This window comes from Tursiops truncatus, chromosome 3 (assembly GCF_011762595.2).
Source record: "Tursiops truncatus isolate mTurTru1 chromosome 3, mTurTru1.mat.Y, whole genome shotgun sequence".
In the NCBI taxonomy this organism is placed as follows: domain Eukaryota; kingdom Metazoa; phylum Chordata; class Mammalia; order Artiodactyla; family Delphinidae; genus Tursiops; species Tursiops truncatus.
The window spans coordinates 24,591,023-24,663,111 of NC_047036.1; the positions used below are offsets into that span (position 1 = coordinate 24,591,023).

At 36.2% G+C, this 72,089-nt stretch overlaps 1 pseudogene; it reads left to right on the plus strand.

Moving 5' to 3' along the window:
* The first annotated feature begins 864 nt into the window (after positions 1-864).
* LOC101332174 (mitochondrial inner membrane m-AAA protease component paraplegin pseudogene) lies at positions 865-29,623 on the plus strand (annotated as a pseudogene).
* Positions 29,624-72,089: the final 42,466 nt, after the last annotated feature.

Here is a 72,089-nt window from a genome sequence, read left to right on the forward strand (position 1 = left end):
TTTATTCCACCCCATTATCCTCAAGCCTTTCTGTCTCACCTAACAGGAAAAGCAAAATAGTCAACAGCAGTGAGAGCTTCAAGTAAATAGAATGGGAATGTTTCAGTTAGGGAAAGGGAAAGGAACCAGGAATAAATGCCACGCCACTGTATAAACACTTGTGAGGGTCACAGGCCTAAGATACAGGCCCACGAAAAGACTGAGATTTATTCAGAAGACTATAGAAGTCTGTCATCCACCCATATTTTACCCACAACAGTAAAATTTCAATGTAGTAACAGAAGATTACAGATACAATACATACTCTTTCTGAGTAGGAATACTCAGGGAAATCCAAAAGGGAAGAAAGACAAAATCAAGGACACTAGAGAGACATGAAGCCCCAAGGAAATATAACTAAAACTCACAATATATACTGTGCTGCTCATCAAATTAAAATCCTGACCCTAAAGTCCTACTTCCCTCACTTTGTTTTACCTGATGCAACATGTCTGGCTTCCAGCAAAAAGTTACAAGGCAGGCCAAAAGTCAAACACACACACATGACACAACAGACAAACATGCATACTCACACACAAATACTCTGAAGACACCAGGCTATCACCAGAATGAGACTCAGACACAAATGTTGCAAGTAGATAAAATGCATCAAAAATGGGTAGTATAAGCAGAGGTACATATTCTAAGGAGCAATGAAAAGACACACTAGACATAGAAAGCAGAGTAACAGAAATGAAGAATGCCTTTCATGGGATCGCTAGTAGATTCCATACAAATCAGAAAAGGATCCATAAACCTGAAGATAGGTCAATAGATACTTTTCAAACTGAAAGGCAAAGAAAAATAAAGAAATAAATAAGGAGAATGGTAAGTCCAAGAGCTGTGAGACTGTCAAAAGATGTAACATATATGCAGTTGGGCTTTCGGATAAAGAAAGAGCAGAGAAAAAGAAGGAATGACAGAGAGAAGAAGGGGAGAGTGTCGGAGAAGAAGTACATAAAGGTAAAATAAATTCTTTATTTTTCATACTCTTAATTGATCTAAAAAGAGAACTTTAAAGCAATAACAGTCATAATGTATTGAGTGAGTATATCACACAGATCAGTGACATGAATGATAGCAAAGTCACAAGGGACAGGAGGGAGGACTTGAGAATTCTCAGTTCTAAGTTACCTGCACTATACACAAAGCAATACAATGTATTTGATGGTGATCATGCAAGATATCAACTCAACTATATCAATAAGCACTTTATATGTGAACGTCCTAACTACACCACTGACAGAGATTTTCAGAAAAGATAAAAACTTAACCCAAATATACACTGTGTAAAGGAACCACACTTAAAGTACAAAGAATCCACTAAGTTAAAAGTAAAAGAACAGAAAAAAAAGTATACCATGCTAACAATAACCAAAAGAAAGCTGGAGTAGCTGTATTAATTTCAGACAAAATCAACTTCAGAACAAGGATGAATATCAGGTTTAAAGAGGGCATTATAAAATGATAAAGGGGTCAATTCTCCAAGAAGATATCATAATCCTAAATGTGTATGCATGTGACAAAAGAGCTTCTAAATACATCCAGCTAAAGTTAAAATTTAAAGGAGTAATAGACAATCGCACTATTATACTTGGGGAATTCAATGCCCTTTTATTCAGTAACTGGTTAAGCATGAATTAAATCAATAAGGATATGAACTGAACAGCATTATCAACCAACCTGACCTAACGGACATTTATAGAATACAACATACAAACGATAGCATAATACATATACCTTCTTCTCAATCTCACGTGAAACATTCACAAAACTAAACAGTATTATTGGCCATAAAAGCCCTTAACCAATTAAAAAAAATAGAAATCATACAAATTAAGTGCTCAGACAATGGAATTGAACTAGAAATCAACATCTGAAAGACATCTGGAAATTCCCAAATACCTGCAGATTAAAGGACACACTTTTAAATAAATATATGTATTAAAAAGGAGGAAGTATAAGAAAACAGTAACTTAAGCTCTGCACTAGAAATCTTAAGCTCTGCACTAGAAATCTTAAGAAGAGCAAATTAAGTCTAAAATTTTTAAAAAACTGTAAATTTGTCCTCTACTATCAACTTATTTTTTTAACCTGGAAATGTCCTTGATTCTCTCATTTGAATTTTAAAGTATTTTCAGTATACTGTTAACAAGAATAAAAAAGAAAATAATAAAATTAGAGCAGAACTTAACAAAATTGAGAAAAAAGAGAAATTTAAGAAACCAAAAGCTTTTTTTTTTTTTATAAAGCATGAATAAAACTGATAAATCTCTAGTGAGGCTAACAAACAAAAAATAAATAAGATACAATTACAAATATCAGAAATGAAAGTGGTTTATCACTATTAATATGTGGACATTAAAAGTTAACAAGGGAAAATAATAAATTTATGCATATACAATTGAAAATTTAGATGTAATGGACCAATATCACATTTACCAAAATTCACTCAAAGAGAAATAGGTAACATTAGCATCCTGTTACCTATAAAAAAATTTTATCAATAACTGAAAAATCTTTCAAATAGAAAGCACCAAACTTAGATGATTTCACTAATTAATACTATGAAATATTTAAGGAAGAAACAATGTTCATTCTCCCAAATCTCTTCAAGAAAATAAAAGCAAGAGAATCAATCCTTACTCATGCTGTGATGCCAGCACAACAGAAACAAAACCAGATTCAAATATTACAAGAAAGAAGATTACAGACCAAACTCCTTCAGAAAATTCACACAAAATCCTCAACAAAGCCAACAAACTATAAAAGGAATTATTCACCAAGACAAAGTGGGATTTGTTCTAAGTATACAAGGCTGTTTCAACACGCAAACTTCATAAATTTAACCTACTCTATCTGCAAGTTAAAGGAAAAAAAATCATATAATCATGTTCATGGATACAGAAAAGCTATTTGAAAAATCCAATACCCATTCATGATAAAATTTTCACAAATGTTTCAATTAAGGAATATTCTAAAAATTACCTGATCAGTACTCTTCAAAACTGTCCAGGTCATCAAAAACAAGGAAGTCTGAAACATAATGAATAAACATAATGTAGTTTTCTGAAACAGGAAAAAAAAATTAAACAAAACTAAAGAAATCTGAATAAAGTATGTACTTTAGTTAATAATTATGATATATCAATACTGGTTCCTTAATTGTCACAAACATAATATATTAATACAAAGTAATTTTTAAATTTATTTATTTATTTATTTATTTTTGGCTGTGTTGGGTCTTCATTACTGTGCTCGGGCTTTCCCTAGTTGCAGCGAGTGGGGCTATTCTTCCTTCTGACTGCGGTGGCTTCTTCTTTGTTGTGGAGCACAGGCTCTAGGCGCACGGGCTTCAGTAGTTGTGGCACGTGGGCTTAGTTGCTCTGAGGCATGTGGGATCTTCCCTGACCAGGGCTCGAACCCATGTCCCCTGCATTAGCAGGCAGATTCTTAATCACTGCCCCACCAGAGAAGTCCCCAACTTATTATTTTAACCTGGAAATGTCCCTGATTCTCTCATTTCAATTTTAAAGTATTTTCAGACCTTAAAAGATTCAGTTAGCATACTGTTAATATACATAAACCTTTATTTCAAATAAATCTTTTTCAGCACAGTAAAAGAGCATGTGCACGTGTGTGTCCACGTGTGTGTATGTGTTTTGGCAGTTTATATATTTCGCCAACAGATTCTATGAATTACTCATAGTTTTGAAATGTGTCAACTGCCAGGATAATGAAGAAGTGTTTTATATGACTGCTTCTTTGAAGGTAGAATCAAGTAGATTTCTTCCAAATGTTCCATGAGAAAAAAATAGTATAACTGGGGGTTAATTATTACTTCAATCCCTTTGATTTGCTCCATTTAACCAAAAGCCATGGAATAAAATATCTTTCACACACTAAATTTTGGGGAGTGTGTACATGTGTGTGTGCACATGCGTGCGCACACACGAAGGTATGTGCACCTTTGGGGCACTGGCATAACTTTTAATTTTTTCCCTTTGACACCATGTAAGTAAAGATGTATTAATATAATGAAACAAACAGAAATGCATACAAAGAGCACCAGTCAGTACTATTTTTTGAAAGGAACACACAGGCCAGGTTATTTGAAAGTTGTTGATATCACTGCCCTACCCAAGAGAGGAGACCGATATTGCGGCTTTTCTTGTTTTCCAACATTGCTTTCTAAGAAAGTAGAAAATGAAGATTGATGGTGCTATTGAAATCTAAATTGAACTATCCTATGACTTAATCCTCTCCACATGAACCAGTAACAACTGTTGTCCTAGCCTGTTTTAAAATATTCTCAGTGGATTATATTAGAAAGAAGGAAATTTATCTTTGAGCATCTTAAATTAGAAAATCTCTCCCAAATCCTGAATGGTTTAGTTTTCTCGTCATCTCTCACCCTCGTATCTATGCTTCCAGGCTGTATTTAAAACAAAAAAGAAAAAGAAAAAAGGAAGGAAGGAAGAAAAAGAGAAAGAGAGAGACAGGGAGAGAGGGAGGAAGGGAAGGAGGGAGGGAGGGAGGGAGGGAGAGAACAGAAAACTCTAACCTTTTTGTGACTCGGTGCCCAAAGCAATTCATCTACGTAACTGCCCTCAGAATGTTTTCCAAAATGCCCATATCTATAAAAAGGTTAAGGAGGGAAAGCAGCTGTATGAAATATGTTATAAATTCTAAAAATGATGAGAGTGTTTTTAAGTAAAGAATGGATTCTGAATATGATAATGTTCTTAGTTTAAGTTCATTTTGGAAATACTGCTCTTCTCTTCAAGAATAATATTTAGAATACAAATTATCTATAGTCTTGTTAAAGTCCCATGGACATATATAATTATATTTTTCTACAATTTTTAAATTACAGATTTGATTACTACACAGAGTAGACTTGCACATTTCCTCATGTATATATCCATATTCATTGTCAAATAAAATTGCCTATACTTTATTTTATAAAATATTAAGCATATATAACAAAAATGTGGCTTATTTTAAAATAATAAAAAAAAGCATGTTACCTAACATATTTGTTAGATAATAAATTTGTTGAATGTTACCTAACATGTAATAACTAACATGTTTATTTTTCATAAAGCTTATGAAGAAATTACCTTTGAAGTACTTTAATTTTTTCTATTCTTTTTTAAATGTGTCTGGGTTACTCTTGGTTCTTTGCTCTTCAATAGACAGATAGATAAAGTTTGAAATATATAACAACTTAATTTCTCCCTATTTTATTTTTCTTGATCTTATTCACCTGTGATAAGAATAACATACACAATAATTTATTAGATGCCCATTCTTTTCAAACTTTAAAACTTTGTTAGAGCAAACTGCATATTTAGAGCAGAAATCAAAAGTTGAACAAAGAAAGAAAAATAAAAATTTGGTGTGACCACTTTTACAAAACACAATGGATTAATTTCTACTTTCACACCATAAACTTTATTTCTGGGCAGAGGAATTCATTGTGTTGCAGGTTAAGCAACATTAAATTTTAAAACACCACCATGATTTTATCCTATGAGCATTTAAGAAACTTTTATATTTTAGCCCAGTTACATATTTAATGGGTTACACTCTGCTAGGCAGCAGCAGCATTAAGAAACTTCTGAATAATTGAGGTCTATGGGAATGACATATAGGAACATTATTAGGATTTTTCATTTTTTATTACAGTCAATTACACTGATATGCTAATAACTTTTGAGATCATGCATTTATCTGCTTAAGAGAGCAGGCAGGAAAAAATTATCTGTGTTCTAAGCCACAGAATATAGTAGCACAGAAATATTCACAACGAAAATTTCGATGATCTTGTTTACTCAGCAGATTAAGAGAAGTCTGGTGACAAGAGGTACAAATGGTTTAGCTATTATTCACCAAGCCTCTTAAACAACATTAATGGCTACAACATTTAAATTACCAGTGCTAGTAAATCTGTGTCTATCTTATAATTTATACCTGCTCAGGCAAAATACAACCATGTTATTTCAAGGCATAGTGCAGGGCTCTTAGGGTCCCACTCCCCAAGACTGCAATTGCAGTTTGCAAAAACCATGCATTAGTATTGGGTAATGTGCGAAGGTATCAGCTAACCATGTATATGTTCAAAGTTTGTAGAAACAATTAGCTTTTATTCATCAGAGTTTATCCATCACGTTACATTATGATCTGGCTATCTTGAGATACAGTCCTCTTCCTATCATGAAATCAGTTGCAAGGGATTTAGATGTCTGAATTTCACATTGTTTTCTTACTTTCTTTCCATTATTCTTGCCTCAACCCTCACTTGATTTAGGCTGGCCCATACATATATATCACATCTCTGTCAGCCCATAAAGAAAGTCACAGAAGTGACAGAGGTGTTAGCTGAAGCTACAGTTTGGTTTCTTCTGAGACCTTCTCCTCGGCTGCCTTCTGAGTGTGTCACCACATGGTCTTTCTATATGCAGGCCTCCCGAGTATCTCTTCCTCATCTTGTAAGAACACTAGTCATACTGGATTAGGCACCACTCTTAAGAGCCTAATTTTAACTTAATCACCTCTTTAAATAGCTTATCTCCAAGTCTGGTTATATTCTGAGGTACTGGATTTGGGACTTCAAAATAAGATATTTGGAGACACAACTCAGCTCCTAACAATGGACCTGTGGTGGAAAGTTAAATTCAATCAGAAAATGCTACAGGGAACGCTGCTCAATATTCTATAATAATCTAAATGGGAAAAGAACTTAAAAAAGAATAGATACATGTATGTATATGTATAACTGAATCACTTTGCTGTACACCTGAAACTAACACATCATTGTTAATAAACTATGCTCCAATATAAAGTAAAAAATCAAAAAAAGAAAAAGAAAGAAAAAGCCAATACATTAAAAAAGTCTTGGGGAAAGAGAATGTAAGGGATTGCAGTAATTCATCACGGCTAGAGAAGAGACTTGGAGGGAGCCAGAAATGGCAAGAGACATTGTAAGGCAAGCAGGACCAGAGGACCAGATCATAAAATCCTCAAAGCCAAGTGGTTACCAAAATCCATGTTCTTCTCTTTCTCCTGAGCACACAACCTGACTTCATTTTTCAGGCTCCTTTTCAGCTAGATGTTACCGTGGAACTAATTTCCAGACAACAGAAAATGAGTGTCATTTCTAGGCTTTTAGAAAGCAGCAGTGCCTTATTATGTTATTCATGATTTTTTTTTTTCCTGATGGCTTGAACCAGATTATAAAGAGCCAGAAGACAGAAAAAAAGTGGGTCCCTGAATCAGTATACAGCAGGGATCTATCTAAAAAGCTAGCAACATCCATGTGGCTGATTCATAAGCAAGAAATTTAACATAGTCTGTCACCAAGCCACTGTATACTTTGGGGAATTTATTCGATTCTACAGCCTAACCTACCCTAACCTGTCTATATAATTGGATTTATATATTTCCTGAAAACACCTGAAGTGTTAGAAAATTGAAAGAAGGGGAGGGATCTCATCAATTCTGATTTAGAAACTGTATTCTATACACAGTGAGAAGCACAGATTAAAGGGGCATACCTCTAGACAAATCTGGGTCTCAGTAATCATCATGAAATGATAATAGCCTGAACCAGTGTGTGGGGATTTAAAAATGGCAGAAAAAAATGACAAAATATTTTACTATCAAATCTATTTTCTGGCAGTGATTGATTTTTGTTGTTGTTGTTGGCTAAGATATATACTACTCTTTTTTTCTTTAATCCCTATTGGAGTAAAATTGCTTTACAATATCATGTTAGTTTCTGCTGTACAACAAAGTGAATCAGCTATATGTATACATATATGCCCATATGCCCTCCCTCTTGCATCTCCCTCCCACCCTCCCTATCCCACCTCTCTGGGTGGTCACAAAGCACTGAGCTGATCTCCCTGTGCTATGCAGCAGCTTCCCACTAGCCATCCATTTTACATTTGGTAGTGTATATATGTCAGTGCTCCTTTCTCACTTCATCCCAGCTTCCCCTTCCCACCCTGTGTCCTCAAGTCTGTTCTCTACGTCTGTCTCTTTATTCCTGCCCTGCCACTAGGTTCATAAGTACCGTTTTTTTAGATTCCATATATGTGCGTTAGCATACGGTATTTGTTTTTCTCTTTCTGACGTAACATCAGTCTGTATAACAGACTCTAGGTCTATCCACCTCATAATAAATAATTCAATTTCATACCTTTTTATGGCTGAGTAATATTCCATTGTATATATGTGTCACATCTTCTTTATCCATTCATTTGTTGATAGACATTTAGGTTGCTTCCATATCCTAGCTATTGTAAATAGGGCTGCGATAAATACTGTGGTACATGTATCTTTTTGAATTATGGTTTTCTCAGGGTATATGCCCAGTGGTGGGATTGCTGGGTCATATAGTAGTTCTATTTTTAGTTTTTCAAGGAACCTCCATATTGTTCTCCATAGTGGCTGTATCAATTTACACTCCCAACAACAGTGCAAGAGGGTTCCCTCTTCTCCACACCCTCTCCAGCATTTACTGTTTCAAGATTTTTTGATGATGGCCATTCTGACTGGTGTGAGGTGATACCACATGGTGGTTTTGATTTGCATTTTTCTAATGATTAGTGATGTCGAGCAGCTTTTCATGTGTTTGTTGGCCATCTGTATGTCTTCTTTGGATAAATGTCTATTTAGGACTTCCATCCAATTTTGGATTGGGTTGTTTGTTTTTTTGATATTGAGCTGCATGAGCTGTTTGTATACTTTGGAGATTAATCCTTTGTCAATTGCTTCATTTGCAAATATTTTCTCCCATTCTAAGGGTTGTCTTTTTGTCTTGTTTATGGTTTCCTTTGCTGTGCAAAAGCTTTTAGTTTCATTAGGTCACATTTGTTTATTTTTGTTTTTATTTCCATTTCTCTAGGAGGTGGGTCAAAAAGGATCTTGCTGTGATTTATGTCATAGTGTTCTGCCTATGTTTTCCTCTAAGAGTTTTATACTGTCTGGCCTTACATTTGGGTCCTTAATCCATTTTGAGCTTATTTTTCTGTATGGTGTTAGGAAGTGTTCTAATTTCATTCTTTTACATATAGCTGTCCAGTTTTCCCAGCACCACTTATTGAAGAGGCTGTCTTTTCTCCATTGTATATTCTTTGTTGAAGATAAGGCGACCATATGTGCATCAGTTTATCTCTGGGCTTTCTATCCTGTTCCATTGATCTATATTTCTGTTTTTGTGTCAATACCATACTGTCTTGATTACTGTAGCTTTGGAGTATAGTCTGAAATCAGGGAGCCTGATTCTTCCAGCTCCGTTTTTCTTTCTCAAGATTGCTTTGGCTATTCTTTGGGGTCTTTTGTGTTTCCATACAAATTGTGAAATTTTTTGTTCTAGTTCTGTGAAAAATGTCATTGGTAATTTGATAGGGATTGCATCAAATCTGTAGATTGCTTTCAGTAGTAGAGTCATTTTCACAATGTTGATTCTTCCAATCCAAGAACATGGTATATCTCACCACGTGTTTGTATCATCTCTGATTTCTTTCATCAGTGTCTTATAGTTTTCTGCATACAGGTCTTTTGCCTCCTTAGGTAGGTTTATTCCTAGTTATTTTATTCTTTTTGTTGCAGTGGTAAATGGGATTGCTTCCTTTATTTCTTTCTGATTTTTCATTGCTAGTGTATAGGAATGCAAGAGATTTCTGTGCATTAATTTTGTATCCTGCTACTTTACCAAATTCATTGATTAGCTCTAGTGGTTTTCTGGTGGCATCTTTAGGATTTTCTATGTATAGTATAATGTCTTCTGCATACAGTGACAGTTTTACTTCTTTTCCAATTTGGATTACTTTTATTTCTTTTTCTTCTCTGATTGCCATAGCTAAAACTTCCAAAACTATGTTGAATAACGTGGTGAGAGTGGGAACCCTTGTCTTGTTCCTGATCTTAGAGGAAATGGTTTCAGTTTTTCACCATTGAGAATGATGTTGGCTGTGCGTTTGTCATATATGGCTTTTACTATGTTTAGATAGGTTCCCTCTATGCCCACTTTCTGGAGGGTTTTTATCATAAATTGGTGTTGAATTTTGTCGAAAGCTTTCTCTGCATCTATTGAGACGATCATATGGTTTTCCTCCTTCAGTTTGTTAATATGGTTTATCACATTGATTGATTTGCGTATACTGAAGAATCCTGGCATTCCTGGGATAAACCCCGCTTGATCATGGTGTATCCTTTTAATGTGCTGTTGGATTCTGTTTGCTAGTATTTTGTTGAGGATGTTTGCATCTATGTTCATCAGTTATACTGGCCTGTAATTTTCTTTAAGACATCTTTGTCTGGTTTTGGGATCAGGGTGATGGTGGCCTCATAGAATGAGTTTGGGAGTATTCCTCCCTCTGGCAGTGATTGATTTTTCTTTTTTTAAAATTTTATTCATTTATTTTTGGCTGTGTTGGGTCTTCATTTCTGTGCGTGGGCTTTCTCTAGTTGCAGCAAGCAGGGGCCACTCTTCGTCGCAATGCACGGGGCTCTCTTGTTGTGGAGCACAAGCTACAGATGCACAGGTTCAGTAGTTGTGGCTCATGGGCCTAGTTGCTCCGCGGCATGTGGGATCTTCCCAGACCAGGGCTCGAACCTGTATCCCCTGCATCGGCAGGCAGATTCTCAACCACTGCGCCACCAGGGAAGCCCAAGTGATTTTTATACAGTAGGAGAGATGGTAGAAGCGGAGAAGGAAAAGAAAGATTCCAGAGTGATATCCAAGTGTCTACTTTGACAGCTGGTTGAATTAGATCTTGTGCGATGAGGAGTGAAGATGTACACATAATGTGATCAATTTTAAACAAATTTAAGTGTCCAGGCAACTTCTACGTGGAGATGTGAGTGAGCTTGATATACAAGTTTGTAACTCAAGAGAACAACATGAGTTGAAGATAAAGATCTGTGAAACTAAGAAATCTATTTGCATTTTTTCTTTCTACAGGTGAATACTATCAATCTGGATCCTTGACTCTTTCCTAGTCAAATCTCTCGCAGAATTCTCATGCAGAAGTTTAGCGTGAATATTTGATGTATTGAACTAGTCAACATTTTTATTATTTCTCTAAAATATTGGGAAGAGAAAATAAAATATATAGCATAATAACAATATTATAACAAATATAGTCATGTGTAATTTATGAAAAAAATCTGTGAAATATTTTACCAAAAGTAAACAGTATCTAATTATTTTGGGCTCTCTGTTCTTCTATGTATTGATACATGTATGTCTGTGTGTGTGTGCTCTTACATGCATTGCTACATATGTGTGTGTGTGTATGATTCAGATTGTCAAGAGAAATTCTTTGCAGATTTTGGTTTGATTTTATTTATTATGGATTTTATTCAATATGTATTGTACTGAACTTACTGGATAACTTCTTGAGAATTGACATCTTAATATAAAGTGTTCTAACCGATAACATGTTATATGCCTCAATTTACTTAGGTCTTAATATATTTTAATAAGGCTTGTAATATTTCCATACTGGTCTTATACAGCTTTTGTTATGTATATTCATTTTATTAATGCTGCTGTGGCAAATCGTCTATGTGATTTTTAATAACATTTATTGTTGAAGTGTGGATGTTATTTTTAATGTTAATTTTGTATCCAGAATCCATGATAAACTCTGTACATCTAATAATTTATATATAGTATTTTAGGGGTTTCTATAAAAACAAACATATTATCTGAAAATAATAACTTTCGAATACTTTTCCAATCTTTGTATCTCTTGCCTCATTTATCTCTGGGTAGCATTTCCAAAACAATATTAAATAAGATTGTGTATCCTTGCTTTGCTCTTGATCTTGAGTTCCCATTCTTGTAATATTTCATGATTAAGTATAATATTTGCTCCATATTTTTTAAGATATATTATGTATAGCAAAGACCACTAACTGTTGATGAAAATCTATCCTCTACTTTATGAGAAAAAGTTTGACCAAATTTCCTAGTCAACCTTGCAGTTCCGTAAGCTGTGTGACAAGTTCCAGCAAATGAAGCTGATTAAAATTGATGTATATAATTTCAAGATTGTCCATTAAAACTTCTCAGGTAAAATATTTATATTCTCTCATACTCTATGACCCACCCTAAAGACAGAAATTGTTATGACCAAAGAAGGATCCTTTTGAAGCATGACCACCTACCCCAGTATGTCTGGGGTAATAAACCTGGCATTCTAAAAGAATGATTCGTAGTTCCCCCAGTCACTATCAAAGATATCCCATTTTGAATAACACATTATATGGTCATCCTATTTTAAAGGCACATGATGAGAGATAAAGCAACTGACCCCTAAGGTCACTAAGGGACAGGTGTTCAACAATGTGAATCCACCCTGAACTGTTAAGTGAGTGAAAAATAAACTTATACTATTTTTGAATGTATTAAACAATTTAATTATTCTGATAAGACTATCAGGCAATGGAAATACCCTTTTATAATTAAATTTTTATTACAGATGGATTGAAATTTCATGAAAATATATATTCTGTGCCTACTAGGTGAACATTATGAATTATTTTTCTCTAACATGCTAGTGAATTACATTATTTAATTTTATAAGGTTAAATAAACCCTGAATTCCTGAAATGAATCCAATTTTATTTCCAGATTCATGATTCATACCACAAAGGTCTAACTTAAGATTTTTACATTCATAACCATGAATGAAATTAGCATAAAATTTTCCATTTGGTTATGTCTTCATCAGTCTTTGGGCCAAGGCTGTACTTATCATACAATAAGATAAAGGTCCTGAAATAGTTTGAGCAAGCTTGAAACTAGGTGCTCCTTATAAAGTTGGCAGAATTCACTGGAAACAAAATCTGGGACTGTTAATTTGTTGTAAGATATCAGAATATTGATTCAACTTAATAAATTATTACAAGATTAGTTTTTCTTTGGGGGTCATTTTTAGTAAATTATTGGGAAATAAATGCAAGTTTCCCTACTGATATCAATTTTAGTAAATATAACTTTATATTTATATTTGCAGAACACCATTTTGTTCCATTTTCTTTTGAAATCCCTTATTTTTTCACTTAATCCTCACCAGATGTTTTTCTATTTTGGTAACTGTCAATGAAGATACTGTTTAGGCAATTTTGATATTCTCTATTACATTTTTCTCTTCTATTTCAATAATCTGTTTTTTGTTTATATGCTAACTTTCATATATCCTATTATATACATAAAAGCTATACATTTTTTTTTAAGTAGCATTTAGCTGTATACCACAAGTTTTTATAAATAGCATTTTCCTTATCTTTCATTTTAATCTTTTTATCTGTTTTTTCAATTTGAATTTTGGTTCACTGATTTTTTTTTCAACTTAAAAAAGTTTTTTTTTATTGAAGTATAGTTGACTTACAATCTTGTGTTAGTTTCTGGTGTATAGCAAAGTGATTCAGTTTTTTATATATATCATATATATATATATATCTCATATATATATATGTACATATCTATTCTTTTTCAGATTCTTTTCCCTTACAGGTTATCACAAAATATTGAATATAGTTCCCTGTGCTATACAGTAGGTCTTTGTTAGTTATCTAATTTATATATAGTACTGTGTATATGTTAATCCCAAACTCCTAATTTATCCCCTCCACTTTCCCCTTTGGTAACCATAAGTTTGTTTTCTATGTCTGTGTGTCTATTTCTGTTTTGTATTCATGAGTATTTGTATCATTTTTTATAGAGTCCACATATAAGTGATATCATATGATATTTGTCTTTGGCTTACTTCACTTAGTATGATAATCTCTAGGTCCATCCATGTTGCTGCAAATGGCATTATTTCATTCTTTTTTATGGATGAGTACTATTCCATTGTGTATATGTATCACATCTTTATCCATTCCTCTGTCAATGGACACTTAGGTTGCTTCCATGTCCTCGCTATTGTAAACAGTGCTATAATGAACACTGGGATGCAAGTATTTTTTAGAATTATGGTTTTCTCCAGATATATGCCCAGGAGTGGGATTACTGAATCATATGGTAGCTCTATTTTTAGTTTTTTCAGGAACCTCCAAACAGTTCTCCATAGTGGCTGAATCAATTTACATTCCCATCAACAGTGTAGGAGGGTTCCCTATTCTCCACACCCTCTCCAGTGTTATTATTTGTAGACTTTTTGATGATGGCCATTCTGATTGGTGTGAGGTGATTCCTCATTGTAGTTTTGATTTGCATTTCTCTAAAATTAGCCAACATGAGCATCTTTTCATGTGCCTTTTGGCCATCTATATGTCTTCTTGGAGAAATGTTTATTTAGGTCTTCTGCCCATCTTTTTGATTGGGTTGTTTACACCATAAGCTCATTTCTTTGAGCCTTGTTTGAGGACAAATTTGAGGCCAGTGTTGAAGGCAGTTTACTCTGGAGAGAACTGCTCCTGCTTCTGACATTTTATATGGATGCCATACCACCTCCAACAAATTGTACACCTGAGATTGCCTGATATCCAGACAGTGTGAATTTGGTATGCAAACCTGCTGTGATGTTGACCTGTGGTTATGAAATCTAAAGAAAAAAAAAAAAATTCCCCTCCTGAGAGCCAAGGTTTATAAAAGCAGTTTTCCTTGAAGTCATGAACTGTGTGTACTTTCAAAATGAGGTTGGGCAGTTACAGCTAACTGTTACAGTAAAGATTAAGTATTCCTGGATCCCAGTTTAATGGGGCAAAGGGTCTCTTATGAGCTTCCACACATTTGAGTAGGCTGTGGGCTTTATCCACAGTGGCCTAAAAGTTAATAAGGTTTATCAAATGTTTTCAAGGCAAAAGAAAGCTTCAGTGCTCTGCTGACATCTCTAGATACGCTTTTCAATTAGTTTTTAGCTTCTGAATATTCTATACCTCCTTTCCAACTGGTTGATTAAGTTAAACATATTTTAACCACCATTCTTCAGTTGTTTTTAGATGAGGATGAGTACTTTACCTAATTGCGACAAACAAAAGTCTACAGGTATTTTTAAGAGTAAAAAAAAATATATATATATACACCCTTAGTGGAAGATGTTTGACCACAAAATTATCAGAGCATTTTATGATAGTAAATTTAGTCAAGATAATGAAAATTATAAATACATAGTTAATATATAAAATATTTTATTTACCAAAGATTGGAAAATTATTTCAGTCTGAAATATTGTTTACTTTTACCAAAATAAAAGCATACATGTGCTTGGCAGGCACTGCCAACAAACACCAACATCTTGAATTTGACTTTCCACTTTCCCTAATGCTATGGCTTGATGATTACACAGACTGTTTTGAGCCATATACAACAATTGTTTAAAAATGTTTTACACTAGATAAATGGAATTATCAGCCTCCAAACCTCAAATACTGAGGGTTTTTTCCCCCACTTCTCCTCAGCTAACTGTACCAATAATGGATGGGTGAAATTACTTTCTACTCAAAATAAGACAAATTCCACTCAAAATAATTAAAATTTAAGGCCAAAAATATCTCCCATAGTAAAATGTACAAAGGTAGAATTATTCCAGAGTTGGTTGTTTTAATCTTTGCACTTGATTTCATGATCATGCCCTTAGTTTTTCTCAAGTGAGCTCTCCTCATCTTTCTTAGATGACTTTGCCATTTCCTGATGTTACATTCAAATATGACAATGTTTGCAGGAGGAAGATTCACTTTTTTGAGAATGAGGAAAATTTTCCTCGAATTTACCAAAGGACTTGCTCTCTGCATCACTGCCAGACTGATGCTGTTGTGCATATGCCTTATTACTGTATTACCACAATGAGTTTAAACTAATTAGGATTTATACCTGAGCGTCAAATAAGGCATTGCACTGAGGAGTGAAAACATTTTAAAAATCACATTAATGTTAACAAGTATGATGGAGAGAAGGGATTATTAGTAGTATCCAACTTTAGAAGTTCCCTGTGAAGACTGTCTTCTGTAATCCTTTACAATACTAAAAACTGTGAAAGTTCAAAAACAGCTACGGTGGAAACCTATACCTAGAATCATCTATGGGCCTATCATTGTCATGTGTCAACAGATTATTGGTTGCCAGAGGCAGGGGGTAGGGGGGAAGTGTGCGTAACAGGTGAAGGGGGCTAAAAAAGATACAAAAATTTTAATTACGTATATATGTGTGTATACACACACACACACACAATTTTATGTAATCCTCAGGGAAATCACGTGAAATGTCCTTTGGAACTGCCCCAATTTTGCATAGTGCGAAATAAGTTTTAGAAAGACTAAGCAACATTCCCAGAAGCATATAACTAATAAATGGAAATCTGAATCCGTTAGTCCTCAGAAACAGAGTCTCTATCTATGGGTACAGCTTCCCATATATGTTTAAGCATAAACATGTGAATATAGAAATGAGCAGTAATATACAACATGTTTATTTTCATGTATTTCAATGTAACACTATTCACTGCAACAAATATCAAATTTTTTCTAATGGCTGGAACCATCTAATTTGCATCTCTACATGTGAAAATACCAAATATCAGTGTATGATGTTTTTAATAAAAACAAGAATGAGGTTTATACTAGCTGTGCATAAATTCTAGAGGTTTTGTACTATATCATGATTCTAATGCTACACACACTACAGCTGACGTGCTATCCTTCAGCTGATCTTTTGAAAGAAAGTTTCACTAGAATGGAAAAATTATGAACGACTGCCAGTATACTCATTTGTCCAGCCTCATTTTTTCCTTGTAGTAAAGATATTTGATTAAAGATCTAAGAAAGGAATGCCTGAAGGAGGGGAAAGGAGATGGAGTACTGATCCTAAGCAATTTAATTACACATGTGTTTCTGGAGGAGGGTCCTATCTTCTCCTTGGCTTCATCAATGGTCAGAATTTCCCATTTCAGGTTATAAAAATAATTATGATCTTTCATCAAAAAATGCCTGACTCATTTTACTTCATCTTGAAATAACTGAAAAAAAATTCCTGGAATTTTTTTTTTTCTTTTGCTGGTTAAACATTAGCCCACCTGCTGGTAGCACTCTAAAGAGGATAGCATCTCTTAATGTTCACCTGATAAAATTACTGATGTTACATATTAAGGGGGTGAAAACTAAAGACTTCATAAATTACCACAGAATAGAACAAAATAAACATAAGATGTTTTCTTCTGAGTCCCAACCCATGCTTTCCAACCATTAAATTTCTTCTACTTTAGTTTAATTTGCTTTCAATAGCATTCAAAGGGAAAACTCCGCTTGTTTTCTTAGGTGTGATTTATAAGAAAAATTAAGTTTAAAATTAGATTTTTTTGTTGGAATTTCTCTGACAGTCAAGTCCCCTTAGGAAATTACTACCCTCACTTGAACCTGCAGAAGTAGCAGATGAATTATGGCTCAAAGGACAACATCCATTTAGGAGACGTTGAGAAGAATCGGGGAAATCAAGGAGGTGGGAAGAACAAAATTCTGATTTAATTTGTTCAGCCAATTTCCGAAAGGACTGAGTTCTCCCATCTACACCAGTAAATACATTCGGAAGAAATAAATAAAGAGCATCATCCTTTAACAGCCACAGGCATACTTCATTTCCCTCAGGAGGAAGTGAGCAGGCTGCCCTAGAGAGCTTAATTCAGGAGCTTTCACGCTGTTTTCAATGGTAGATTTTAAAAGCTAGTTCAAGATAAAGTATGAATAAAGCTAAAGAATGACACAAATATAATCATCAAGAAGAACTGCCCCCTGGGCTTCCCTGGTGGCGCAGTGGTTGAGAGTCCGCCTGCCGATGCAGGGGACACGGGTTCGTGCCCCGGTCCGAGAAGATCCCACATGCTGCGGAGCGGCTGGGCCCGTGAGCCATGGCCGCTGAGCCTGTGCGTCCGGAGCCTGTGCTCCGCAATGGGAGAGGCCACAACAGTGAGAGGCCCGCGTACCGCAAAAAAAAAGAAAAAAAAAAAAAAGAAGAACTGCCCCTGTATCATTTACACCTAAGAAACTAATTTTTACAGCAGCAGAGTTATTAGGCTTTGTTTTGTCTTGCTGAGAAACATAAGTGAACAGTGCTCTAAATGCTTTCAGATATTATTAATTAAAGGAGCATTTAACCATAATTACTCCTTTTTAAAGACTTCACAAAAAAACTAATTCTAATGAAAATTCATACAAAATTTCATCATAGAATAATAAGTGAAAAAGATCAAAACCATATGGTTTAAATTACAGAAATTTATTTTCTCACAGTTCTTGAAGGTTAGAAGTCAAAGATCAAGTTTCTGGCCAATTTGGTTTCTGGTGAGAGTTCTGTTCCTGACTTACAGACAGGGATGGGGTAGGGTGAGGTTGGGGGGAAGAGCTCTCTGCTGTCTCTTCTCACTTGTCTACCTATGTTCATAAGCAGCATTATTCACAACGGCCAAAAGGTGGAAACAACCTAAATGTCCATCAGAAGATGAATGGATAAATAAACTACAATCGAATATTATTCAGCCTTAAAAAGGAAGGAAATTCTGACACATGCTACAACATGGATGGACCTTGAAGACATTAATGCTAAATGAAATAAGCCACAGAAGTACAAATACTGTATGATTCTACTTATATGAATTACCTAGAGTAGTCAAATTTATAGAAACAGAAAGTAGAATTGGGGGAGAGTAGAATGGGGAGCTGTTTGATGGGTACAGAGTTTCAATTTGGGAATATAAAAAAATTCTGGAAAAATGGATGGTGGTGATAGTTGCACAACAAAGTGAATGTACTAACGCCACTGAAATGTACACTTAAAAATGGTTAAAATGGTAAATTTTATGTTATGTATATTTTACTGTATTCAAACATTTTTTGAAGTGTGCTTGCTAAAAGAATTGAAACAATACAGAAATATATGAAGTTTATCTCACTATTTATATGTAAATCTTTAATTCATCTGGATTTATTTTGGTGTTAAAAATGAAGTAGATCCAGCCTTAAAAAAAAAACGATAAAAACTATATGGAGAGGTATTACTACTGATCCAGTACATACATGCTTTGAGGGTTTTGTTTGCTTATTCTTATCCACGTAGTTGTTGTACATGTGGGTGTGTACACATACAGTTACCCCTAGGTTTCTTGGGATTAGTGATATCTCACTGATAGGTATGAAGAATTTGAGACTGACTGGTTTAGGGCTAGAATTTGTATAACATGGAGAAGAATAACCAGTTGCTAGTTAACTGTAATCAGGTTTTCAATAGTTAAAGTAACTATTTTTATCTGAAGAAATGTCCAATCACTTTTTCTTCGTACATACTGCAATCTAACTAGGAAAGAGGATCATAAAACTTTGAAGAATTGCTCTTCCTCTAATCATACTAAGATCTCTCCTTCAAAGGTATATTTGAGATATATTTAGTTTTTGTACCTCACTGCACACCCATATCTCACCTCACCCACAGCTTTTCCTTGAGAAGAAAACTTGACCAAAGAAAATAAATCTTCACCCATATGAAGCTAGGATTTGAGACAATATTTAGGAGAAAAATTAAATTATTTTCTTTGAGTCTCCTGTTTAATAAAGAGAGAGATAGAGAACCCCCTCATTCTAATTTGTGTCATCAGAGTTAATTTCAATTTTCCTTTCAGACATAATGGATACAGTGGGCAAAGTTTTCAAGACCCTTTTACTTTGCTTGAGTACTGAGATAAGCTTGAGGGTGGGAATCCTACTCTCAAAAATATGAAGCCAGAATCCAAAGCCAGAATGACCTTCATTTTACTATCTCAAATGGAAGGCAGAAATGTAAGTTCAAGAACTGCTGACTTAAAAACACTCTAATCTTTGCCATTGACCCATATCTAAATGGTTTAAATTGTTCTGTTTCCCCGGTGATTTGCCTTTAGACCCATTATAAGAAAACTGTCTATGAAAAATAAATAAATACAGTATTACCTCACTTATATGTAAAACATAAAAACACTGAACACACAGAAACAAAGAGTAGAACGGCGGTTGCTCAGGGCTGAGGGGTCGGGGAAATACAGAGACACAGGTCAAAGGGTACAACCTTTCACTTATAAGATAAATAAGGTCCAGGGATCTAAGGTACAGCCTGACGACCACAGTTAACAGTATGATATTGCTTACTTGAAAGCTGCTATGAGAGTAGAGCTGTAATGGCCTCACCAAGACAAAAACGATGACAAAATGGTACTCATGTGAGGTGAAGGATGTGTTAACTAACCTTAACATGGTAGATATTTTGCAATATACATGTATATCAAATCATCACACTGTATACCTTGCATAACATTATATGTCAATTATATCTGAAAAAAGCTGGGGAAAAAACGAAAGAAAACTGTCTGGGTGCTTGTCTTTGGGACCAGCAATAGTGGAGATTCAGTTTAGTTTGTAGAGAGAAGCTAAATCCCCAAGTGAATATGTCAGTGATGGAGGATTCTGAGATGTGAGGAAAGCAGCCTTCATAAAAGGCCCTGAATTAGGGGATGAAAGGAAAATTTATGGAGATAATTTAAACTTGAGAAGGGACACTGCGACTCAGCAGTTACAAGAGAGCCTTGACCATCATCAAAAAATCTAGAAACAATAAATGCTGGAGAGGGTGTGGAGAAAAGGGAACACTCCTGCACTGCTGGTGGGAATGTGAATTGGTACAGCCACTATGGAGAACAGTATGGAGGTTCGTTAAAAAACTACAAATAGAACTACCATATGACCCAGCAATCCCACTACTGGCCATATACCCTGAGAAAACCGTAATTCAAAAAGAGTCATGTACCAAAATGTTCATTGCAGCTCTATTTACAATAGCCCGGAGATGGAAACAACCTAAGTGCCCAACACTGGATGAATGGATAAAGAAGATGTGTCACATATATACAATGGAATATGACTCAGCCATAAAAAGAAACGAAATTGAGCTATTTGTAATGAGGTGGATAGACCTAGAGTCTGTCATAGAGTTAAGTAAGTCAGAAAGAGAAAGACAAATACCGTATGCTAACACATATATATGGAATTTAAGAAAAAAAATGTCATGAAGAACCTATGGGTAAGACAGAAATAAAGACACAGACCTACTGGAGAACGGACTTGAGGATATGGGGAGGGGGAAGGGTGAGCTGTGACAAAGTGAGAGAGAGGCATGGATATATATACACTACCAAATGTAAGGTAGATAGCTAGTGGGAAGCAGCCGCATAGCACAGGGATATCAGCTCGGTGCTTTGTGACCGCCTGGAGGGGTGGGATAGGGAGGGTGGGAGGGAGGGAGACGCAAGAGGGAAGAGATATGGGAACATATGTATATGTATAACTGATTCACTTTGTTATAAAGCAGAAACTAACACACCATTGTAAAGCAATTATACTCCAATAAAGATCTTAAAAAAAAAAATGAGAGCCTTGACAAGGATAAAGGTAAAAGGTAAAGTAATAAAAGTTTAGAGTGTATATTTGATACCAAGCCATCAGAATGAACTTATTCTACACCAGCTTTCACCTGTGTATGTTTGATTTTTAGGACAGCGAAATAGATTGTAAGTTGTTAAAATCGGCCAAACACTAGAAATTAATTTTTATTCTGAAATATCAAGAAAAATCTAAGAATTTTTGAAATCCTAAAGTTCAGGAACAGCCTCTGCTGTATTTCTGGCCAGTGCCTGATCACCAAGATTCCATCGTTAGCCTTTTTCTCGTCTTCCTCCTCAGAACTGCTGGGGAAATCCTTTAAGATCTTCAGTGGTTTAAATCACTTCAAGCACTACCTGTAGGCTGATGAAATGCAACTTTGTAGCCAAGTTTTCCCTTTCTGTACAATTTCCCTTTCCACAACTCCAATCTCCTCAAACTCAACACATCTAAAGCTAGACCAGTTTTCTTAAATGCTCACTGATCACTGCTTTCAGCCACTATACAGCACCACCTGAGATGCACAACTATAAACACAGAGGTCATCTCCTAACTATATATTATGAGGGTAAATTTATTATCTCTCCAGAAATTAACACTATTTCAAGCTTATACTAGGAGTCCATTAAATGGAGAAGTATTAAATGTGTGAAAGAGGAGAAAATGAGGAAGGTGGTCCCATACAGTGCCTAAGCAGTGATGGGAATAAAGTGAAGTCACGATTAAGAGAAGTAAGAGGCTCTTATTTCTCTTATTGAGAAAGAGGCTCTGAAGGAGTTCAGGGAGACAGAACACATGCACATACGAAAGAACAACCATGTGAAGACACCCTGAGAAGGCGCCATCTATAAGTCCAGGAGAGAGACCTGGACCAGACCCTTCCTGTACAGCCCTCCGTGGAAACCAACCAACTTTGATCTTGGACTTTTAGCCGCCAGAATGGTGAGAAAATAAATTTCTGTTGTTTAAGCCAGGGGTCCCCAACCCCTGGGCCATGGACCCGTAGTGGTCCACGGCCTGTTAGGAACCGGGTGACACAGCAGCAGGTGAGGGGCCGGCAAGCAAGCGAAGCTTCATCTGCCGCTCCCCATCTTTGGAAAAACTACCTCACATTACCACCTGAACCATACCCTCCCCTGCCCCACCTGTGGAAAACTGTCTTCCACGAAACCCGTCCCTGGTGCCAAAAATGGTTGGGGACCACTAGTTGAAGCCATACAATCTGTGGCATTTTGTTAGATTAGCCCTAGCAGACTAATGCAGGTTTTATCAGGTAATATTAGTATATGCAGGTATTAGGATATGGCATTTAGTATGTCTAGGGGAGAACATTACATCTATAAAATTTTAAAAGCTGGATCTTCTCCTTGAAGAGTAGAACAGAGTTCAGTCTTAAGCCTGTATACATAATCTTGAAGAGGAAAAGCTATCTGAGGAGAGGTGTCTGTTTTCCATCAAGATTTAAATGCAATTATAATAAAACCATGTTTGTTTGCACTAGAGTTAGATGTTTAAACAAGTCAATACATTTTTGGAAACACAGGAAGGAAAGATGCTTTGTTTACTTTTATTTCCACATAATTTTAGTACTGACAAAGAGTGACAGAGCGATAGCCTCAGAGACCACTAAAACCATTTCATTCACAAAATGGGTGCTTTACAAGTAAGTCCTCTGCAGACTGCTCCTCTGTCAGGGGTGCGGCTCAGGGTTCAGCTGATGGCCACTGGAGTTTGCAAGCACCTGCTCATTCTCTCTCCTCCTGTCAGTACAGAACCCACTAAAGATAAAGGCTTTCATATAATAATGTTATCTGCTCACCAAAACCATGTTATATCTGGCAAGGACCAGGAAACTGGGTAGTTTTGATGAATGGGATTAAAATAGAGTCAATGTATGAAAACATTTTCACTGAATAATAGAGGCTGTATTCTACAAGAGAGAGTAGCAAATGTAAGCTCATGAACTGACTGATGTTTGAACTGAACTAAAGTAACTCGCAAGTTAAAACATATTTGCGTTTACAAAATGAGTTCTGATTTTAAAAAATTCTGAACCTGAAAAAACCTTAACTTTCTAGTATATGATTTTTCATATGAAAAACAATCAGACTGACAATATTAAGCATCTGCTTGGCTCATGAAAAGTAGTTAGTTGTTAGGGTTGGCAACAGTAGAAATAGTATTTCTGCCTCTTGGGGCTTCAAACGTTTTAAAACAAGAGACATAGCAAAAAGTAAGAGTAACATAAGAAAAGCATTTATAAATTACACCTGAGTGGTCTACCCAGTCAGGTGTAAAGATGGTGAGCTAAAAAGTCTCATGGAATAGAAAACAGGTGAATTCTGAGGGACTGGTTGTGACAGGGATGTAGGAAATAGTAGGCATCATTCATTGTGAAAGTATTGTTCAAAGAAGAATGCAGTCAGAATTCCAGGGGTGAGTTCAGACACACTGAAGAGACTAGCCTAGTGGCTTTCAATCCTTTTTAAGACAACTACTGGGATATATTTTATTACATTTCACCTTGCTTTAATTTCAAATTTACAGATAAGTTGCTTCATGCTCTTCTCACACTCACCAGTTGTGACAGTTTTCCTTTTTTACTTTAAAATTCTCTCTTTCTCCCCGTCTCTGAATGTATGGGGCTCTCTCCTGACATATCTCCACGATTCTTATAGCACTTCTTTAATGTCTGGCACTACAGGATGGCCCAAGCATGCATCTCACTTTTTCTGGCTCAGCCCTATTATTGGCTACACTCCTTGTTCCCTTTAAATGGACAACAGTTCTTAGAAAACAAAACTGGGCACCAGGTATATTCATACCTTCTACGCCTGACGAGTGAACAGAAGTTGAAAATACGCATATCTCTGTATCTATCTACTGAACTGAAGAGCTCTTATTGGTGTCTCTAATTTTATCCAACACATCAGTACACCTTCTAGATATTTTTTTCTTTTTAATATTTTTAACTCCCTTCCAAAAAGGGAGAAATCTGGTCCTCATTACATTTGCTCAAACTTAGCAAACAGAAGATATTTCAAAATTGGTAACTTATACCATTAAACAACAAATAAAAAGGAAACCTACTAACTAGAGTTCAGTATCTGTTTACCTTTCTAATTAAATAAAATTTAATTAGAGTGAAATAAGCAAAGCTTAAATGTATAATTTAATGAGTTTTGACAAATGCATATACTGCAAAGACGGAACATTTCCATCGCCTCAGAAAGTTAACATGTGGCTGTTTTTCATCAATACCTTCACCCTCCACAGGGGTAAACAATGTTATAATTGTTTTTTTCATCATGGATTGGTTTTGCCTGTTTTCGAATATATTACAAATGGAATCATACAGCATATAATTTTTTGAATTGGGTTCATTCGCCAACATTTTTTGTGAGAAGCATCTATTTTTATATGTATTAGTAGTTTGTTTATTTTTATTGATGAGTAGTATTTCGTTATATGACTTTACCACAAAATATTCATGCATTTTCCTGTGAACAGACAGCAGGGCCACTTCTCGTTTTTGACTCTTGTATAAAGCATCTCTGGACATTCTTGTAGCAGACTATTTGTAGACATGGAATTTCATTGATCTTGGGTAAATATCTAGGGTAGAACTTCAGAGACAGATATATACCTTCATAATAAGCAACCAAACTTTCTTTTTTTAAAAGAGGGTGCATTATTTACATTACCATCAGCATGTAAGCGAACTAGTTGTTCTGAATCCTGACCAACATTTGGTGTTAAAAGGCTTTTTAAATTTTAGCCATTCTTGTGAATATCTATAAATTTGACTTCAATTAAAGTTTTCCTTATGAATAACGTTGAACTTTTTTCTCATGTTTATTGCACACTTGTACATCTTTCTTTGTGAAGTATCCAAGTTTTTTACCCATTGTTTTAGATTGTCTTTTTATTGTTGAGTCTTAAGAGTACTTTATATATTTTTTATACAGGGCTTTTGTCAGCTATAAATTTTGCTTGTGTATTTTATTAAGTTTATCCTATTTGGATAAAGTGATTTTAATGAAGTCAAATTTATCATGTTTTCTCTTTCCTATTATTCCTTTCTATGTTCTAAGAAAGCTTTGTCTACCTCAGGGTGCATAAAGAATGCACTACTGTTTTTTCTAAACTTTTAGGGTTTTAACTCTTGCATTTTAGTTTTTCTCTATCTCAAATGAATGTTTCTATATGCTATTAGGTGGGATTACGGTTTATTTATTCCCTATGTGTATCCAGTTGTTGCAGGATCATTTGCTTAAAAGAATTTACCGCCCCACTGAAATGCTTTGGCACCTTTGTCAAAAATTAAAATAATTTTGTATGGAAACACAAAAGACTGCGAATAGCAAAAGCAATCCTTAGAAAGAAAAACGGAGCTGGAAGAATCAGGCTCCTTGACTTCAGACTATACTACAAAGCTACAGTAATCAAGACAGTATGGTACTGGCACAAAAACAGAAATATAGATCAATGGAACAGGATAGAAAGCCCAGAGATAAACCCATGCACATATGGTCAGATTATCTTTGATAAAGGAGGCAAGAATATATAATGGAGAAAAGACACCCTCTTCAATAAGTGGTGCTGGGAAAACTGGACAGCTACATATAAAAGAATGAAACGAGAACACTCCCTAACACCATACACAAAAATAGAGCCAATATGGATTAAAAACCTAAATGTAAGGCCAGACAGTATAAAACTCTTAGAGGAAAACATAGGCAGAACACTCTATGACACAAATCATGGCAAGATCCTTTTTGACCCACCTCCTAGAGAAATGGAAATAAAAACAAAAATAAACAAATGGGACCTAATGAAACTTAAAAGCTTTTGCACAGCAAAGGAAACCATAAACAAGATGGAAAGACAACCCTCAGAATGGGAGAAAATATTTGTAAATGAAGCAACTGACAAAGGATTAATCTCCAAAATATACAAGCAGCTCATGCAGCTCAATATCATAAAACAAACAACACAAATATGGGCAGAAGACATAAATAGAAACTTCTCCAAAAAAGGTATACAGATTGCCAACAAACACATGAAAGGATGCTCAACATCACTAATAATTAGAGAAATGCAAATCAAAATTACAATGAGGTATCACCTCACACCAGTCAGAATGGCCATCATCAAAAAAATCTACAAACAATAAATGCTGGAGAGGATGTGGAGAAAAGGGAAACTTTTGCACTGTTGGTGGGAATGTAAATTGATACAGCCACTATGGAGAACAGTATGGAGGTTCCTTAAAAAACTACAAATAGAACTACCATATGACCCAGCAATCCCACTACTGGGCATATACCCTGAGAAGACCATAATTCAAAAAGAGTCATGTACCAAAATGTTCACTGCAGCTCTATTTACAATAGCCAGGACATGGAAGCAACCTAAGTGTCCACCGACAGATGAATGGATAAAGAAGATGTGGCACATATATAGAATGGAATATTACTTGGCCATAAAAAGAGACAAAATTGAGTTATTTTTAGTGAGGTGGATGGACCTAGAGTCTGTTATACAGAGTGAAGTAAGTCAGATAGAGAAAAACAAATACTGTATGCTAACACAGATATATAGAATCTTAAAAAAAAAAAAGAAAAAAAAAGGTTCTGATGAACCTGGGGCAGGACAGGAATAAAGATGCAGACGTAGAAAATGGACTTGAGGACACAGGTACGGGGAAAGGTAAGCTGGGACGAAGTGAGAGAGTAGCATTGACATATATACACTACCAAATGTAAAATAGATAGCTAGCGGGAAGCAGCTGCATCGCACAGGGAGATCAGCTCAGTGCTTTGTGACCACCTAGAGGGGTCAGATAGGGAGGGTGGGAGGGAGATGCAAGAAGGAGGAGATATTGGGATATATGTATACGTATAGCTGATTCACTTTGTTATACAGCAGAAACTAACAAAACATTGTAAAGGAATTATACTCCAATAAAGATGTTAAAAAAATAATAAAATGGAAAAAAAATTAATTAAATTAATTTGTGTTTGTCTATTCCTGGATTCTTTATTCTCTATTGATTTATTCTGTTCTCATCCAATAACACACTATCTTCATTACGTAGTTATGTTATAATTTAAGTTTCTCAACTTTTGTACATCTGAATGTGTCTTCCTTATGCTTTCATTTTCTAAGAATGCGTCCTGGCCTTTCTCTTGGTTTCCCTGCCCACCCCTCTTTTAATTAGACTGTTCTACACATCATTATTCCTCTATGCACAATACGTCCTTTTTCTGTAGTGATCTCAATATTTTTCCCTTAGCCTCTAATTTGCTGTACTTTAGGTGGTTTTCTTTTTACTTATCCTTCTGGCAGTTCACTGATATTCTTTGATCTATAAATTTATTCTTTTCACCAAATTCTAAGAATTATTGGTGTTACTTTTTCCATTGTGTTTCTGACCCTTTCTTTCAGTCCTCTCATTCTACATTTGAGAGATGCATATGTTAGACTGATATTATCACAAAGGTCATGGATGTAGGTTATTTTTCTCCCTCCCTCTCCCTTTTTCACTTTTTACTTCTGTGTTTGATTTTCAGATTAGGTCATTTCTTTTGACCTTTTTTCAAGAACAAGGATTATTTATTCTTGCAGCTCCTAACTGGACTGTCATAATCTAGTGAATCATGTTGAGCTTTTCACTTCTACTATTTTCATTTTTAAAACAGGTTTTATAGTAAATGTTTTTGGTTGCTCTAAAAATAAGAAGCACTTCAACGAGGAAAGAAAAAAATGTCCTTCCACGAGGGTCTGTGCTGTATTCTAGGTGTCTTCAGGGCCCCAGGCTCAGGCTGGAACCCAGGTCTCTCCACCCGAGTGCGAGGAGGGGTCTAAATTTTGTCCACAGGCCTCAGGACGGTCTTGCCTAGGCTGGGGGCCGAGGCTACAGAGCTTGCAACTGCCCACTGCTAACCCCTGCCTTTCAAGGGATCAGTGGATTGTTGCTGAAAAAGCATGTAGTCCATAATCCAGTCAGACTTCTAGGTGGAAACTTCTAGGCGGCACTTACTATTTTAACACCTCAAGTAGGAAGCAGAGGACTAAGGACAATGATAAACCCAAGGAGAGGACCCTTGAAGATGACGAAAAGGAGAGAAGGCTCAACGATAGGACGGAAGTACTGGGAGCATCTACTCACCTTGTTTGTCATCGCTGTCCTCATGAGCTGGCTGATCTCGCCCAGCACTAGCAGGGGTACCATTTCCTGGACCAACTTTGTCCACGAGATGCTGGCCAGGAGCCAAGTACAGAAGGTCCACGTGGTGCCCCACAGTGACGTGGTGTAGGTCTATCTGCACACCGGAGCCGTGGTGTTTGGGTGGCCTCGGCTGACCTTGATGCACGGAATGCAGGTTTCAAATACTGATATATTTGAGAGACACTTCCAGCAGCTGAAGATGAGCTGAATATCAAAGGCAACGTCAGGATCCCAGTTTCCTATAGGCTTAGGGGCTTCTTTGGAAATGCCCTCTCTGCCTTGGGGATGACAGCAGGGGGCTCAGCCACCCTGTGGTATATTTTGCGTCTGGCTAGAAAGACTGGAAGTGAAGGAGGAATCAGTGCTTTCAATCGGATTAAAATGGCTCCTCGCGCGATTGCGGACACCACAAAAGGGAAAAGCAGTCAGCCCTTGTTGCCGGGCCGGCCGTGGTGGGAAAGCACTGCGAGCCAAGGCGATGGTGCCGGCGGCACTGGTGCTGTTCTTGTGATGAGCCGCCCGGAGTCGGTGGAAAGAGGCCTCCGCCCAGGGCCCCGCACCGTTCACACCGACGAAATTCTCGCGGTGGGCAAGAAGCACTCCACCAGCACGTCCTGCTTCTCCAGCACCAAAGACGAGCAAATGCCCAAATACCTTCTGGTGGAAATGCATGAACTGGGCACTCCCGACCACGTCGTCGTCCAGACGTCCACCGAACTCACACGTTGCACAACGCTCTGCTGGGGCCCAGCTCCAGCGTGCGGAGCGGTGGGCCACACCCGCGTCTTTGAGGAGTCTGCGTGGAAGCCGTGCTGCGTGGGAAGCCGTGCGCATGTCCAGTTCGCCGCGGCCGCCGCCGAGAGCGTCATTGCCACGACTGCGCCAAGAGCAGGCTCCTCTCCAAGGAAGAGTAGAAGGGGGTTGCGTTTCTGAGTCAGGCAGTGCTTTTGTCTGCAGGCTGCTGGAGCACATGGAGGCGGAGAGGAAGATCTCCATCACACCAGGGACAAACGCTCCACTAGGCTTTTCTCAGACTGTCCCCAGGAGACCAGCGCCTCTTCACTATGAGCCGCTTTTAGAGCCAATGTGCATGGCCCTGGGCGGCCGTCCCCCTCGGGAGACCACCTCTTTTAACAAGGTCACTTCTGGCGCAGGAGACCCGCAGCTACTACTATAGAGCTTGCAGGGGGTAGGGTGGGAGAACCAGCCATGGGGGTCCAGACTTGCTGGGGCTTACTTGCCCCCCAGTGGGTCATTATTACCACCAAAAGCCTCCAGGACTCACTTCCCTCCAGAGAACAGAGGTGATAAATGTGAGAGGCACTTGGGCCTTTCTTCTCCTAGTCAGGGTCTAAGGGTGTCTTTCTGCAATCCATCATCCTAATGTGTCCTGGGTCCCAGGAATTGGGAGGGAAATAGGGGTAGGTTCTTAGTACTTAGGAGTTGATCTTGTCATTGGCCTTAGTGTAAAGACATAATTTTATGGTCATGAATTTAGATATAAATGTAATGTGTTAAAATAAGACAAGACACCCATATGCAAGTAGCCATAAACAATTGGAAATACACACTTTGCATTCATTCATGAGCAGAGAAAGTATGAAAACTGAGAAATAAAACGTGAAGAACTCAGACGTTTAATGAGTAAGAGAAGAAAGCAGAACTGGCTTCCAGGAAGTCAAGGAAAATGTGGGCTTGGAAACGACTATTAGTCTTGTGATTTGTGAATCCCTGATAGTTTTGATAGTTCAAAGTAAGGAATTTGGAAGATGGGGGAGTTAAGGAAAGAATAAAGAGCATGGAAATGTAGTGATTGTGAGATATTAATCCTTAGATATTAGTCATTTAAAAGGAGGGCTGTAGTTTAAACATAAAATGACAGCATCAGGGTTTAGTCGTTATCTCTGTGTTAGTTGATTATTTACCTGTTTGATGAAATTAAAAGTTACAAAGGAGAATCAGAAATGAAGCATACAGGGCTCAGTTTGGGCTATAACTGAAAACTTAAGTAGAGAAATTAGTTTTTGGAAGTAGTGCAAATGCTTTTTGGCCTGAGGCTAGAGGGTAGGAAAAAGGAGCTACGAAAGTCGAGAATGAGGACAGACATCACTTTAGATAACTTTGATTTCTCAATAAATTAATATCAGTGAATATGAAACTAAGAAAAGTGGAAAAGTTTTGGAACACTTATTGTGGAAGTACAGCCAAAGATGACGGAAGTATTTTCAAAATCTTTTAGGGCCTAATAGATCTTAGTATCATTCACATAGTAAGAGCTCAAAATGTTGATACATGATATTCATGAGATAAGCATTCTGTTTAAATAAGAACAAAACTAGACCAGCTAATGAATTATCCATAATAAAGAAAGCTGTCCTAGAGGAGAACAGATTTCCATCCTTCTTCCTCCTAATTCTACACTGATGATTTTTAAAACATGCTTACACATAAGTTTATCATCACTTATTATCCAAAGTGATTTTTTTTTTTTTTTTTTTTTTTTTGTGGTATGCGGGCCTCTCACTGTCGTGGCCTCTCCCGTTGCAGAGCACAGGCTCCAGACGCGCAGGCTCAGCGGCCATGGCTCACGGGCCCAGCCGCTCCGCGGCATGCGGGATCCTCCCGGACCGGGGCACGAACCCGTGTACCCTGAATCGGCAGGCGGACTCTCAACCACTGCGCCACCAGGGAAGCCCCAAAGTGATTTTTAAAATCATTTCACTTGAGCATAGTTCCTGCAGAATATATTTTCCTTAATTCCCCTACAACTTTCTTTTTCTTTTCTTATTAGCTTTTTATTAAGATCCAAATATATATAGCATATGAGGTAAACAAAGTTTAAAGAAATCACCATTCCAATAAAGCATTCTTTTAAAGTCTAACATTCATAAATACAGAATACTGATATATTATGCATTCTAGTAATGATGGACAATATATATAAGTAAAAAACTCTGTACCAACAATCTAGGTTTGTATAATTAAGATATTGTATAAATTCAATTCTGCAGAATTTCTTCAAATAAAGGTATTATAAGCATTCAGTTGTGACAGAGGCATCATCCTTTGTATCAGACCACACAAAGATATCCCAGAATGATATCAACTTAAGTGTACATAAAATTTTTGTAGTCCTTTGAATGTGTAAAGCTGAATCTATGCAAAATGTTCCTCTTCTGCTTCAGAGGATATGACTCTTACACAGATGTAGAGAACAAACGTATGGACACCAAGGGGGGAAAGTGGTGGGTGTGGGGGTGGTAATGGGATGAATTGGGAGATTGGGATTGACATGTATACACTAATATGTATATAATGGATAAATAATAAGAACCTGCTGTATAAAAAATAAAATTAAAAGAGGATGTGACTATTTTTTGTGTGGAAATAGGACACGTGGATGACCACGGCACAGCCACGAAGAGTTGTAATTTACCCTTCATTTCCTGAGAACAAAGTCCCAGGGATTAAATTTTGAAGGATAAAATTAGTGGAAATCTTTAGAAGAAACAAACAAAAAAACCCCAGCTCAGCTAATGTTATAGTTAACATTGTTCACATTAGTCATTGGGATTGTTAACTGAGAACTTCAAATTAGTTCAATTGAACAACTAGACTTAGATTACATGTTTATCCTGATATTATAAAGCAAAAAATATGAAAATTATATTTCCCTAGTTTTTAATATTTCATTACCTTTCCTATAGGAGTTCCTCAATTTTTTTGCCAAATTCTCTATCCCCCCCAAAATAATATTCTGCTATAACATATATTAGAGTTTTTCTTTTTCCTGAATTTCCTTTTATATTTCTTTTTTTTCTAAATTTTTTTAAAAAATTATTTATTTTAGTTATTTAGTTTTGGCTGTGTTGGGTCTTTGTTGCTGTATGCGGGCTTTCTCTAGTTGCCGCGAGCGGGGTCTACTCTTTGTTGCGGTGTGCGGGCTTCTCATTGTTGTGGCTTCTCTTGTTGCAGAGCATGGGCTCTAGGCATGCGGCTTCAGTAGTTGTGACACGTGGGCTTCAGTAGTTGTGCCTCACAGGCCCTAGAGCACAGGCTCTGTAGTTGTGGCACATGGGCTTAGTTGCTTTGTGGCATGTGGGATTTTCCCGGACAAGGGCTCGAACCCGTGTCCCCAGCAATGGCAGGTGGATTCTTAACCACTGCACCACCAGGGAAGCCCTCCTTTTCTATTTCTTTTCCTGTTTTTTCTTTTTCTTTCCTCCTACCTTCATTTTGTCTTTTCTTTCTTCCTTAGAGGACCATATTTTCCCCTTTAAATATATTTTCTTTATATTTTTTCCTCACCTCCAAACATTGTCTCTATTACCCATTTTAGCATATTGACTTTGTTACTGTAACTTCATATTAAATGCTTATCTCAAATGTTAGGTGCTCTGGGGCAATTTATATTTAACAGTGAGGCACTGAGAATCAGCTTAGAACTTCTTTCACTACACACCAGCCCCATTGCCACATCACTGATTGATTGGGTCAGGACCAAAAATAAAGAGACTTTTTGGTTGTATTTGCTTTCCAGAAAATAATAACTTCACCATTCGTTTCTATTATAATATAAGTTTGGTTGCTATCTTTCTAGATGTTGAACTAGAGAATGAGTGCTGGGCATCAAACTACTTAGATCAAATCATCTTAGCTTCTTGCTTTTTCATGGAGTTAGGAATGTGGGCCCTACCTAATTCTTTCCAATGGATAAGCAACAAAGACAACAAAAAGGAGAACTTACTTATTTTCTTTGGTTATTGGTCAAAAATAAATGGTTTGCAGGCTTTCTCTGCCTTATAAACCTTTAGGTGGTAGCAAGTCATTTAGTTCAGTATAAACTGGCACATGGAATAAAACTGCATTTCCATTTTGGCACATGGAATAAAATTGCATTTTATTCCATGTGCCAAAATGGAAATGCAAAATCAGGGCTAGAAAGTTAGAAATAACATGAATGAGTAAATATGTAAATAAAGGGAGATGAGATATCTCAGTATAACCCAAAGAGGTCTTTTTTTTTCCTCTTTTTAAGTTTGTACTTTGGGTGGTAGAATTAAGCTGCCTCACTCATTTCTTTTGATATGAATTCACTTATATTAAACTGAAGGACTTTGAGACTCACAAATGGATTTTTCCAAAAAGACTCCTCCGATTTACATCATGCACTCAGAGTTCAGTTCAGGATCAATGCTTTCATTAGTGGAGAGGCTCTATCACTTTCTGGAAGTAATAGTTCCTGGAATGGTAAAACATTTCACATTTGATATTGGTGGTAAACTAGAATTTATGGCTTATCCTGGTTGGCACTGACAGCCCCATATTCCCTCTCCAGCCTGACTGTTGCCCTGACCAGAAAGAATATGTTTTCACTGTTTAGCCAAGTTACCTCTGAGATGGTTGCCGGAGTTTAGGAAGCACTTATCTAGCTTTCTTCAGTTTCACACACAAAGAATGAGCGGGTAACATTTACTATGAATAAATCAATAAGACTGATGTACTAGAAATGCTGTTTGAAAAGGGCAGCAGCTTTCTAAAAGCTTTGGAAGCTAACTTTTAACTTTAGAGAGAGAGGTGAAAGTTGAAATTCAGATAGTGGGATTATAACCATTATCCTTTTTTATGTGTATAAGAGGAACTATAACTCACTGGGAGTTACAGCAACAGTAAGAAATTTTCCAAGAGATGAAGAAGCATGATAATCACTCATTCGTGCTTCAAGACATTTTGTTCATTCTGTTTTTAAAAAAGCTGTTTATTTTGTGCAGTGTCCATGTATTGGTCTGGAATTAGAATAAACCTTAATATATGACAATGACTGTAATAGAGCTATGAGAGCAGAAACCATTCTTTATAATTTTGAAATGTGATTCTGTACAGAATCGACTTACTTTAATAAAATCAGAGAATAAATAGTAGACATTTCTACCCCATAACATATTATTTCCTGATTAAATAATAATCACAAGGTACGTTTTGGTAAGGATATTTATGAAGCAATAATTTGTGACAGTGATGATACTTTTTGGTTTACAGCCCTTAAAGAGGTACTGGAATTTTGACTTCAAAAAGCATTTTGGGGAATGCAATGTTTGTAGCTATAAATAATAAGAAGAAATTGCAGAATACAAAATAACACCTGTGGAACATTTTTGAAGTATTTTACAGGGAAATGATCTATTTCTAGAATCAATGAAATAGTGGTACTGCAGGTAATAGAGCTAATCCATTTTTAAAAATCATGTTTAGAAGATAAGGAGTATAGAGATACTGGTTGCTAAGGCTTACCACAGCTCCCCAAAAATGTTTATTCTTCTACATCAGACTTCGCAAGCGTTCCCCCAAAACTAGGCAAACAGCATTCGATTTCAGGCTGCTTTATTCGTTAAGCAGATAAGAGGTATATTTGAAGCCTCTCTGTTACTTTGGTAGATTGATTTTCACCATAAGATAATTCTAAGGGCTTGACAATGTATGTTTTATTTTCTGGTTTATTCCATACAGAAGAGGTAATAGTAACAGAGTTAGTAGAGAAAACAGGGTTTCAAAGTTAAGATACCTGGGTTTTTGTCACTTTTTAAAATGATATAAAAATTGCTGATGTGCTATATCTAAAGCATTATTTTAGATTCTGAAGAGACGGAACAAGTGGGGAGGTTGTGGAGAGTGTGATACGTGATGAAAGTATGGCCTCTGTCCTTCCTCTAAGCGTCTTACAGTATAATGCAAAAATCAGACAAGTGCACACATCAGATGAGAGTAATTTAAATAGAGGACTACAGAGTATGGATTGAGAGGAGACAAAGCTAGGTTTTATGTTGCCATTTTGAATGCACTCATATGGCACAGGTATTTCTCCTGTGCATTAAGAATGCATAGAGTTAACTGGATATGATAAGATCAAATGAGTAAAGACTACTGTTTGTGTTGTACCAACAACTCTTTGTTTGGAGGAGAGGAAGGAGAGTAACTAGGGCAAAAGGTTCATATTATACTTGTATCAGGGAAATTGTCATGACGTTTCCAATTCAGAACCTCTATTCTAGCAGCAAAGTTCCTTTTTTCTGCTACATAATTTATCATTCCCGTCTTTCACCATTTACAGAGCTGCTAATATTTTGTTTGAATTCTCCTAAACAATTCATTTTTCTCTCTCAGCTGGCATACTCAGCAAACAGAAACCTGGTGATTAGCAGAACGACAAACATTTTCTAACACATGCTCTTTGGGGACCTTATGACCTTCAAGAACATATTCCAAGGATCTTAATATATTTATTCCAGCAAATAAGGACCTCCCTAGAGGACACATTTGCTACCTTAACTTGAAGATCTTCTCAATGTGGTTACACAGATATGAAAAATCTCTGTCATTCAAATTCTTACGGGAGAAGGGAGTTTTTACTAGTTGGAAACTCCCTAGCACATTTTTTTCCCCGAAATGTAAAACTTTTTCATATAATGATTGTTGGTAACCAATGATCTTAGAAATGAAGCTACTGTGTTATAGCAGAACAATCTCTTCCTCTCTCTGACCCTCTCTTCTGTCAATTTCTCTTTCTCTCTGTCTAAAACCCAAAATTACTGTAGCTGCTAACAAAGATTAGTGAGAATCCAGATTCAAAACAGTGATCCCACTAAGAAGTCTTCAGAAAAAAATGAGAGATTGAAGAAAACAGTGAAAGAGAGATTGGAGTAGCACCCACTTAAAATCCACAAAACTTTGTGACTTGACTGGACAGCAGGGTCACTGAGAAGGATGAGTTTCTGGTTTGGTCAGGACAATTGTTGAGGGGGCTCCTGTTCATTATAGTACAGATTACCCAGAGGATGATCATTCTGAGAGGACAGATACATTTATTATTAGAGAAAATGTGTGTGAGGAAATGGGACAATCCACAAGTCCTTGTTAAGCAGAGGGTTAAACATATTGGTTCTCAGGTTAGAGGACTAGACTTCAGGCTGTTTATTGACATTTGGATTTCCCTGAGTTTGGTAATAAATGAAAGAAACAAATGGGTACAGTCCCATGAAATGGACAGGTAAGTAGATGGAAAAGAAGATTCTTCATGGAGATCTGGGAAACAAAATATAAGAGGAAGAGAGTGTAACATGAATTATCAGAAATAATAGGAGAATCGGGAGCGTTCTTTTCAAGAAATTCATCAGAAAGACTTTTCAAGAAGTAGGGAATATCTAGGGGAGGGAGATGCTACTGAGAAATTAAGGAAAATCAAAAGTAATGGATTCATTGACTTTGCAGTTAGGAAAATCCCAGAGATTTAGTGAGACAAGTTCCAATAGAGTCTTGATAACATAAAGCCAGACTGTAACAAGTTGAGTAGTGATGGATAATGAGGAAATGACGACAGGAGGTAGATTTTGTCTGTGCAAAAAAGGGTGCGTTTAAACCAGTAATAGAGGAGGACAGAAGTTGAAGAAAAAAATGCTGTGTGTGGGCCAGTGATGGGTGATCTGGAATTCTTAAATTCTTAAGAAGGGTAAACTGAAATAATAATTTAGGTGTGTAAGTTTGCATTAAAAATTTATAGCATATACAACTGTGGGAAAATAAGACATCATTTATCACTATTTACTTAACTGAGATTAAATATATATTTCTCATTCTTCTCTAAATCACAGAAGCCTATGAAAACCAAAGCCAGTTCTTTCATTGCTAATTTGAAATTCCTAACAACGCTAGTGGAGAAGAATTTCTGTTTATTCATAATAGTTAAATTCTGAGAACTGTATAAGCACATATTTATTGATGTTCTCCAATAGTATTTTCTAGTATGAGGTGTCTGTGTCTGTGTGTGTCTGTGTGTGTCCTTGATACATTTATAAACTGCTCTTTTTTGAATACAGGAAATTTTATCTGACGATCTCCTGCTTCAATGCACTGAGTGCTGATTTTGTACTTACACAGCCACAGCACACAAGCACATAAAGTACCCCCCCGCCTTGCTGTCTGTCTAAAGTCAGGAAATGTGAGGCTTAACTATCATCTGAATCAGGCAAATATACAGACATTCTTTTCCTTTTCATTTCATATCTATGCTCTCATAGTAAATGCCTAATTACTATGATTTTCTAGGAGACAATCCTAATGGTTCTAATGAAATATAAAATTAGTTGAAAAAATACTTATTTCATATTCATTTTTGGAAAACAAAATGGTGATATAGATACACTTAAATTTATATAAGAAGATTTTAATCCATCAAACATTTTATTGTTTTTCTACTCCAGAAACAACTAAAACTATTCATGAATATATTTTATTCTGTTTATCTAGTATTGCTCTACTTTGTCAGGATATATTTTTTAAATATTTCCTCAGTATCCACAGCCTCTTCCAAATTCTCTCAAGAATGATCTATTCACTTCAAATGTGTTGATTTGAAATTTCATCTGGAGTGCAGAAATGTTACCTACTCATTCAAAAATTAAAGAAGTATAGTAACTGCCGAGTCTCCATGCTCCACAGAACAATAAGAAGGATTCCAAGTAGCGTGCCCTTTGTGAAAGAATTGCTCTCACATGCTAAACAATGTTTTAAAAATCACTGGAAACTGTTGATTTCTTTCTCTAAGTACCAAGCCATTTTTTTGTTCCTTGCTTTCTTTATGTCACTATAATAGCAATGCTCATTCTCCTTGCTCTATATGGAGCTATCCAGACCAATAAAAGGAAATATTTAAAATTTAATAACACAACTATGGCTTTTACTGGTAAGTGTCAGAAGTCTGTCAAAACCAAAGCCGATTCTTTTATCCCTAACACTTGATCTCAATGTCTCTGATGTCGTTCACAATGTCAAGGAAGAAATTTGCACTCACTGTCCCAAGGCTGAGTTATAGCACTGCTGGACCAAACACACAGGGAACAGAAGTGCATATTTGAAGTAAGGCAGATCTGAATTCAAATGCACTTACCATGTAACTGGGCAATTTTCTTATCTTCTCCACTGCCATGTTATCTTCTTTTTTTTTCCTGAATTATTGCAACAGCTACTTCATGGATATCTGCCACCCCCTTTGTCTCCTTCTAGCAATGTGCTCTGCATAGTAACCAGGATGACCCTTTAAAAGCACATAGATAAGTTTGTGTCAGCCCTTCACTCAAAAGCACACCTGAGGCTCCAAGTTTCCCTATTCCTTCCATCTTTGACCGTGTCTGCTATTACTCTCTCCCTTGTTCACTCTATTAGACACATTGTCTTCCAGGATGGTCTTCAAATATCAGACAAGCTCCCACCTTAAAACTTTCCTACTGGTGATTTTTCTTCCTAGGATGATATTTTCCCCATCTCATTAAGCTTTTTCTCAAAATTCGCCTACCTCTTCTTTGAAATCAACCTAACTACACTATATAAGATTGCCACCTCTCCTCCTCACAGTCTTAATCACCTAACTGACTATAAAATCATTTTAATTCTGTTTATTGCATATCTCGTCACAATAGAATGTAAACAACACACATGTAGGCATATATGAATCTTTTGTTCACTTTTGCTCATAGTGAGCATTCAATAAATATATGATGAACGAATGACCATGAGTTTTCCTCACTACAAAAATTCAGACAATAATCCTTTTCTCAGAAAAAGCATTTTGAAAATTAGGTAAAATAGGCTATATTTAGCCCAGCACTAGGCACACAGAGGGTTGTGATGGTGGCCATTATTGTGCTACTGTCATTGATGCTATCATCATCAATGGAAGATTCATAAGTAGTGCTTGAGAAAATGAGCTGGGCAAGCTGCTAACCAACTATACATACACAGGTACGCATACACATAGAAACACTCCACACACTTACACAGTCTTTGAAAGATTTGCAGAAGCTTCATTTTACAGTGAAGTGACTCATTCTGGTATTTTGCCAGCCCCTGGCAAACAGAAGATTGCCTTGTGATTAACAACCTGTGAAGTGGTAACTCTCTGAAAAAGACATCAGGCAGAATGTCACATTAGGAAGCAGTACCATGAGCAGAACCAAACTCCAAAATTGTAACTGTAGTTGGAAATCAAAGAATAATTAAAAGAATTTCAAGACAAATCTCTCTCTCTCACACCCACACACAACTGACACCATCAGTAAGACATTTTTATACATTTTGGAAAAGCTAGTATCTTTCCTTTAAAAGCATCTTAGGGAGTACCAGTGAATATTTTTTTTAGGATGTAGCTGTTACATCTCTATTCATCTATTGGTCTGTCAGTTGTTAAATTCCTAAATGTTTTCTCTTTTGTGATTATAGTCATTGATGTATCACGCTATTTCACCGAAATATGTGTATATTGTAAGAGAAAGTATAGTTAAGTTGTAGTAGAAATAATCATGTCTTTTTAGTTACTATTTAGACTCCTTAAGCATTTAATCATGTAATCCAAAGAAATTGATGTTACTTTCATTTTAGTGTAGAAGATCTATTAATGACATGATATTAAGTTTTCATTTGGTTAATTACTTGAATGAGGGTCATCCATATCTATCATCAGAAGCAGATAGACAGAGCTGTTATGTTATAAAAATAAGTGTATTCTCTATGAGTATGAATCAGCTTGGAAGAACTAAGGTAGGTATTGGGATGTATCAAAATGGAATGAAATACAGATGCTACACAAAACATGCTAGGAGAGGAGCTCATTCTCATATATAGGACAAAATTTATATATTTGAACCTTTAATGTTTTTATTTGTCAGTGTTTCACTAGTTCTGGGTTTTCTCTAACACTGAAAGGTAATTTTCTTTTGTTTCTCCCCTTATTGAATATGAATTTTTTTCTACCGTATTCATTCCATTCACAATTATTCTCCTTAACAATTTCTGTGACATTTAAAGCCTTTTAAGTTTGCTTTAACTCAACTAAAAAGAAAAATGTAGTCATTAACTGTAGTATAAGTCCAAATATTTTACACAGATTTCCTTTAACTATAATCTCTTCTTGTGTTCTATGTGAGATTTGAATGGTTAATGAGAACTTATATTCATAAATAATTTTAAGCTGAAGAGAATTATGAAAATTTTGAATATTGGTGACTCCTAGACTAGTTTTTATAATGAGGCCATTTAAAAAATTGTGTTAGAAAATGTTTTAAAATTTAAAAAGTTAATTAGCTTTAATATAGATTTTATACATACACACACATGAAACAAACACAAACATACTGCACATTTTTCACTTTTGTGAAGTAATTTTGGAAATAATATGTAAAGATAGACAAAAAGATACTGACCTTTCAAGATCGTAAAATAGGAAGCCCTCAACCCCCATTTTTATCACAAACACACCAATTCAACAATAATACATAAACATATCCCATTTGTGAGAAATCTAGAACCTAGTTAAGAGGTCCCTGCACCCTGGGTGAGTGTAAAACCAATAGGCACATTCAAACAAGCAAAGAACAATAGGGACATTGCAGATACCCTCTTGCCATAATCCTTACTCCCACACAGTGCCTACAATCTGTGCAAACCCCACAGATCTAGCTCATCCTTGGGAGGGAAAGAGTTGTATCATGTGTCCAATGCCCCAACTTTTCCAGTGGCTACCATGAGGACTGACTTCTCTTTAACCTGTCTCGGAATCTTGAAAGGAAACGGCAATACTGTAGCCACCCAGGGATGGTGAGAAGAGAGATGGTGGCTCAGACTGGCAGTCACCATGGCCACTCCCTCCAGGCCAGTACAGAGCTAGCAGTCGAAAAACTCCAGCTCTCAGCTTATCCCAGGGGAGGGAAAGAGGTACAATGAGCACCCAATAATCCAACTTATCTGGGGACCGCCTGAGGAATTGGCTTCAGTCTCTCTTGTCTCAGAGTGGTGATGGGACCAGCATACTTTAGATGTCTGGGAGCCTCTAAGAGCAAAGAAAGTGGGTTGGACTAGCACAAAGGTTTGAGAATCTCTGACCAGCCTACTTAGTGATGTTCTTCTCTAGTACAAGACTAATCCATGAAGACTAGGAGAGGTGGTCATTTTGTCTAATACACAGATACCAATATAGAGAGTTAAGAAAATGAAGAAACAGGAAAATATTTCTCAAACAACAGAATCTTCAGAAACTGGCCCTAATAAAATGAAGATACATCATTTACTTAACAAAGGATTCAAAATAGTTGCCTTAAAGATGCTTACCAAAGTCACAATAACAATGCATGGACAAAATGAGAATATCACCAAAAGAAAAAAAAACAACAACAATTTTTAAGTACCAAGCAGAAATCATGGATCTGAAGAATACAAAAACTGAACTGAAAAAATTCATTAGAGGGGTTCAACAGAAGACTAGGTCGAGCAGAAGAAAGGATCAGCAAACTCAAAGACAAATCATTGGAAATTATTCAGTCAGAAGAACAAAAAAGAAAAAAGAATGAAAAAAGAAGGAGGAAAGCCTAAGGAACGTATAGAACACAACCAAACAGACCAATATATGAATTATAGGAGTCCCAAAAGAGAAGAAGAAGAGAAAGGACCAAAAAGTTATTCAGAGAAATAATGGCTAAAACCTTACCAAATCTGTGAAGGATATGAAAAGATCCTTTCTGTGAAGATCCAGAAAGCCTACAGTATTCTAATAAGATGAATCTAAAGAAGACAAATTATAATCAAATGTCAAAATACAAAAACAAACAGAGAATTTTGAAAGCAGCAAGAAAAAGCAGCTTGTCAAATACGAGCAACCTCCACAAAATCTGAAGCAGATTTCTCCCTGGAAATTTATAGTCCAGAAGGGAGTGGGATGATATATTCAAACTACTGAAAGAAAAATAAAAAGCCTACCAAGAATACTACACACAGCAAAAATGTCTTCAAAAATGAGAGTGAGATAGAGACATTCTCAGACAAAAGTTGAGGAAGTTCATCACCACTACACCTGCCTTATCAAGAAATGCTAAAGGGAGTTCTTCAAGTTGAAAATAAAGGATGCTAAACAGCAGCACAACAGATTGAGAAAGTCTAAAACTCATCGATAAAGGTAAATACATAGACAAATAAAGAATACTGTATTATTTAATGGTGTTTGGTAAATCACTTCGAATTCTGATATAAAAGTTAAAAGACAAAAATTTTAAAAATAACTATAACTAAAAATATATTAATGGATATAAAATCAATTTAGACAAATTATGACATTAACATAAAGATATGGGGGAGAAGTAGAAATGTAAGATTTATATGCGACTGGTGTTAAGTTATTGTCAGCTTAAAATAGACTATTGTAACTATAAGATATGTAAACCCCATGGTAACCACACACACACAAAACCTATAGATATTACACAAAGAAAGAGAGGAAGGAATCTAAGCATATAAATACAGAAAATCAACAAAACACAAAGGAAGAACCCTGAGAAAACCATAATTCAAAAAGAGTCATGTACCAAAATGTTCATTGCAGCTCTATTTACAATAGCCCGGAGCTGGAAACAACCTAAGTGCCCATCATCGGATGAATGGATAAAGAAGATGTGGCACATATATACAATGGAATATTACTTAGCCATAAAAAGAAATGAAATTGAGCTATTTGTAATGAGGTGGATAGACCTAGAGTCTGTCATACAGAGTGAAGTAAGTCAGAAAGAGAAAGACAAATACCGTATGCTAACACACATATATGGAATTTAAGAAAAAGAATGTCATGAAGAACCTAGGGGTAAGACAGGAATAAAGACACAGACCTACTAGAGAACGACTTGAGGATATGGGGAGGGGGAAGGGTGAGCTGTGACAAAGTGAGAGAGAGGCATGGACATATATACACTCCCAAACGTAAGGTAGATAGCTAGTGGGAAGCAGCCACATAGCACAGGGATATCAGCTCGGTGCTTTGTGACCACCTGGAGGGGTGGGATAGGGAGGGTGGGAGGGAGACACAAGAGGCAGGGGATATGGGGATATATGTATATGTATAGCTGATTCACTTTCTTATAAAGCAGAAACTAACACACCATTGTAAAGTAATTATACTCCAATAAAATGTTAAAAACAAACAAACAAAAACTGTCACAAGACAAAAAAGGACATTGTATAATGATCAAAGGATCAATTCCACAGGAAGATATTATAAATATACAATTATAAATATAAAAATACATAAAATTTATTAAAATATATTAAAAATAACTATAGGCACCCAACATCAAAGCATCTAAATATATGAAGAAAACATTGAAAGAACCAAATAGAAAAACAGATAACAGTACAATAATAGTATGAGACTTCAATAACCCATTTTCAATAAAGGACAAGTCAACCATACAGGAAATGAGCAAACAAACAGTGGAACTGAAGAACATTATAGACTAAATAGATCTAACAGACATATACAGAACATTGCTCCCAACAGCAGCAGAATACACATTCTTCTCAAGAGCACATGGATCTTTCTTAAGGATAGATAAATTGGCAGGTCAGAAAACAAGTCTTAACAAATTTAATAAGGTTGAAATCATATCAAGTATCATTTCTGACTATAGTCGAATGAAACAAATAGCAGAAGGAAAACTGAAAAATTCATGATATGTGGAATTAAACAACACACTTTTGAACCACTAATGGGTCAAATAAGAAAGCAAAAAGGAATAAAGAAATATTTCTATACAAATGAAAATGGAAATACAACATATAAAAACTTATGGGATGTAGTAAAAACAGTAATAAGAGGGAAGTTTACAGCAGTGAACATTTAAAAAAGAAGAAAGATTTCAAATAAACAACTTAAGTTTACACCTCAAGAAACTAGATAAATAAGAACAAACAAAACCCAAAGTTAGCAGACGGAAGTGAATAATAAAGATTAGAGGAGAATTAAATGAAATTGAGAATAGAAAAAAATCAATTCTAAGAGTGGCTTCTTTGAAAAAAATTTAAAAGTTGACAGAACTTTAGCTAGACCAACTACAAACAAAAAGAAAACATCCAAATAAATAAAATCATAAATGAAAGATGAGACTTTACAACTAATAACACAAAAAATGATCCTAAGAGATTACTATGAACAATTATTTGCCAACAAACTGGATAACCTAGAAGAAATGAATAAATTCCCAGAAAAATATAACCCACAAGACTGAATCATGAAGAAATAAAAAGTCTGAAGAGATATAAAAGTAATATGCTTATCAAATCAATAATCAAAAAACTCTAAATAAAGAAAAGCTTAGGACCAGATGGTTTTACTGGTGAATTCTACCAAACATTTAAGAAGAATTAATGTCAGTTCTTCTCAAATTTTCCAAAATTTTAAGAGGGTACACTTTCAAACTCATTATATTAGGCCAGCATTACCCTGATACCAAAGCTGGACAAAGATATCACAGGGAAAGAAAACCACAGGCCAATATCCCTGATGAATATAGATGCAAAAATCCTCAACAAAATACTAGTAAATCAAATTCAGCAAAACATTAAAAAGATCATACACCATGGTCAAGTGGGATTTATCTCTGAGATGCAAGAATGGTTCAACATATGCAAATCAATTAGTGTAATATACCATATTAACAGAATGAAAGGGAAAAAGTAGGTAACTAGCCCAATAGATGCATAAAAAGAATTTAAGAATATTAACACCTTTCCATGATAAAAACTCTCAACAAACTAGGTATGCAAGCAATGCACCTCAACATAACAAAAGCCATTGATGTGTGAAACTTAAAGCTATCATACTCAATCATGCAAGACTGAAAAATTTTCCTCTAAGATCTGGAATAAGGCAAGGATGTCCACTCTCGCCACTTTTATTTAACATAGCATGGGAAGTCCTATTCAGAACAATTAGGCAGAAAGTGAAATCAAAGACGTTCAAATTGGAAAGGAAGTAAGAAAATTATCTCTGTTATCAGGTAGTGCATGCACACAAACACACACACCTGCTAAACCTAATAAAATAACTCAATAAAATGGCAGGATACAAAATCAATATATAAATATCACTCGTGTTCCCATATGCCAACAATGCACACTCTGGAAAGAAAATTAAGAAAATAATCCCATTTACAATAGCGGAAAAACAAAGTAAATAAAATAAATAAGAATGAACAACTAAGGAGGTAAAATGATAATACACTGAAAACAGTAAACATCTGATTAAAGCAGTTAAAGAGGAAACAAACGGAAAGATATTCCTTATTCATAAATTGGAAGACTTATTATTATAGAAATGTCCATTCTAACCTATCTATAGATTCAATGCAATCACTACCAAAATCTCAAGGAAATTTTTACAGAAACAGAAAAAAAAAAATTCTAAAACTCATATAAAAATGCAAAAGATAACAAGTTCCCAAAGCACCTTAGCAACTCAGTGTTCATTGCAGCACTATTCACAATAGCCAAGATGTGGAAACAACCTAAATGTCCATTGACAGATGAATGAATAAAGAAAAATTGGTCTTTAAATATAATGGAATATTATTCAGCCTTAAGAAGGAGAAACTCCTACTTTATACAACAGCATGGATGAACTTTGAAAACATAAGGTAAGTGAAATAAGCCAGGCACAGAAGGACAACTACTGCATGATTCCACTTTTATGAGGTACCTGAAATATTTAAAATCATAGAATCAGAGAGTAGAATAGTAGTTTTCAGGGGCTGGGACAGGGCAGGGAAAGGGGACGAATGGGAAATTGCTAATCAATGTATGTAAAATTTCAATTATGCAAGAGGAATGTGTTCTAAAGATCTGCTGTGCCTATAGTTAACACTACTGTATTGCACACTTTAAAACTTATCAAGAGGGTACATCTTATATTAAGAGTTCTTACTACAATAAAACAAAAATTAAAACAAAACTCTTCGCTGAAATATTTGTGTAAATTTGCTTCTCTGAAATTTTCCATAGAGGGATATAAAGTTATAAAACCCTCTTTACCAGTCACTGGTTTTTAGAGTTGATAAAGCACTTTTACTCAACTGGAATCTAAGAAAAAAGTTTCCACTTCCGTTTTTCCTTTTGCAAAGTCACACTATTCAACAAGTTTCCTCAAGAGCACTTTTAATCATTTTACTGCCCCCTTCAAAGTTTTACAATAGCTTTTCATAGCCTATCAAAAATGCATAATTTCCTTATCCTAGAATTCAAAAACATCTGTAATGTCTTAAGATCTGTCATAACTGTAGCAGGATCATCTACCAAACTATTGGACACTCAAGTTGAACCTGTAGAGAAGGGGAGGAAGCTGAGAGCAGACAGAAATAAAATCAGGAATACCATTTTAACTAAGCACTGGTCTCTCCAAGCCAACTGTATTGTTCCTAACTCCAAGCAACATGGTGAACTAGGTCTTAATCTGTGTCAGTGGCAATAGCCAGTGGCCTCTAGTCTATGGAGTGGTGGGTAGGGCATGTTAACAGGTGTGATCCAACATGGTGGAAGCAGAAGTGCCTTTCAGAGCAAGGAGACAGCCAGTAAGTGGGGTTAGAAGTAGAGTTTCCATCAGAGGTGAGAAGATTCTTCCTAGGACTTATTAAAGGGCAGGGTCGAAGCCAAGAAGGTCCCTATGTGACAGTAGGGACATGCAGTGTTACTTAGAAAGGGGGATGGGGTACTGCAGTAGGGATGCCAAATTCTATGGACTGAGAATACTCTGTGATTGTAATTAATAACTTCAGCTAAGGAAACATGGGGCTGCCCAGGATTCAAGCAATTAATTCTGCAAACTGGTATCCTTAATCTCCCTTTACCTAAAAACCCTCTCTCACTGCCGGGTATAACATTCTCCTGATTTGCTCAAATTGCATAGAATTAAGAATATTCATCAGCGGTTGATGAAGAAAGTAATAGTACCTACAGTAAATTTCTGCTTTTGTGCTCCTGTAACCAGGCTAAATTAGGGATCCTGGGAAGGGATTTTAGGTGTCAAGGTGAACAAGAGTTTTGAAAACCCAGGAGTCTTTCTTTTAGCAAAATGATTATTCAGGTGAGTAAATTCTACTTTATCATATGCAGATTTTGAACCTACCTAGGTTTTGTTGGATCTATTGATGGGGATTATATATTATAAGTTATTGGAAGAACACAGTCACATGCTTTATTTCTTCTGATGTAAACAAATTAAGGCAAGTGAAAAAAACTTTTTAAAATTCCAGTCTTAGAATTCAATCAAGTATTTTTTTTTTAAGTGGTAGAAATGAACCTATTTACAAAGCAGAAATTGAGTCACAGACAAACTTATGGTTACCAAGGGGGAAAGGGGAGGGGGGAGGGATAAATTGGGAGATTTGGATTGACATATACACACTACTATATATAAAATAGATAACTAATAAGAACCTACTCTATAGCACAGGGAACTCCATTCAATACTCTGTAATGACCTATATGGGAACAGAATCTAAAAAAGAGTGGATATATGTATATGTATAACTGACTCACTTTGCTGTACAGCAGAAACTAACACAGCATTGTAAATCAACTATACTCCAATAAAAAACAAATAAATAAATAAAAAACACTGGATTTTGGCAGTCTTCACCCACCACAATTTACTATCTAATCCTGCCACCAACCCTGCCAAAAGAAGTCATTCTTGTTCTAAAAGAGTCCAGCAATGTCATGATGAAATAGAACTACTCTCCACTGCAAGCCCTCAAGGATCCTGTAAGTCTGCAGAAATCTACCCTAAGTAAAATTTTAAAAAAAAGTCTTTACTAGAATCATCACGTTAAAAGTGCTATGTGTGATGGACTTCCCTGTGGCACAGTGGTTAAGAATCCGCCTGCCAATGCAGGGGACATGGGTTCGAGCCCTGGTCCAGGAAGATCCCACATGCCACGGAGCAACTAAGCCCGTGTGCCACAACTACTGAGGCTGCACTCTAGAGCACACAAGCCACAACTACTGAGCCCATGTGCCACAACTACTGAAGCCTGTGTGCCTAGAGCCCATGCTCCACAAGAGAAGCCATCACAATGAGAAGCCCACACACCCCAACAAAGAGTAGCCCCCGTTCACTGCAACTAGAGAAAAGCCCATACACAGCCAACGAAGACCCAACGCAGCCATAAATAAATAATTTTTTAAAAACTGAAAACTTAAAAAGTGCTATGTGTGAAACTGAAGGAATACCCAAAAGAAGTATGTCATGATTTGTTTTACTTTTTTTGTTTTAGTTTTTTATTAAATTCTGCCATGGTAAAGAGAAGAGAGGAGCAATAAGCACTTTTATGCATGGTTAAATAATGATTTATTTACTGACTCCATGGAAAATGAAGATATCTTGCAAAATGTAAAACAGGAAATAATTTCCATCTTGTAAGGATTTTAACTTTTGGGCTCAGAACCTAAATTCCTACAGGCATTTGCCAAGCAGGTAATAAAAATGGCAAGGGGAATCTCATTGCCAAATCATAATCACTATTTCTGTTTCATTAAATGAAAATATAAGCATATCACCTTACACAACTGTGCGTGGTATAGGGGATTATATTTTAAATTGGAAATCTTAACAAAACACATTTGAAAATTAAAATACTAATTACTTTTATCTTAATTCTATAATACTTCCATTAGCAACGGAAAACCTGATCTTATTTTTTTTTCATTTACGCTAACTTGTTAGTCAGATCTTGTATTTTGTGCTGTACAAATTTAGACTTGAATCTTTTATCTGGTTGTGGTAATGCATATTTTAACTAAAGTTTAAAATTGAAAAAAATAAGATCTTCATATAATAGAGTTATTTAAGAATGTGGGATAAAACCTTGCATAATATTTTTAAAGTTATTGTTAGAATCCTGGCAATTGGAAATCATCACATGTATTTGTCAAAGTCTTAGCTCAGTCTTCACAGTAAATACCATTTGTAATGTTTCATTTACCGAATCAATATTTATTGAGAAAGGAAAACTGATCAATGTTATTTCATTATTTCAAAAATGTTTCAGATTTCAACCCCATCCTTTAAAAAATGTAGTTCAGATGATTCTTCCATTCACCAAATCAATGCTGAGCACATATTTTGTAACAAACATTATTCTAGACAGTCACTAAAGGTATCATGTTAAGATGAAAAGTTCCTGCTCTCATAGAATTTAAATTCTAATGAAGAAACAAAAATTAGAAATGTGAATGGTTAAAGTAAGGCCTTTTTAAGAATGTAACTATTAGGCTGATGAGTAAACGACAAAAAAGAGCTGGTTACATGAATATTTAAGAGAACAGAATTCTAAGCTGAAGAGATACTATAGTTGCTTCTGGATACTGATGTTAGAATAGAAAAATCAAAATTGCATAATGAGTTTCTCAATTTATAGTAACACCAGGAGAAAATAAATCATGAGAGAGAAATATGGAAAGTGTTTATGAAGGGTGTCATTTCAAAGATAGAGTTCAGTCTACTCTTTGCTTGTGAATCAAAGTGAGATTCTTCCTTAAATAATATTATTATGGTATAAAGTTAAGAAAATTCCCCAATGCTTTTTAATACCTCTGGTACTAGCAAACAGTAATTTCCTCTAGAGTCTGGAACAGATGGAACAATATACTTTTGCCATTTTTCTTAAGCAAACTGTGCTAAGGTCACAGCACACTCTCTAGAAGATGATTCACAGCTGTATTATCAGAAAAGCAAAGCTTAAAATTTTCTGATTAGGAATTCTCTTTACTTATAGTTAATTCATGTCTCCAGATACAGAGTGTATCTGTTTAGTCAAATGAGGCAAAATGAAATTCTAATTGGATTTCACTATTGATCCATAATATTGTTTCTCTGGAGAAAGTAATAAAATCTATCAGAGTACCTGGCTATTAGCTGAAAGTCACTCAATGTTTACCACATGTGTTTGGCAGTGGACACTAAATGCCTAGTGACCTACCCCTGTTTAATCTACTGAAGAGTCTTACTACCTTCAGATGATAAAGCTTCCCACCTCTAGATAAAGGGCAGGAGGTAATCTGGGTAATGTCTAGGTATTGTTCAGAGTTGCACTGGAATGTTGCCCACCTAGAAACTTCCCTGGAAAGTGGTATTTTGCTGAGGGTCAATATTCATCCCACTGATGGCCACTGAGGCATGAAGACCCAGAGCTTCTAAACTGCACTAATTGAGGAAAATGTAGTGGCTCTAGGGATGATATCACGCCTCGAAAAGTAAAATGAGGGTTTCACCCGCAGTGGGTAAATTTCCATGTGGAAAATTTTAGTTCCCATTCAGACAAAATATAAACCAAAGGCAAGGGAACCAATTAGAATCTTGAGGATGATCCTTAACCTAACCACAGTGATGTGGCTATTTTTTTTAAATGTATCATATGTAAAAATGTTTATATATGTGTAAAGTTTACAGAATGTACATCATAAAAAATCGACTATCACCCATTCCTGTGAGTTATCAATCAAATACAATCTCCTCCCTATTTAAAGAATAAAATTATTTCACTAATGTGTGTAGTTGAGAGGCAGTGTGACAAATAGTTAAGATGTTGAATTTTGGTGTTGACAATTTGGGCTTAAATTTTTGTTCATTCACTTATTGATTGTGACTTTGAGCAAGTTATCTAAGTTCTCTATAACTCAGTTTCCAAATCTTAAACTTAGAATTATAATTGCACTTACCTTTTAAGGCTGTTGGAAAGAATAAAAATATTTAAATATGTACTGTGCCTAAAAGATGCCTAGAATACAGTAAGCATTCAGTAGATATTAGTTATTATCATCATTATTTCTTAGAATTAATGAGGATGCCAACCAGGCACTGGTAGATGTAGGTGTCAGTCAGTCAATTAGCAATATGGGAGTGAAGATACCAATTAGTATTCTCTGAGAAGTGTTGATAAAAGGCAGTAGAGCCTCTAGCGAGTAATTAAAGGGATGCCTAAGGTCAAAAGTCCTATAATGGGGAGGCATCTGAATTGCTTAGGGGAAATCATCATTACAAAGGATAAGGAAGACAGAAAACATGAGCAACAAGCTGTAGAAAACTAAGCAAGATGGAGAGGTCAAAGTGAGGCAGCAGGAAAGAGTTACCTTTTGACACTCCAGGACAGGAATTTTGAATTGTTATAAATATATTTTTGGTCAGGAAGTGAGAATATGATGAACCCTCATTTGGTGGCCACAGTTTTGTTTTTCAGAGAATGAATGACAGATATTTATGAAATGAAATAATAGACTCATGCTAAATTTTGAGTGAGAAAATAAGAGTTCAGAATTATATTGGACAGGAAATAAAAAGAGGTGACTATGGAAAATTAAAATAGTGGCTGTATGCTGAGAACACAGATATGGTTGTAGTTCATTAGCTTCAAATAACAATAGTCTGAAAGTTGGATTATATCCTCCAACAGAATGCATTTTCCTTGTCTAGGAGTGAAGGAATCAGATTGAAATAGTGATTTGGGGCTTGAATTTTAACAGAAAAATAGGAAAGAAATATAAGCATCTTAAGAAATTTGGCTGTCTTTGTAAAAGGAGTTGAATAGAAAGAAATAAGCAACAGAACAAGAAGGCTGATGAATTTAAGAAAATTTGAAGAAATTGGTCATTCAGGCCTCTGTGATATTGAACTGTGGGTTAATGTTAATGCCAAAATGGAAAGTCAGAATTGTGTGTCAGAAGAATGCTATCTTGAGGTATACAGTTTCTGAAGGGTGTGTGTGTGTGTGTGTGTGTGTGTGTGTGTGTGTGTGTGTGTGTGTGTGTGTGTGTGTGTGTGTAATGATAAAAATCCAAGTTGTAGTCCTGTACATAACTATCAGAAGTTATTGTGTAGGAGACAACAATCATTGAGATTAAGAAGTATCAGGCATTTTTTTTTTAGTTTTTCTAGTTCTTTTTGTTGCTATTATTTCTAACTACAAAAGTAATGTATCATTAAGATTTTTATCTAAAGGATGCAAATGATGCAGAAGTTTAAAGAGAAAAATGTGAATGTCACCATTCATCCCACCCATCCCTCCAAAGAATGTCTCTCCAGACAACCGCTGTTGCAATTTTATAAATACTTCCTTAAATGGTATAGTACTGTATGTGTTCTCTTACAAATTTTTTCCTTAACAATAATACTCACTGAACTACTGCCGGAGTACCTCATGCGTACCATAATTTATTTAACTGCTTTTCTAATTACATTAATCTGTATTCAGTCAGTGAAACAGAAACACTCTGTAATCCAGATAGAGGGTTTTAATAGAATGACCTGGGGTAACAGCATGGGATGTCATGGGAAGCCAGAGAAACTAGGCTGGCAGACACTCAGGAGACACTGAGAATCTCAGCCTGAAGCACTGATGTGGGAACCGCCACCAATGTTCAAGAGGCTCTGTGAGAGGTTCCACTAAATATCTAAGGTGGCAGCCGCCCAGCAGGTAGCTCTTGGGCACTCACCAAGGAACTGTTCTAAATCCCTCATTTCCCCAAGCATCTGGCTACAACCAACTCCTGAGAATAAAGAATTTCTGCCTCTCCTCTGCCTCCCAAATATTTCCAGAGTAGCACCACTTGGCAAACACTATCCTAAGGAAAGGAAAACTGGAAGCTTCTCCTTAGCAAAGCAGTGGTGACTTTTAAAGAGAGGTGGGATACTGCTAAGTTGACAAGAGGGAATGTAACAAACTAACAATAGGAAATTAGGTTCTTTGTATTTTTTAATACCATTAAAAACAACAAGGAGAATTTGTACCTTCACCCTAATAGGAACATGAGAGAAATTCTTTATGACATAATATTCTCCAGCCGGTGACCACTAGAAACCCATGAGTAGTTCAACAGAGTTGGGTTTGTTGCTTCCTTGGATAGCACACTGTAGAAAAACCACAGGGCGTCTCTGTAAAAGCATGTTAGAAGAGGCACAATGTGTGTTTTGAATTTGTGCCAGGTGATTTAAGGGAGGATTTACAAAAACACAGCTTTATTCTGGATTGAGTGCTGTCAGAATGCAGGGGCGATGATATGATTGAGTATATTAATAAGTTTATCCACAAGGCATAAGGAATAGAGGGGTTCTGTTGCTGGAACAGGTAAAGAAGTAGCATTATTTATGTTAACTAGGAGAAGAAGGAATTTGCACACGTTCCCACTTTGGACAGTGTTCTTATGTGTGAATTCCTCCATCACTGTCCCAGGTGATCTTGTTTGATGTTGGAGTTGGCAGAAGTAGGGAGGGATGATTGTGGTCAGATAATTTTGTTGTTGTTATCATTCTCTTTTATATCTCTGAGGAAAGAGGCATCAAATTCAGACCTTATAGAGATGGTGGACTTTGGATGAGAGACTGTAAATGGATGGCACAGAAGTGCTGTCTTCCTTAAGAAGGGGCTTGTTGAATTCTATTTTGTGGGAAGGATGGCCATTTTGAGCCATTCTTATTTACATCATATTTTAGTTTTCAGTAAAAGTTTTATTTTCCTTCATATAGGTATGGACTCCAACCAACTCCTGAGAATAATGTGCTTCTCTTCTGCCTTCCAAATTTTTTATTAGGTTTATTCTCAATTATTCATGTTTTGTTAATTGTGAATTTAATTTACTTTATTTCATCGTATTTCTAAGTTATGGTTGCTGGTAGGTAAGAAAGCTAGTTATTTTATTGCAGTAAAATATATATAACATACAATTTACCATTTTGACCTTTTTCAAGTGTACGTTTTGTACATTTATATTAGTGTGCAAACATCACCACCATCCATTTTCGTAACTTTTTCAACTTTAAATGAAACTCTTTATCCATTAAACTACCTATTGTCCCTTCCCTCCCAGCCCTTGACAATCACCATCCTACTTTCTGTCTCTATGAATTTGATTATCCTAGGTACCTCACATAAATTGTATTGTACAATATTTGTCCTTCTGTGACTGGCTTCTTTCACATAGCATTATGTCTTCAAGGTTTATCCATATCACAGCATGTCTCAGAATTTCCTTCCTTTTTAAGGCTGAATAATATTCCATTTTATACACCACATTTTGTTTATCCATTCATCCATCACTGGATACTTGGGTTGCTTGCTTCTACATTTTGGCTATTGTAAATAATGCTGCTATGGACATGGATGTATGGATATTTGTTCAATTATCTCATTTCAATTCTTTTGAGTTTATACCAAGAAGTAGTATTGTTGGATTGTGTGGTAATATGGCAATTCTGTGTTTTATTTTTTGAGGAATCCTCATACCATTTTCCATTGTTTCCATTTTACATCCCCATCAGCAATGCACAAGAGTTCCAAATTCTCCACATCCTCTCCAACACTTGATATTTTCTGTGTGTGTGTGTTTATAACACCCAACCTAACAGATACAAAAAAGTATCTCTTTGTGTTTTTGATTTCCTTTTCCTAATTATCAGTGATGCTGAGAATCTTTCAAGGTGTCTATTGGTCATTTGTATATCTTCACTGGAGAAATGTCTATTCAGGTCCTTTGTCCATTTTGATTGGGTTGTTTGTTTTTTGTTTTTGTTGGGTTGTAGGAGTTCTTTATATACTCTAGATATAAATCTCATCAGATGTATGATTTACAAATATTTTCTTTCACGCTGGGTTGCCTTTACTATGTTGATAGAATATTTTGATTTATAAAGTTTTTAATCTTGACATCTAGTTTTTGTTGTCGTTATCTGTGCTTTTGGTGTCATATCCAAGAAATCATTACGAGAAAGCTACTTATTTTTTTGTACTCAATGCTTACTCTGGTCCCCCCTACTGAATTATCTTATGTATTTATAGTTATTTGATTGATTCTCTTGGACTTCCTATGTAGATCATCATTATATATAATATCTTCCTTTACAACATTTTTAACTTATTTCCTTTTCTTGCCTTTTGGCATTGGATAAAGTCCAATAATTTTCAAGATACATTGCTGGAAATATTATCTTAATGAATTTTGAAATTTACCTTGGATTGTGGCAGTATTTGGAGAAAGCTGAAGGATATGAACCATATCCAAAATATTTACTGAATAATGCCAAGTAATTTCAGAGAGCAAAGCAGAAATATGTTGAGAGAGAAGGGAGAAAGATTAGTTGGATAATTCATCAGATGATGAGAAGCATATTGATATGGAATAAGAATTCAAAGACACTACAATTTTGCAAATGAGGATAGAGAAATGCCTGCTTTTCCTGGACCATCACATTTTATAAGAATGATAGATGATAAGAGTTTCAAGTATCTTTACAATTTGTTGTACAATTTATTGGAACACCAGGACTGCCTGAAGTTTCCAGAAAGTGTTTAGATTGATTGCAGACAGATGATAGAGATTGACAATCATTTTATGCATTTTTGTGCTAGCGGGGAAGGGGGAGGGTTAGTTCTCTGCCTTCTGAGTGGTCGTAGAAAATGTATCTGGGCAGGGGACTTATTCTTCTAGATCCGTTATAGTATTTTAATAGTTAAATAATATTTGAATAAGTGCAGTGAACAAATATTCAATCACTGATAATTATAGAGAATAAGAAGTAAAATAACATATTAATTGTCATTGTCACATGCCAAACTGTACTGTTCCACAGTAATCCTACTTCCCTTCAGAGCTAGCATTACCAGGTTGTGGTATATTCTTCCACAGTTTTGAAAATGCATTTTAGTAATCTATACATACATAAAAATATATGCTGGTTTAACTTGCTTCTTTTTACATACATGGAATCATACTATGGATATTGTTTAGAAAGTTCTGTAATAAATAATGTATCACATTTATATCCATATTTCAAACTGTATCTCTAATTTATTTGTCCCACTATATAGTTACAACTTGTTTATTTATCCATTCTCTTCTTGACTGACATTTATATAGTTTCAAACTTTTATATTTTTAATAAATAAGAGGGTAATGATCATATTTACTAATATATCTTTGGGCATATGAGTATATGTAGAGGATAGATATATCTAGAATTGGAAATAATAGTTGAAAGGGTATTCAGATTTATAATGATACAAAACCTACCAAATTGTCTGACAAAATGTTTGTATAAGTGCATACTCTTTCTTGCCTTTTGAAATTCAACTCATCTTTTAAGGCAAAAGTTAACGCCATGTCCCCCTTAGGTGACCACTTAAGATCTCATTTACTTCAAATAAATTGTCTGTGAGATTACCTTGTAATATGATTGCACTTTAAGAAATTCATTATCTTTTACTTAGTGTTGCATATTAACAGTTGTATGCTTTTATTCATTTCTCATGAGGAAGGTAACATAAATGGAAATAAACATGAACTTTGCAGTAATACAGCTTTACCTACATTCCAGACTCACTGCAGCTCAGCTTGCAGGATCTTAATTCCCCAACCAGGGATCAAAGGGATTGAAACTGGACCCATGGCAGTGAAAGTGCTGAGTCCTAACCATTGGTCTGCCAGGGAATTCCCTGAGTAAAATTCTTCCTTCCTTCCTTCCTTTCTTAAATTTTTAGCTGCATTGGGTCTTCCTTGTGGCATGTAGGATCTTTTTTTTGTGGCGTGCAGCCTTCTCTCTAGTTGTGGCGTGTGGGTTTTCTCTCTCTAGTTGTGACGTGTGGGCTCCAGAGTGTGTGGGCTCCGTAGTTCTGGCACATGGGCTCCAGAGCATGTGGCCTCTGTAGTTTGAGGCACATGGGCTCAGTAGTTGTGGCGTTTGGGCTTAGTTGCACTCAGCATGTGGGATCTTAGTTCCCCGACCAGGGATCAAACCTGCGTCCCCTGCATTGGAAGGCAGATTCTTTACCACTGGACCACCACCGGGAAAGTCCCTAAATTTCTTAACCACACAGCATGTTAGCTTCTGACATTCTTTGTAAAAAAGAATTTGTAATGCAAACCTAGAATTCCATACCAAATTCACCATAAAAATAATTTTAAATTTTGTTTAGTTATACTTAAAATGGGTGGTTGAAATCACAAAGTTTGCTTGATTTAAATAGCATCAATATTTGTTTTCAATATTTTTAATCTGGAAAATAATTTAAGATTGATGAATTCAAGGGGGTCTTGATAAAATAGCAGATCTATACTAAAATAGCAATTTTTAATAAGGCACCCGTAGAATTCTGTACTGTAGGCAACAGATATATTAATGTGCTATATGAGATATATTCAAATATATGTTCACATGTATTTCCATTTTAGCTGTTGATCTTTTGAATTGTGTCTACTGAAAAATAAGTATGAAAAATGATAGAATTTTAATTAGTTATATTTGTTTTGAACATCTAATCATTTATGTCTTTTGTCCCATTATATAAGAATATTTTATGAAAAAGAAAAAATGGAGAAAAATAATTTAAATTTTGCATGGCTACTATTTAAACATTTTTGATAAATTCTATAAAATTCCTTTATTGAAGAACTTATATTCATTTTATATTTATGAATTAATCCATAAACACAAATCCTTGTGCTATGCTTTTTGTCTGGCATGAATACAGCAAATATTTATACCATATCAGTAAAAGAGAGTAACACAAAAGAATAAAAAAATAAAGAAGGTGGAGCTACCTAATTTGTATAGTCAATAATAAATAAACATAAACAAGGCATCCAGAAAACTTTAGTCAAGTTAAATTAGTTGTATCAATTTGTAATTGTGAGGTGGATATAATTTGTGTTGCCTCTGCCAGTAGCTAATAATAATGAGATACTTCCTGGTGAAGTAAAATCACATCATCTGTAATATATTAAGCACACAATTATAAACAAATTTTATAAATATTCTGCTCACTTTTTTTGGTGCATAGATGTGGAATCACTGAGATCTTTGCAGAAATATATACCTTCCAGTGGTTTGGTTATGGCTTATAATTTAAAGAGAATATTTCTCTTTAAACATGTTGTGTTAGATCATGTGTATTTTAACAGTGGGAATAGTGTCTAATGGTCTCCTGGAGCAGAATCATTTCTTATGGAAATGAGTTATTTAAAAATGCTCTGAGGAGGAGAATTGGTAAGAGACTGGAGGAAAGCAGGATGGAGAAGGGGGAAGAAACCATCAGGTGATGCTTCTGCTGATGAAGCAGGGATCAGGATCATAAAAATCACTGGTTTGTTCTCCATTGAGGTGAGGGAGCTGGACTTTCACAATTCCTTTCACAATCCTATGCCAGGCAGTTCTGGGGGTGGGAGGGCTGAAATTCCAGGCACAGTTATCTTTGGGGGCATCTGACTCTATGGGCATCTATGGAACCATTAAGGGGATCCTGGATGATCTGGCCAAGGGCACTGACTGTAGCTACTAGAAAGGAATTTCAAATAATTGAAGAAGACATGATCACGAAAGGAATTTTGTTTCAACTGTTTAACAGTGGGAGCAGTGAGGTCCTTTTAATATTGTATGTAATCATTACAAATTACTGGCATAAAAGATCATAAATTCAATGATAACTTTAATAAGCAATGAGTAATAAGACGATCCCAATATTGAGTAAGCAGAAGCCATGAGGGGAATGTCAGTAATGATTCTGCAAATGGAAATTCCTCTCAGGAGGCCTCAACAGTGCTGTGTCATTGAGAGAAATCATGGCTTAACATAAACATATACTTATTCATATTAGTTGGCTGAGGAATTAATATGAATGGAGCAAACACTGTATACAAGGCATTTTATAGTCTTTCTCTCGTTTCCCTTTCAACATGACCTGTTTTGTAGGTGTCATTTTGAAATTTTGGATGGAGAACTTGAGGGTCTAGAAAATTAAATAATTTTTCTAAGTTTACACTGCTATTGACTGAACTTTGAATTCAGGTCTCTCAGGGCTAAATATGCACTCGCAGTATTCTTTAGCTATTTTCTAAAGTTCTACTTTTGATTATCATAACTTTTGGATTACAATTGAAAAATAAATGAAGTTAAGGTATGCCTCAGAATAGAAACTTTCCTCTTAGGATTTTCATCATTTCCTTAAATAATGGGGACTAAGCTACTGCTAGGTTTTAGAATCTAAATAATAAATATGAACAAAGAATCAAAAATTAGAATTTTGCTATTCAGCAAGACCTAGGTATGACAATGGTGAGATTTAATAAAATTGTATTCCTAAACATGATAAAGTAGATAAATCAATATTATGTCCTGTCCTTCCTCCCCATCTAGTTTAATGGTCTTTTATTTTATAAAAACTCAATTTTAAAAACAACAGAATTAGTTGAGCCATGTAGATATGAATAGGCTAAGGTAATTTTATCAAAAGCTATGGTTTGTTGCAGTTAATCCATAAATTTCTTTATGTGTCATGTACTGTGTATATATGTGTGTGTATGTGTGTGTCAGTATAAATCCTGTAGAGTTAATTCACTGTCTTAGAGAAAGCATTCATCTACGTGTAAGCTACGCATATTCAATGTATTGAAGGATTATTTAGTGCTGCCCTTCAGCAGTATTTTGAAGAAAGTTTAAAAGTTTAGGAAAGTACACATCCATACCCTCTTTTTTCACCATACTAGTTTCTTTTTCTTGTTGTCAGAGGTTGATTTTTTTTTATTGAGGTATAGTTTATGTAAAATATTACATAAGTTACAGGTAGATAATATAATGATTCACAATTTTTTTTTTTTTTTTTTTTTTTTTGTGGTACGCGGGCCTCTCACTGTTGTGGCCTCTTCCGTTGCGGAGCACAGGCTCCGGACGCGCAGGCTCAGCGGCCATGGCTCACGGGCTCAGCCGTTCCACAGCACGTGGGATCTTCCCGGACCGGGGCACAAACCTGTGTCCCCTGCATCGGCAGGTGGACTCTCAACCACTGTGCCACCAGGGAAGCCCAATGATTCACAATTTTTAAAAGTTATACTCCATTTATAGTTATTATAAAATATTGGCTATATTCCCTGTGTTGTACAACATAACCTTGTAGCTTATTTTATACATAATAGTTTGTACTTCACCTATCCCTTTATTGCTCACCACCTCCCGCAACGGTAACCACTAGTTTGTTCTCTATATCTGTGAGTCTGTTTCTGTTCTGTTATATTCACTACTTTTTGTTGTATTTTTTAGATTTCACATATAAGTGATAACAGCCCGTTCATGTTTTTGCAAATGGCAAAATTTCATTCTTTTTTTGTGCCTGAGTAGCATGCCATTGTGTGTGTGTGTATGTATATATATATATGGCACATCTTCTTTATCCATTCATCTGCTGATGGACACTAAGGTTGCTTCCATATCTTGGCAATTGTAAATAATGCTACTATGAACATTAGGGTGCATGTGTCTTTTTGAATTAGTGTTTTTGTTTTCTCCAGATATATACCCAGGAGTGGAATTGCCGGATTGTATGGTAGTTCTATTTTTAGTTTTTTGAGAAATCTTCCTACTGTTTTCCATAGTGTTTGCACCAGTTTACATACCCACCAGCAGCAGAGGAGAGTTTCCTTTTCTCCACATCCTTGCCAACATTTGTTATTTGTGTTCTTTTTGATGATAGCCAGTCTGACAGGTGTGAGGTGATATCTTGTGGTTTTGATTTTCATTTCCCTGATGATTAACAATGTTGCATATCTTTCCATGTGCCTGTTGGCCACTGGCAAGTACTCTTTGGAAAAATGTTTATTCAGGTCTTCTGCGCATTTTTCAATTGAGTTGTTTGTTTTTTTGGATGTTGAGTTGTATGAGCTGTTTATATATTTTGGATATTCACTAAATATTTTGAAGCTCTGTATCTGTCTTCCAGGCAATGGAAAGGAGAAATATAGGGTAGCCGGCAAAGGACTGCATTTTACAGAATACAAAATGGACCTAACCTGCAAGGAACTCTGGGAAATATAGTCTGACTGATCAGGACTTCCAGGGCAGGATTAAGAAGAGGGTTCTGTTTCTGAAACGCATCAGTTTTCTAGAGCTGCCTTAACAGAAACCAAAAACTGAGTTACAAACAACAGAAATTTATTTTTTCACAGTTTCGGAGGCTAGAAGTCCAAAAGCAAGCTATTAGCAAGGCCATTCTTCCTCTGAAACCCATAGGGGAGAATCCTTTGTCTCTTAGCTTCTAGTGGTGGCCATCAGTCACTGATGTTCCCTGGTTTGTAGATGTATCATTTAAATCTCTGCCTTTATCTTCACAAGGAGTTTCCATGTGTGTCTCTGTCTTCACATGGTCATCTTCTTACACAGACACCAATCATATTCGATTAAGGGCCCATCATACTCCAGTATGACCTAATCTTAATTAGTAGCCTCAGCAACAACCCCATTTCCAAATAAGATCACATCCTGAAGTACTGGGCATTAGTAACATGTTTTTTGAGGGAGACACAATTCAACCTATTACATAATGGGAATATGGAGAGAGGGCATAGTGGTGGTAAATCACAATCTTTCCTGTGGTCTTAATGAGACCTAAGGAGACATGCAATTATTTATTATGCTTCTTTTTTTTCCTTTTTTTTTTTTTTTTTTTTTTTTTTTGCGGTACGCGGGCCTCTCACTGCTGTGGCCTCTCCCGTTGCAGAGCACAGGCTCCGGACGTGCAGGCTCAGTGGCCATGGCTCACGGGCCCAGCTGCTCTGCGGCATGTGGGATCCTCCCGGACTGGGGCACGAACCCGTGTCCCCTGCATCAGCAGGCAGACCCTCAACCATTGCGCCACCAGGGAAGCCCCTCCTTTTTTAAATTAAAAGCAGGTTTCAAGTTTTGAAGGAATAGAGAGAAGAGCTATGGTTGGTAATAAGCCAGGAAAAATAATCAACTCCTCTTTAAATATGATGTGATATTTAGCCCATAATCTAGTAATAAAATGATAAATGTATTATATTTATTGAAATTGGGATTCTAGAAACAACATTTCTCACATTCTATTTATTATGATATGCTCCATGTTAAAAACCAATATGTATTTATTAATTACAACTTATAAATTCTCAAGGGGTAATAGATTATTCAATTAAGAACGGTTCTGCTTTAGATTCATATAGATAACTAGGACAGTCTGACACACAAAAAACAAATTGATTATCAGCATAACTTCTTATGAAGCTAATAATTTAATTTATTTTCGTTTGCCCAGTTTGGGAGATAATTGTCTTACCTTTGTTCTGCTGAGAAGGGTTTCTTTTTTTTTTTAAGAGGATATTTTAAAGTTTGATCTGAAAAGCTTAAAAAAAACAGTTGTGCCTTGTCAAATATTAAGAAGAAAAGATGAGAAGTGATTCATTTAAAGGCAATAACACGAGTGACAATGAGCTGTGAAGGGTTTTATTTTTATAATAGAGCTAATTCAAGAAGTAACTATGGAAAAGTTGAAACCCCTTGAGCTTGTGAAGCATACTGCTGTAATTATCTCAGCTTTCTTCTTTCACAGAAATGAAATCACTTCAAACAAAACTATTTTAAAAAGAGACAAAGCCCCCACATATAATATCCTTAAGCCGAGGAAAAGTCAGTTACTTTAATGAATACAAAGCAAAGTCTAATGACATGAATGACATTGAATAGTGCAAGCATAATTTCCATTTTTTGCCTTCCTTTTAGGAAAATGACTTTATGCTTCATTTTTTAAACTAATAATCTAAAAATAAAACAAGATTTTACAATGGTAACTGGCATTGTTAGTAAGCAGACTTTTCTTCCCACATAAGAAAGTTTTTTCTCCTTGTTCTATAGGGAAAACTTGCTTGTTTCATTAATATGATGTAATAAAATACAATACTTATTTCCAACATTTTGCTTGTAATCATTCAAAAGTAAACTTTTGAGAGTAATTGAAATAGTCTTTAAAGGACATTCTAATACAATTACCAATAATTCTTACAAAATAGTTATTTATTTTGCAACTTGCTTAAAGAATGGAAACCTCTGCTACAAGTAAAGCAAATAATATGGAGTTCAAAGAGAATGATTAATTGATGATTATATTTTTATTAGGTTTTATTAAGCTATAATGTATATACAGTAAAGTTCACTTTTTAATGTAGAGTTTTATGTTTTGAAATCATATGCAATTATGTAACTATCACCATAGTCAAGATATAGTAAAGGTCCATTACCCCCTAAAATTCCCTCACGCTACCATTTTGCAGTCATTCCCTCCTGCTTCATCTAGCCACGTGCCACCACTAATGAGTTTTTCTACCCATATACATTTACCTTTTCTAGAATGTCACATAAATGGGATTATGTAGAACGAAACTTTTTGAGTAAGTCTTCTCTCATTTGAGATTCAACCATGCTATTGCACATTGCCAGTGGTTCATTTATTTTCCTTGCCCAATGGTATTCAATTGTAGGATTATACCACAGTTTGTTTATCCATTTAGCAGATGAAGGACATTTGAATTGTATCCTGTTTCTCATCATTAGGAATAAAGTTACTTATGAATATTCATATAAGGTTTTTGTGTAAACATAGTTTTCAATTATTTAGGAAGAGACCTGTGTATGTTTAGCTTTATGAGAAATTGCCAATCTGTTTCCAAAAGAGCTGTACCACCAGGGAGGGTATGAAGGTCCCACCTGGTCCATATTCTGTGCCAGAATTTGTAATTGCTATTTTAATTTACTTTTTTTTGGTCATTCTACTAGACATAGAGGATACACTCTTTTTAACAGAAAAAGTAACAAGAACAAATTAATAGTTTAAATGGAGCTATTTAATTGAGCATAAAGAATAATATCTTGAATAGTGTCTTGTGTTCTTCTGAAAAAAAAAGCTAGTCCCCTCTAGAATAAATTAATAGATATTCGTAATAGTCATAGTAAAGTAGCAATTCAAGGTATTTTATAGTTATATGAACTGACAGTTTTGTTGTCAGGGTACCTCACAACATCTAGGTCAGTGGATCTCAGTAGCTATCTAAACTTACCCCTTGTCATTTCAGAAATAGGACACCGGGCTTCCCTGGTGGTGCAGTGGTTGAGAGTCCACCTGCAGATGCAGGGGACACGGGTTCGTGCCCCGGTCCGGGAAGATCCCACATGCCACGGAGCGGCTGGGCCCGTGAGCCATGGTCGCTGAGTCTGCGCGTCCGGAGCCTGTGCTCCGCAACGGGAGAGGCCACAACAGTGAGAGGCCCACGTATCGCAAAAAAAAAAAAAAAAAAAATAGGACACCTACATAAACAATATATTTTTTTTTCCTTTTTCAAGTGGGAAAATTTACTGAGAATCCAATTTTTTTCTGAATTAAATCCCCATAGGTAACTTAAATGGAATTAAGCTGAAAAGAATTTCATGTATTTATTTTTTAGCACTGTAACATATGGATCAAGGAGTAAACAGCTTTACTCATATAGTAGGGTTTAAATTATAAACAAAATTATTACAGAATTCAAACTTCGATGTTGAGTTGAAAAACAAAAAAACTCTCTAGAAATTAAGGTAAATAAAAATTATCTGATCTACAGGTGTGTTTCAAATATCAATTAATAAGCAAATGGCAGCACTTCTGAAGACCATTGTCGAAGTCTAATTTTTGGCAAAGTTTTATCATCTTAATCTCTTCAGTAGTAAAGTCACTCTTATAGCATGATTTTTTCTATTTAGCAGATAATCCATGAATGTAACACTCATAGAGGTAGCATCAGCTGTTAAAAGTTAGCAAGCTACTTTCTCAAGGTTATTCTAGGAATTTAGGAACCTGGTACTTTGCAAAAGCTCCCGCCCCAAATGTGATAATTCCATTTAACTAACATTTAGATTTTGATTACATGCCCCCAAAATTAGTTAATTAAATAAAAAACATAAATAGAGCACCATACTGGGGAAACACACTTCATAAAAGAGCTTCAGTTGGTCTCATAGTTGTTCTTCTTGGGATTCATTGCTATATGAGCGTTTTCACTAAAAACATGTGGAGTTTTTTAAGACAAATAATAATAACAATAGCAATAATAATAATAGAGCTTGATCAACTTTTAGGGATAACACTAAATTTTCTTTGATTAATTTCCACATCACTGAGAAAAAATTGTTCATTTTATATAAAAATATATTTAAATTTAAAAAATTTATTTAACATACTTTTACAGAAATATTGAAATATATTTGTTACTAAAGATAATTTTTCAATTTTAAGTTATTATATTCATACCCTGTCTGTGTAAAGGGAGGCACAGAAATTAGTTTTATCACTGTAATTTTTCTTCCTTTTTATACTGCATGATCATAAGGACCAAACTATAATAGCCAAAAAAAAAAACCCTATAATAGCCTTTATATACATATAAATCATCAGAAAAATGTTTTCTTAAACATTACTGAAAAGATTGTTCATGCAAAATATTCAACTGAAAATTGGTTAAATTTCCATATTTTTATCCTGTAAGTATCTTTTTCTTAATGAAGGAAATTGTGACCGTCATTTCAGGGCTTCAGAGAGGCTTGAGTTTACTACAGATATGGTGGCATATTTTTAATGTTTTAAGACTAAATTTAATGTGCCAGAATATAACAAGGGCACAAAGACAAGAAATGCTGATACCTGTCAAACTCAACTAAGTTAATTAGGATAAACTGACATGCAGGAAACTAATTGTGTCAGATAAAATATCACACTTTAATTATGTGTTTAAGGGATGTGATAACTAGCTTCAACCCAGTCATTTATCATTGCAAAAGTTCTAGCTACTTTCATATGTGGAATTTGAATTTGTTTGTTATTTGATGACTTGAAAAGAGGTATAAAATTCAAAAAATCACATTTTGATACATAAGACTACAGGTTTATGTTCCTGCTCACAAATTAGATAAGCTAACAAAACAGGAAAGACCTGTAAGCTCTCAGAGATAAACCCTCACCCCAATATTTACCTCAGAGAGGAAACAAATGGAGAATGGATTGCTGTTATTTAGGGCAAATTAGAAATAATTAACATCCAAAAATTAAACACCAGTTTGCCTTCAATAGGGATTCAATAAAACTGTGTTGAATATAATTTTTAATCTTTCCTTATTAAATCTAAACTGAAACATGTTTAGTTTAGCCACATATTGAATTCAAAGTTAATCATAAAGCAAGTATCCACTGAAAGATCTTCATCTAAAAATTAACTGTGAGAAATACAGTCCCACAGAAGAAAAACTTCTCAATAAACAAAAATGACTGAAATTGCTTTGATTTATGTTTTGCTGATATGGCTAATACGGTATGTAGAAATGGTGAAGGTCTAAAAAGAGAAATTGACATTGCAATTAATATGTTTTAACCCTTTTATCTAGTAATTACAGAATTTGTGGTTAGAGAGGTTAAATTAGTGAGCTGAGATTGTGTTTATCGGGTTGTAGAAGAATGAACATAGTTTTGAGCTAGATCAGAGATGGAAAGCTGCTCTGCCACCTATTAGCTATATGGTATAGGATAAGTTACTTAGAACATATATCTTATCCTAAAATTCTTTTTTTTTTTTTTTAGGGTAAGCTCAGCCATTATTATTAACGATGCCAGGACAACAGGGAGAGACCAAGACTATCCCAGGGAAACTGGGAATTAATGACCAGCTGGCTTATAACTTCTCAGCTTCATTTTCTTCATCTGGTACAGTCACCATCCATTGGTTTGCCTACCTAATACTGTTTTTAAAGAGGCTACTTCTAGAAGTTGTACCTAAATAAGAGCTTGTGCCTTCCATGGCGAATATTATAGGGTTTGGAAATGTCAAGATAAAAAATGGATCATTTACTTACAGGTCTATACGACAATCATGAAAGAGAAAATCCTTGGTGTCAGCTGGCCAGTCCAAAGCTTATATAGATGGCTTTCAGTGAGGTTCACAGCTCGGTACCTTCTCTGCCAGTAGCTATAGATGCACAGAGAATCATGATCAGAATATCATGAACCTTAACAAACTGAATAAGCTGAAATTTCTTTTTTTTTTTAACATCTTTACTGGAGCATAATTGCTTTACAATGGTGTGTTAGTTTCTGCTGTATAACAAAGTGAATCAGCTATACATATACATACATCCCCATATCTCCACCCTGCTGCATCTCCCTCCCACCCTCCCTATCCCACCCCTCTAGGTGGTCACAAAGCACCGAGCTGATCTCCCTGTGCTATGTGGCTGCTTCCCACTAGCTATCTATTTTACATTGGTAGTGTATATATGTCCATGCCACTCTCTCACTTCATCCCAGCTTACCCTTCCCCCTCCCCGTGTTCTCAAATCCATTCTCTATGTCTGCATAATAAGCTGAAATTTCTGATACCCTACAATAAGTATGCCCTTTCAGAAACTGCATCAGAGATAGCAGAGAGCAGCTAGAGTAAGAAAGGCTGATCCTTCTGACTACTTACACATACCTCCTGTTAATGGCAGCTCAGTTGAATTGATTCTGGCCCTCATTGTGGACTTGGAGGAAGACATTTATGAAGGTATATGCATTTGTTCTTCCTGGTACTTTTCTCTGTTACTCATTTCAGATTCGAGACTTAAAGCTACACTGTTAACTTGCCATGCTGGGGGTGGGTGAATTACCATACAGGAATCTTAGCTTAGTTGGGTGAACACTAACCACGGGATATTGACTGGCTGAGAAGATGGAGTGAAACATCCCAGGTTAATCAGACTCTGCCAGCAATGAGTTTATAAAAATAGCCTTTGAAGACAATATCTCTTGGTATGTCTACAGCAGCCTGTCTCCAAATGACTGACTATGCAAACTTCAAAACTCATTTGTATAAACAGCTAGCATATCCCTGGCAGAAAGATATAGCCCGGCATGTGACTGGCTGAGACAGCCTTTCTCCTCAGTAGGCATGTACAACCTTGGAGCCTGTCTCCAAATGCCAAACCATTCAATATGCCATTAATGTCAACGACCATGCACTGTGTTCATGCAACCACATTCACAGTCTCTTTTCTCTCTTGTTTAAACAGAAGGAGTGTTCCCGTACTTCTCAAGACAGGGATTTGTACCTGGGTCGAGTAAACTTTCAACGGTACCTTTTCAAGATCTTCACTTCTCTCTCTCACAGCACTAATTTATCTCTGCTAATTTGAAAATACACATTGGCATACATACAATCATAATCTGTTCTGATGTTTCTTGTTACTTTAAACAAAGATTGATATTTTTAACCCCAAATTTCCTTGCAGTCTCTGATGCCCTTCTTTGTACCAGTTCTCTAAAGGTTTGTTTGCAGATGTCGTTTTCCCATATTTATTTGCATGTATTCTTCAACACCTTAATAATTTCTCACTTCAACGACTGAAACATTCTCCTTGTTTTCTCCTTGCTACTCTAAATTTCTTTTCCATTAACCAGTCAGAGTAATTTGAAACACTTAATAACAGTCTTGTTCCCCTGCCATTGCTCCACTCAGTAGCTTCCCATTAAGCTTTCAATGGACCTCAAGACTCCTTGTGATCAGAATCTGCCTTCTCCATCACTGTCTCCTTTCCTCATAATCCCTGGATACACTGATATGGTTTTTTCTCCCTAAGCAATCCAAACTTGTTCTAATTTAAGAATGCTGCACTCGCTGTTCCCTCTACTTAAGACTTCTCCACAGAACTCTTAGCATCATCCTCTTTCACCATTCAGATCTCAAATAATGTTTCCTCTGAAAGGACTTATTCGATCACTCTAAAGGACTACCCACCTCCAGTGTCTCTCTATCCTATTACCTGTTTTATTCATGCCATTTGTCACTTTCTGAAATTATGTTTATTTGTCCACTTTAATAATTTGCCTTCTTCTATGGGAAAAGCGCCAAAGGGAAAGAAGGGAGCTCCTCTTTAACATTCACAATTGTCCCCCACATGCTTAGAACAGAGCCTGACATCTTATAACCAATATTTCTTTAAAGAATCATGGTTATGTGTAAATGTCAGGATAAATATTACACGATTACATTAAGATCACACATGAAGAAATCTGGCTAAGTTAGGTAGCTTTGGAGAATTTTTTTAGTTCAAAATAAAACATTGGGAAAGAAGTATCTTCTAATTCGTTAACAAATTATAAAGGCGGAACAACTCCTACAGAACACCTACTGAACGCTGGTAGAAGACCTGAGACCTCCCAAAAGGCAAGAAACTCCCCACGTACCTGGTTAGGGCAAAAGTAAAAAGAATAAACAGAGACAAAAGGATAGGGACAGGGCCTGCATCAGTGGGAGGGAGCTGTGAAGGAGGAAATGTTTCCACACACTAGGAAGTCCCTTCGCGGGCGGAGACTGCGGACGGCGGAGGGGGAAAGCTTGGGAGCCACAGAGGAGAGCACAGCAACAGGGGTGCGGAGGGCAAAGCGGAGAGATTCCCGCACAGAGGATCAGGGACGAGCGGCACTCACCAGCCCGAGAGGCTTGTCTGTTCACCCACCGGGGCGGGCGGGGATGGGAGTTGAGGCTCGGGCTTCGGTCGGAGCGCAGGGAGAGGACTGGGGTTGGCGGCGTGAACACAGCCTGAAGGGGGTTAGTGCGCCACGGCTAGCCGGGAGGGAGTCCGAGGAAAAGTCTGCACCTGCCGAAGAGGCAAGAGACTTTTTCTTCCCTCTTTGTTTCCTGGTGCACGAGGAGAGGGGATTAAGAGCGCTGCTTAAAGAAGCTCCAGAGACGGGTGTGAGCCGTGGCTAACAGCGCAGACCCCAGAGACGGGCAGGAGATACTAAGGCTGCTGCTGCCGCCACCAAGAAGCCTGTGTGCGAGCACAGGTCACTGTCCACACCCCGCCTTCCGGGGAGCCTGTGCAGCCCGCCACTGCCAGGGTCCTGGGATCTAAGGACAACTCCCCCAGGAGAACGCACCGCGCGCCTCAGGCTGGTGCAACGTCACGCTGGCCTCTGCCTCCGCAGGCCCGCCCCGCATGCCGTGCCCCTCCCTCCCCGCCGGCCTGAGTGCGACAGAGCCCTCGAATCAGCGGCTCTTTTAACCCCGTCCTGTCTGAGCAAAAAACAGACGCCCTCCAGTGACCTACACGCAGTGGCAGGGCCAAATCCAAAGCTGAGCCCCTGGGAGCTGTGAGAACAAAGAAGAGAAAAGGAAATCTCTCCCAGCAGCCTCAGAAGCAGCGGATTAAAGCTCCACAATCAACTTGATGTACCCTGCATCTGTGGAATACCTGAATAGACAATGAATCATCCCAAATTGAGGAGGTGGACTTTGAGAGCAAGATTTAGGATTTTTTCCCCTTTTCCTCTTTTTGTATGTATGTGTATGCTTCTGTGTGACATTTTGTCTGTATAGCTTTGCTTCCACCACTTGTCCTAGGGATCTATCCGTCTGTTTTATTTTTTTATTTTTTTCTCTTAATTATTTTTTATTTTAATAACTTTATTATATTTTATCTTACTTTATTTTATTTTACTTTATCTTCTTTCTTTTTTTCCTTCCTTCCTTCCTTCCTTCCTTCCTTCCTTCCTCCCTCCCTCCTTTCTTTCTTTGTTTCTTTCTTTCTTTGTTTCTTTCTTTCTTCTTCTACTAATTCTTTCATTCTACTTTTTCTCCCTTTTATTCTGAGCCATGTGGATGAAAGGTTCTTGGTGCTGCAGCCAGGAGTCAGTGCTGTACCTCTGAGGTGGGAGAGCCAACTCCAGGACACTGGTCCACAAGAGACCTCCCAGCTACACATAATATCAAACGGCGAAAATCTCCCAGAGATCTCCATCTCAACACCAGCACCCAGCTTCACTCAAAGACCAGCAAGCTACAGTGCTGGACACCCTATGCCAAACAACTAGCAAGACAGGAACACAACGCCACCCATTAGCAGAGAGGCTGCCTAAAATCATAATAAGTCCACGGACACCCCAAAACACACCACCAGACGTGGACCTGCCCACCAGAAAGACAAGATCCAGCCTCATCCAGCAGAACAGAGACACTAGTCCCCTCCACCAGGAAGCCTACACAACCCACTGAACCAACCTTAGCCACTGGGGACAGACACCAAAAACAATGGGAACTACAAACCTGCAGCCTGCAAAAAGGAGACCCCAAACACAGTAAGATAAGCAAAATGAGAAGACAGAAAAACACACAGCAGATGAAGGTGCAAGATAAGAACCCACCTGACCTAGCAAATGAAGAGGAAATAGGCAGTCTACCTGAAAAAGAATTCAGAATAATGATAGTAAAGATGATCCAAAATATTGGAAATAGAATAGACAAAATGCAAGAAACATTTAAGAAGGACCTAGAAGAACGAAAGATGAAACAAACAATGATGAACAACACAATAAATGAAATTAAAAATACTCTAGATGGGATCAATAGCAGAATAACTGAGGCAGAAGAACGGATAAGTGACCTGGAAGATAAAATAGTGGAAATAACTACTGCAGAGCAGAATAAAGAAAAAAGAATGAAAAGAACTGAGGACAGTCTCAGAGACCTCTGGGACAACAATAAACGTACCAACATTGGAATTATAGGGGTTCCAGAAGAAGAAGAGAAAAAGAAAGGGACTGAGAAAATAATTGAAGAGGTTATAGTTGAAAACTTCCCTAATATGGGAAAGGAAATAGTTAATCAAGTCCAGGAAGAACAGAGAGTCCCATACAGGATAAATCCAAGGAGAAATATG